This window comes from Melampsora larici-populina (genome assembly GCF_000204055.1).
Source record: "Melampsora larici-populina 98AG31 unplaced genomic scaffold MELLAscaffold_118, whole genome shotgun sequence".
Taxonomy (NCBI): Eukaryota; Fungi; Basidiomycota; class Pucciniomycetes; order Pucciniales; family Melampsoraceae; genus Melampsora; species Melampsora laricis-populina.
This window is the reverse complement of record NW_006768882.1, coordinates 13,907-83,938: the sequence shown is the minus strand read 5'-3', so window position 1 is coordinate 83,938 and position 70,032 is coordinate 13,907. Positions and strand designations below refer to the sequence as shown.

Sequence of the window (70,032 nt, the reverse complement as noted above, 5' to 3'; positions counted from 1 at the left end):
TTGTCAGACAGGGCCCTTTTGCCTTTGGTTTATTCGGATGGCTTCTTAATGCCTGTTGTTAGTTTTGTGGGCATTTTAACTTAGAAACTGACAAATGATTCCCTTCTCCTACTTCACCACTCTATGGATACGTCTGTAGGCGGGTCGGAGAGGGTCTTTTTGTTTGATTCAAGTAATTAAAACCCTGGGCTGATCTAGCCTAGGGATTCGCCCACAACCTTTGCTTTCAGTATTTTCAAATACTGGTTATTGTAAGTTTTGAGAATTACATTTCTAGGAGTTGGTAACTCGTTATTAACCGATGGGAATGTGATTCATTCGGAATGCACGGTACCTGTAAAGTTACTGACGGGTCGGACATTCTTTTTGTACTTCAGTCACTTACAAGGATGATGTCATAGGCTGTTGACCATCCTTTTTATTCATCTTCCCATCGTGTTTACATTCGTCAAAACTTCAATATCATCTTATTCGGTAAACTAGTTTAGTTCTTATATTTCGCGCCCACCCACCCTTATTCCCAGGTATTGAAGTCACGATTATTATTACTAAGATTTTTGAGTACTTTTTACGCTGATGAATTGAGTTAAGGAGATGTGGTGGGATTACTATTTCTTTTTTTTAAAAAAAAAAAAAAGTTGGTTGGTTCTTTGTGATTATAATGTTGTCTTTAAAAAGATTGTGTTGGGCTTCATTTTACTTTTTCTTTTTACTTTTTTCCTATGGTTATGTTTCAATTTTTAGTAGGGTTATAGTTTCATTTATATCGAGTAGTGGCGTTTTCTTTACAAATTGTTTTAGGTCCGCTAGCCACCCTGTAGGGTCTTTTTGTTTGATTCAAGTAATTAAAACCCTGGGCTGATCTAGCCTAGGGATTCGCCCACAACCTTTGCTTTCAGTATTTTCAAATACTGGTTATTGTAAGTTTTGAGAATTACATTTCCATTTTTTTTGCAAATAACTTGCACCGCTATGGTCTGCTGTGGTGTGCGGCACCGGTGTTGTGCGGTATCATTTTTTTTAATGTGATGGGCGCGATTTGCAAGAAAGACGCGCCCAGCTGCCCCCAAGGTGGGTCGGGCGCGCCGGGTTCTTGGTCTGAAAACGGCGACACCAGAGGACTGCCGGAAATTGGGAATGGGAAGGGGCTTAGGGCTTATACCCAGTAGCACCACTTTACGTGAGTGAAGTGACAAATTTGAGCTGTTGAGTGCTGGTAAATCTGGGTCATACTCTGCGTGTGGGCCTACATGTGTGCTGAATCCCTTGAAATCACTTGATATTGGGATGCAATTTCCTCATAATCTACAAGTGGTGTGTGGGGGTTAAGATAGGACAAGGAGAAGCAGAAGAGCTTGAAGGATTGCTTCTAAATTTATTACAAGTTTTTGCAACATTTCAAGCCCTCAAAAAGGGATTTTAAGCAAAGATGCTTGAAACTCCTGCTGGTCTTAGGCCAAGGTCGGGGTCTAAACCCTAAGCCCCTCTTCAAGAGGGGACATGGCCGTGTTGGGAGAGGGGCTTAGTTGAGCTTAGGAATTGGTACTGTATAAATGACTGTGTGTGCAGTGTCAACACCCAACCTGTCATGGATTCTGCTCTGACAAATCCAACAAGCACACTAATCCACTGGCTCAAACACCACAAAAAGGTGCATTAACAGTCACACACATATAGAGAGAGAAGATTTTTCCGCAATCAAAGACAACAAACATCAAGATCCTGCTTGAGCAGTAAAATGTTGAAGAAACCAGTGCAGATTGTGTTGAATCAATTGTTTTGACAATTGGTCTGACAGTTGTTTTCACAATGTATTCTTTTGCCTTTATCTTCCGCAGTCACTTTCTTGAGCCATTGTTTCATGTAATATCCTCATTAATGTTTGCTTTCCTTGACAACCATTTTTTTTATTTATCTTTGTTTGGCTGGACTTGACATTTCACACATTTTGATTGTTCATTTTTAGCCTTGAACTTCATGCCATGATCAGATGACTTGGTAGGGAGATCTCACAACATGTAAGCTTCTCATAAGTTGTTTCAACCTTTGCAATCATAATCAGCTATTTCATGTTCAAGAGATCAAGGACAAAAGAGAAGCACACATTTTGGATCAAAGAACAGTTTCTGTTTCTACACAATGCAAAATAGAGACAATTGGATGGATGGATTGGTGTAGCTGATAAACCCCCACCGGCTGTTCTTATAATCCATTGAAAAGAAACTCAGGTCAGTGATCTAAACAAGTTCTGTTACATTTGAAAGAAAGTAAAGCAATGATTGCTTTTTGAAACCACTTGATCTTGAACTGATAACATATCAGTATCAATCAATTGTATCGGAGTTCAACAATCAAGAATGATGATTATTTTTAAATTCAATAGATTGGATTTGATAGAATTCATGTTCACTGATTATAAATTATTGAGGCTTTGATGTATTGGATTCTGATAATTATGTGATTGATACTAATTGCAATTCCTTAAACCTACATGCTTTCAAAAATATCAAAAATCAATCCTGCTTAGTGCTTATTTTCAGTTTGGTTTGAATGATTAAATTTACAATGTTGTAAGATGATTGGCTTTTCTATTATCTGTTTGTTTTCTTTATGTATTTTTTTGCAAAGTACTGACTGAATTGATTGGGTGCAATTGAATTAGACTTTCCTGTCATTTTGATTTTGGACAGTTGGAGCAGTTGAATTGATGAAATCCTGTTTTCTATTCCTTGTCAGGGGTGTAGAAGTTGCAGTTGAAAAGGTGAAGGTTGGGTTGTCTTCATTTTCTGGGTGAGGGCTCTCAGATCCTTGCTGTTTTGGGAAAAAAGGGAAGAAAGATGAGTATCTATAATGATTCAAAGTAGAGTGGAGAGATACATTATTAGATTGAGAATCCACTGGTGTTTGGGGTGCTTCAGGTTCAGAATGACAGTTGAGAGAAATTGGGTTGACATGTTGATATATCCTTGGGCTTGAGTAAGTGATTAGGCAAATTACAGCACCTGGGATAGAGATGGTGCACTGCAGGGATCATGGGGGCAGGATTGAATGTCAGTGTGCCCAAATATGAATGACTCAGGTGGCAGCTGTGGCGCAGTGCTATAGAGGGCAGATGACAACAGAATTGGGTCAAAGGTGTCAGTCAACCTTTCTTGCAGAGGTAAATAATACACAAAGTACAGTTTCTATGTAGGCCCATGGCCAAACTTAACCAAGTCCCTTGTCAAAGGCCCAAGGCCCAGCAAGGGACTTACCTCCAAAAACAAATTCATTGCCTGAGAAGTGGGCTGTATTGGCTCAAAAACCATTACATTGGGTTGTCTTTTTTGTGGCTCAATAAACCCAGATTTGTGAGGAGTGCACATCTGTTAGGTGTACTCTTCACTAAGAATGTGATAAGAAAAGGTGAAGAGTGGTCTTCACATGGTACACCTAAGTGAGCACTACAGCTAGTTGACCTCTAAGAATAGTAATTGAGGAAGAGAAAAGAGACTAAGGGCAGTAAAGAGCCAGTCCACTCTAACCTTGTGAGACTGCAAGGGGCAGGCTTTACTCTTTGGTGCACCAAGTATCCTGAAGGCTACTTTAGACTCCGTGTAGGGGAGGAAGCTTTGCTGCTTTACAGTTTATTTCTAGAGAATATGATGGCCCAGGGCTTGTAGAAATCAATACCGGGGTGCTCAGCAATAGAACCTGTACTGCTCAAGTTTGGTCTTTAGACTACACAACTAATCACACACTCAAGGATGCACTTGATAGGATTTCAAGTATAATGTGAGTCTTATGTTGTGATGTAGTAAAAAATGGAGGATGACTCAAGGGAAGAAGGGGGGTTTCTACACAGCCAACATAGATGCCTCAGATTAAAAAAATCCAAGGTATCATTGAATTGAAAACCTTGGACAGAATCTCTCCAAGGTTTTGATCCAAGGTAGCTTTTTGCACCAAAAGATCCCTCCAATCAACACCTCTGTCAGCCCTGAGTACTAAACCAGAGTACCAATGGGCGACATATTATAATAAAAACCTTAGAAATAGCAATCACAACTCAAGGCTCAGTTTCAAGAGTCAAGTTACATATGATTTAGCATATGTAGCATGTGCAGAACTCACATCAAAGAGTGTGAACACACACAACTTTGATGTAAACCAAAGCTACATATATTTCACAGCCGTAACACATATGTAACAAACAGAATATACTTATAACCCAATAGTAATTGTGATAATGTAATTAACCTAACCATAGAACCACAATTTGTGCGCACTTGTAGTCCAAAGATTTCCAAGGTTCAGACTATATAAACCCTGGAAATCCAACCAAATTGAGAAGAAGAACATTATCACATCATTATTCAACAACTACACAACTTTGCTTTTATTCATCTTCCTAGAACCTTTAAACTTTGCTTATCAATTACCAAACTTTAAAGTCCTGATTCTACAAAACTTGAAACTCAAACCTTGTGTCTTGTTGCTTATTCTGTGTGCTCATTCAACTTGGTTTCTGATTAGACTCCATAATCAGTAGTTCTTGTAATATCCATTTGGTGGAATTACTTGTAAGGAAGTAGTCCTTGGGTATTGCTTATATCAGATTTGGGATTCATCTGATATAAGAAACTCTAAATCTACGGGGAAATCTCTATTAGTCAGAGTGTAAAGTTCCCGGTGTTATAATAGACTTTAACACCACCTTCTTTGACCTTTCTTTGAGGAAGAAGAGGATCAAATGAGGATTGAGAACTGCGCGTCAGTTGCTCTTATTTTTAATTATTGTAAATACAATAACTAACCCAAAATCCCTGGGCTAAAGCCTTTGTTTAAAGGTCAACTAACTGTAGTCTTTACTTGTTTAGTCCAAGTAAAGATCTTACGCCCAAATCTCTACCCATTCATACTTGTAGATATTGATCTACAAGACTTTGGTAGAAGTTACCATACCTTCTACAACCTTTTTATTGATTCTACTAGCCTGACAGACGCTAGTACAGCAGACTCTGATATAACTGATATGTGTCAAACCCAATACTCTAGAAAAGCCAATACTTTTTTGGTCAAATAATTTTTATTTGCAGTGAAATTGGTTGAAAAACCAATAAACCTGCCATACCGGATACCCGATACTTTTTTTTTGAGATCCCAAGTTCAAACCCGAGAATTCTTTTGGGCCATTTGTCTACCGTGTTGGTTTATTTGGTCTTTTTTCTTGTTTCAACGTAAAGAATTTTTTTGTCACAGTTTCACTCGCAATCAGAAGTCTTCAAAATCATTCAGTTTTACGGAAATGCTGCCCAAAGATCTTTCAAAATATACAAATTCTCACATTGAGAAAGCATTTCAAACCTTGAAATCCAAAAACAAGGCTTGTTTGAAACCTCTGAATGAACCACTGGAAAGCCACTCACCAAGGCTGATGAATGATTCATGGATATTTCAGCCAACCTTGTTGACAGTGAGAAGTTATGAAAGGGTCATTAAGGCCTTGGTAAGACATTGCTGCTTGGTCAGTGTCAAGTCTGCAAAGCAGCAAACCTTTACCAATTTCATTTGCAAAAGTTCCTAGATGATAACTTTCATTGTGTGCGTTTCTTTGTCAAAACCAATATTCCTCTGCAATATAAATTCTATTGCTTTTCCCAGAGGACTGAAAAAAAAGATACTCGGTCAAAACCGATGCTTTTGAGGTCCATTTTTTGAGTATTGGTTATATCAGAGTCTACTGTAGGCTCACAACCTCAGACAAGATCTGTCCAAGGGTTTAGATCCAATGATGCCTTGGATTTTTCAATCTGAGGCATCTATGTTGGCGGTGATATATTCAGGGGTCAAGCGTCAACTTGTGGTCAACGTGTGATTCTTGTCTCACTTGTGGTTGACACTTGGGTTAGGTTTGTTAGGTATTTAGTGCATTATGTACATGTGTATATGTGGCTCTTGACACTGAGCCTTGAGATGTACTTATGGATTTACACATTTTTATAATATTACATGTGTTACTGTTTGCCCATGGTCCTGTAATTAGGGCTCAGGGCTGACAAGCTTGATTTAAAACACAAGAGCAATGGGGAAGACCCATTACACATTCTCAAGCTGCAAGAGCCTCCATATACCTCTGGGAAGTCCTCTTTCAAGGTGATCAAAGATTGGGCATTTTCACATGTTTCTGAGACATACAGGCTCCAGGTAGGATAACTGCTCAGAAAAGATGGAAAAGACTCATAGTCAAACAGCCAATATCAAAAGTTCCAGACACCTTCTGGAGGAGCTTGCAAGTGCATCATATTTAATGGACCTTTGCCATCCTCATGTTATTTTGGATCAAGAAAAATTTATTTAGAAATCAAAGAGAATGTAATGTAGTGGTTTTTGGGCCAATACAGCTCACTTCTTGAGCAAGAATTCAGTTTTTAGCAGCAAGTCCCTTGCTGGGGCTCAGGCCTTTGGCCAGGGACTTGGTTAAGTTTGGCCCATTGCAGGATTTTCTGCGGAAAGAAATGTTGTGTATAGTGGCTGGTGTCAAAGCCGGCAAAATTTCAGATGGAAATCACTGTTCTTCCAATTCAATGTTCTCACCCAAATTTTGACATTTGAGCACAGCTTCATGATGCTTGACCCAGTAACTCTCTATGCATAGTGTTTTTTGAAATCCAATCACGGGTTCATGAATCTGTTCTCAAATGCTTAGGGCCCGTTTGGCTGGGAACCAAAAACTCCGGCGTTTGGAACCGATTTCTGATCAAATATAAAAACTCTGTTTGATCAAAAAATCATTGATTTTGAAAAACAGCCTTGAGGCTGTTTTTCAACCCAAAAACTCTTTTTGCCCCTTGCCTCAATCCATCAATCATTTCAACCTCCATCATTCCACTTCAATCTCTCTCTCACCCTCTCTCTCTACCCATGCCCTTTTATTTTGTTCACACCCTCACCTTTGCTCAGCCTTCTTCTCCATTGTTCATCTCACATGGTCAAGGTCTTCTGTTTTGTTCACACCCTCACCTTTGCTCAGCCTTCTTCTCCATAGTTGTCTTTTTATCAGCTCTTTCATCATCATCTTTTAAAAGCTTTTGTCCCAGTCCTTTCTATCCTTCTTGTTGTAGTCCTTTTTAACCATCTCGTAGTAGTCCTTTTTAACCATCTTGTAGTAGTCCTTTTTAACCATCTCGTAGGAGTCCTTTTTATCCATCCTTGTAGTTCCTTTCTATCCATCCTTGTAGTTCCTTTCTATCCATCTTGTTGTAGTCCTTTTTAACCATCTCGTAGTAGTCGTTTTTAACCATCTTGTCGTAGTTCCCTTGTAGTTAATGCACCAACCCGGCCCCAACCCAATGAATCTGAGCTGGACCGGGGCCAACCTCCCCCTCAGACCGGGCCAACCCGGTCCGCTAGCCCCAGTGATGTGATATGCTCAAAAACCAAAAAAAAAACGTAAATATATGATAAATATATGATTTTTCGATTTTCTTCTCTTCTGTAGCCTTTGCTGAAGCTATCCAGCAGCTATTCTACAACAAAGAGACAAAAAATTTGCTGTATATATATGATACTTTAAGAAATTAAGATGATTTTGGTAAAATTTGCCCCCTATCATATGCCTGGGCAGACCCGGCTTTACCCAGATCTTAGCCGAGACCCGCCCGACCCGGTCCCGTTCCCGGTACCAGCTCGGGTTTTGCGCACCGGGCCGGTGCATTACTCATAGTTCCTTTCTATCCATCTCGTTTTAGTCCTTTTTAACGATCTTGTAGTAGTCCTTTTTAACCATCTTGTCGTAGTTCCCTTGTAGTTCCTTTCTATCCATCTCATCGTAGTCCTTTTTAACCATCTCGTAGTAGTCCTTTTTAACCATTGTCCCAGTTCCTTTCTATCCTTCTTGTCGTAGTTCCTTTTTAACCATCCTCATAGTTCCTTTCTATCCTTCTTGTCGTAGTTCCTTGTTACTGCTATGGCTACCACTGAGAAACCCAAGGCCAAACCACGACCGCAAGCTCCCAGAGAAGTCTGACAAGAACCTCAGGCACCTAGCCAACCACCTACCTCAATTCCATTGACTACTTCAAACCAGCCAACTCTGCCAAACCCGCCAATTGCTGAGGAATCAAAAGACCCAAAGATCAAGGCCCAATGGGACAATGACGACAATGCAATCTTTGTCAAGGTTTAGACTACTAAACGTCAGCCTGCTCACGGACCAATTGGACCCCAGAATGCTACTACGGTGCATGGCTTCAAGACTGCCACTTGGACTGCTGTAACTGAAAGACTCGCAGGAAGCAAAAACAAGAAAACACAGGGTACTGATTTAGTCAATGCGAGTGGGAAAAAAACCGTGAAGGCTTGTAAGCAACACTGGTATGTTGTAGGTAGTTTTTTTTATTCTTTATTGATTTGTTTTGTTTTTATTGATGTTACTTTACTTCTACAGTTGTCAAAACTATATGCCGATTACAAGCATCTCAATGGCCTGAGTGGTGCAGGGTGGAAAGATGGTTGTATTAACCTACCTGATTCAGTCTGGGCACTGATCCTTGCTGATAAAGTAAGTTTGTTTTATTTTCCTTTTATACATATTGACTTCTTTGCTTCTTGAAGAAGAGTACAAAGGCTAAAGATTACGCTTGCTTGAAAGGTCAACCCTTTCCCCTCTTTGATGCCATTGGGACTCTAGTTGAAGTTCACAAGGCTACTGGCAAGTATGTTAAAGGTTTGATTGTCGATAACACCAATCTTGGTTCAACATCCAACAGCCCAATCATCAACAGAACCAACCTGCCTACTTCAAGTAGCCCAATTTTCAACAGAACCAACATCCCTTCCCCTTTTGCTGACCAAGCCGACAATCCCTTCTTTTCTCCACCACCTGAATTCGATCCTTACCCCAAATTGCCTTCTCCGGACACATTGGAATCAATGGACGTTGCTTTCAAGCCCAAGGACAACTCAGACTCAGACTCAGATGAAGCTCCAGCGGCAAAGCAACACCGTACTTCTAAGGTAGCATTAGCTGCTTGTGCTCCGGTTAAAGCAAAGAAACAATCAGGTGTTCAAATTCTTGATGGGATGTTGACTGATATGAAAGAATTTGGCTCAAACATTCAATCTTCATTTGATTCCACTTCAGCATTGATCAACCATGCAGCTAACACAATTCAAGCTGAAAAGCCTTCAACCCATGCTTTAGCTGTTTCTCTCATTTACAAATCATCTCTTGAACCCACTCAACGCTACATTGCTTTAAATCTATTTGCTGAAAATCCTGTGATGGCTGAGACTTTTGTCAATACACCACCTTCTGAGCGTGATGGTTGGCTCCAATACATCCTCAACAAAAAAAGTAAGTAGTTCATTTCTGATCATTCATCCAATATCTACTGACTAATTGTGACTATTTAACATTTCTCTATCTATCAATTACCTTCAAGATTAATATTAAAATATCAAAGTTTTGTCAACAAATTTGAATGGAATTATAGTAGCTGTGTAATCTCAAATAAAATCAATTAAAACTTGTAGCTGTGTGTCTTGAATAAAATCAATCAAACCTTTTTAACAAAAAAATAGTAGCTGTATTTTGAAATAAAATCAATTAAACCTTTTAAATAAAATATTATCAACTACATTTGTATATATACATGCTGATACAAATGTAGTAGTGACTGTCTGACTATTTAGTGATTGCAATGTTAAACAATACAAGTCTTGTGATGAAATGATTATAATATGAGAGGAACTTTTATTGAACAAATCCAAACAAAAGATTTGATTAATAAATGTAAAAATAGAAATGACTTGCAACACATGTCAAATGTAATTGATTGATTGAGACTTGCAATACATGATACATGTATAAGATAAAACTGCTATGATGAGAGTTGTGAGATAATAAACATAAGTAAGATAAATACACTTCAAATACCAGGATACATGAAAGGTAGTCCATGTCTTTGTTTAGCTCGATTGACTTTTTTTCTTCTTTCAGTCTCTACTAAGTAATCCCTCCACATGTCTTCTGCAATTTGATCTCTGAGGTTTTTAGCATAGCTATTACCTTCAGCAGTACTACCAAATTCTTGAAGATAGCCAGATTGTTCTTGAGTAGGCGCTTACGTAGTATCTTGAGGGTCGGAATGAATCCTTCTCTGAATTGAGGGAATTCTTCAGCTGAACCTTTTGGATCTTCAACACAAATGAAGTTGTGAATGAAGCACATAACAGTGACCATTGAAATTTGAATCTTGATGGTGTATTCACACCCGTGAGCCATGAGCTTAAAGCGCTTCTTGCAAACTCCAAAGATACACTCAACAATGTTATGTGCGCTAGCATGTCAAAGATTGAATAGTTCTTCTTTATTCATTGGTCTAATATGGAAGGATAGGAGTGGTGAGAAGAAGAAAGACAGAGAAAAGTATGAAAATGATGGAAGAAGAAGAAATCTCACTTGAAACCTTTCTTTTCCCACTCTTGCAAATGATAACGGACTTTTTGAAAAGGAACAATACAATCTTCAATGAGAGCAAAGACAGCATCACCGAGATAATATTTTCCAGCGGGGATAGTAAGATCACGACTTTGAGCCAAAGTCCAAAGAGCACCGTCGGCCATACTTCCTTCAGCTCCAAAGGAATATATTTGCTGAGTAAATCTCCTTTGTTGGAATTCATTTAATAAGGTGATTGATTGTCCTAGCCAAAGGAAATAGTGATGAGAAAATTCGAAAAAAAGCAAAAAAAAGCAAAAAATAAAAGATAGATGAATTACTTAGAAATAGTATTGGCCGATCTTTGAAAACGGTTTTGGAGTTAACAATTAGACAGGTCAGTTATGACAGTATAGATAAGGATAGCCAACTTCTCAGTTCCGGTGATCCAACGGGAGTCATATAAAATCCCAGTTTCTTAAAGTACTGAACGTAGTTCAAAAAAACATATTTGTCCATTCCAAGGTTATCATAGAAAACCGAGTTATTTGGACTAGCAATAAGCTCATCAATCCAAGCCTGACCGCTGAGGATGGACGTAAGACGCGGAGCTTTGGTGAGATGAGGCAGGATTTGAGCTGCACAGGCCTGCACACCCGTGCTAAAGTAGCAAAAGTTTTGAAATTGTGGCTGTTGAACAGCAACGAGCTGTTTGAGAAATTGCAGCTTGAGCAACTTTTTATTTTTAACACACTTTTCAGGTGTGAGAGACTGAAGGGAAGAGCAAGGACGATGCTCCATGATTTAAATTACTTGATGTGAAGTGTTTAAAAACAAAAGGAACAATGATCTTGGTTGTTGATGACCGAAATGGATGGATGGATGGGAAAACAAAAACAAAAACAAACTGATTGATTTTCAAGGTTCAATTGGTCAAGTTTTGATTGAAAAAGACTTTTCATTTCATTGTTATCAAACAGTCAACCGGTGATCAAAAGGTCAACGACGATCTTTTTGATCTTTTGTTGTCCTTATTGGTCAACTGTTTGGTAACCGAAAAAGCCAAAATTTGATTTTTCAAAAACCAGCCAAACGGGCCCTTAAAATGTTAAACTTTAAGCAAGAACATTGAATTTGAAAAACAGTGATTTCTGATTGAATCTCAAAGGCTCTGACACTAGCCGCTGTATCAAACTTAACCCGTCTCTTTGCCACTATATGTACAATACTTACTGCTCAGCTTATTCCTCCAGATCTGAACAGATCTGAATTGACACATGGTGGTCAGTACAGGCTTGTACACCCCATTTCCATTCCCACAATTCCCACTGTCCATCAGCCAGTGTTTGGGAAAACGGCTCTGAAACATCTCAAACGAATTGAAAATGGGATGTTTCTGAAATGTCTTGAAAATTTGGGTGGTGTCAGGTGCTGGGTGCAGTGTATTTGGTGCATCAAAAGGCACACCAAATATTTTAAAAAACAAGGGGTGGCACACCCATATGCAAGACTTGGATAACCTGAAGCGTAGAAGGTCTTCTTGGGCCTAACCTTGAGCTAGCGGAAACTTATTATGTTGTCATTTTGGTTTGTCTAACTTTCAAGCCGGAGAAAGCCCTACAGATGAGCCCCACTGGGCATATTTCTGCTATTGATTGCTCACCTGAGTTGCAAGACCCTTAAAATAGTTCTTGAACAAAAAAATTCTGTGATTGTTATCTTGAAAGTGTTGTCATCCTGACTTGAAACAGCTTTTCTCACATTACCAGTTGTGTTTGAGCTCCATCACAGCCTTGATTGCTGTTTGAGAAGATTTTTTCATGTTTTTAATGTTTTTTTTTTGCTTCAAAGGCGCACCCACACGTCCCCTGCCACTTAGGCGCGCCCCAGACAGCGATCCTGCGCCCGGGGCGCCTCTCTCTGTCAAATCCGCGCCCACCACCTGAGTGCGGTGACTTAGGGTGACTTTTACCGGGCCCCGGGTGCAGCCGCTCTCAACTTGCGCAACCCTTCAAATTCTCTCACTCGACTCGAGCTTGGTTACAGCATGCGATATTGCGGGACTTTTCCCAGGCTTGTTGAAAGCTGTTGGATCCTCTCGATCACCGATCATGGCTCTCGATCACCGATCATGGCATCTAATGACAACACCATGTCGTAAATCTGTCAAACTACGTGAGTAAATCTGGCATAGAGACCGGTGGTTTTTTGCCCAAAGCTGAGATGTTGTTTGTTCAGACTCCAGAGGTTCTCTGCGTTCTCCGTGACTCGCCGATCAATTCGTCTTGGTGAGCTTGAAGGGAAGCAACAGGGACGTTAGCACCAGTGGAAGACAGTGAAAGAACTCGTTTTGAAATCTGATTGTCAAAGTAAAGGAAGACGTGAGCGAGCGTTCGAGGCGAATCAAGCCCAGGACAGGGAAGTATGTATATATGTACTACCAAACATATAAATAAACATCAGTTCCAAGCGTCGGAGGCTGTCGGAGGTCGAAGCTATTTTACATACCAAACCGACTCAATTGAAGCTAATTGAAGTCATGGTCATTCAACAAGATTCAGCAAGACTCGAGAGGTGAGCTACATATCGAGAGGCGCGTTTGACTTTGAGTTGAAATCGCGAAAGCTCTTCGGAGAGCCAAGCAAGCTTCACGATCTCGTCAAGCTCTCAAACTCACATACGTTCGGCATCCGAAACGCGATTGCACCTGATTGCTCGTACGTTGTGGTCCTCTTGGTCCCTTGTGAGAGACTTTTACATTTCATTTCGTCTTGACAGAGCACACCCTATCACGCCCTAGCAAGTTGCTGAGTTGAATTTATCTGCATCCTACACAGCACTCAGTGTCGACCAGCCTCTCCACAACCCAAGGTCTCAGGGGAATGACATGGAGCAGTCCTCTAGTCGTCCAAACTCGGCAAATACTGGTACCCCACTGGACGCGAACCCGTTTAGGGCGCAAATCAATACAATTGTCAGTTGGTGTTTCCAGGCCAGACTAGTGTGACACAAATCTTTGTGCTGAAAATTAATGAGCTCCTCTTCATCTGTTCTCAACCACAATCAATGTAAAACAGGAGAAACTCATCAACCCCCAATTCCCTTCCTGGGCTTTAGCCATCTTGATCTTGTTTGCCATCACGAGAGGTATCCTCATACTCATCTGCGCAGCAATCATGGTGATACCGCTATGTAAGGGCCCTGAGAGCCGGAAGAAACACTGGTTTCTATTTCGAAGGATCCCGCAACTGGGTGAGTCCTGCCCGAAGAATCTTTTGATAATGCTGGATATCAGTTTTAGTCGCGCTTTCTGATATATCTTGAACAGGAAGAGGCACTCGTTACGTGGTCCCCAATCGCTCAATGGTCATTGCTGTGTCGGAGCTTTTTTCTAGCATTTTGTACTTGTTGGCGGCGTGTGAAAACTACAACGTGAGGGTCAAAGTCTTTTGAGCCTCCCCCGCATGTGGTATTTGCTTATTGCGGTTAATCTGTAAAGATTTATAAACACGTAGGAATACGCCCTGGGAGCATAGGTTGGTACCTCATTCTGTGGTAAGCTCTTATATCAGCCAAAATAGTGAAGAGATTGTATTCCACGACTTCATTCTTCCCCGTGACTGACTGACTCCCCGATGATTTCCTTCTAGGTACGGTTTGGCGTGGGTGTAGTTTTTTTGAGGCAGTGATCATGTTTAAGCATCCTTACTGATCGCGATAGTGCAATTCTTCATCACAAAACCCTCAGGTGGCTCCCGTAGGTTTCAATCACAATCGAGAGCGTTCGATATCTGCTCACAAGCTGCGAAAAAATCCTTTTAGGTCCTATTTGGGAATTATGTTAAATGCCTGGTCTTTGTGTTATGCTTGGTTTGTCATTCCTTCTTTTACCTACCCAGTCCTCGAACTTGCTTTTGCTCACTGAAGCACATTTGAACATCCATGAACTTTGAATTTTTCAAACGGCGTCCCTTCCGGTTCTACAACGCATTCAGTCTCTGCGACGTAACAGAAATCAAGAATAGCCGGTTCCCTCGAATGCTTACTCCAGCTGTCTATAACTTCACGTGGATGTCATGGTTGAACATCACCATCGCTTTGAATGCTTACTGGACAATCTGTATCGCAAGGAACTGCCATGAAGCAGAGATAACTGTTATCCGGATCCTCGACTTGCTGAGGCGAGCGGCCGTTTCTTGGGAGATAAATGGCACCGCACAAATCTCTTGGAGCGATCTCTCGCACGAGCTAAGCATTTCAGTTCAAATAGTGTCAGAAACTAGTATGATAATCAACGGGTGGTGTATCACCTGGATAGCTTTGGCAGTTGCACTCGCAGTTGTGAGTACCTCTTTTTTCACAGACTCGATCTTGGGAGCTGCATGCTGGGCTTGTCTCATTCAATGGTAAGAAAGAGACTGAGGCAAACTTTCAAAGTTCTATCTCTTCACAGTTCAGTTACTGCTACGTATGCTCAACCAAATTCTGTGTAAACGCGAGTTAGATACTATGGTTGTAGATGCTCGATTGTCTTCCCCTATCTGGCAAGAGTTAGAGGCAGAGTTCAGTAAGTTATTCTCTTGGGATTCAGATTGTTCACATCGATATTCAACGAGGTTCTTCTATTAGACGGCTCTGCTTATCAAATTATCTAGAGTTTCTGTGCAGGTCTTCTAGTCTTGTTACCCTAAGCATAATCTCTCAACTCTTTGAGGCGGTCTTTCAGATGTATACTGCAAAAAATCTCGTCAAGTGAGTGGATCGAGGACATATATCACGTTGTGCATGTGGCAGTGACCTCATATGTATGCATTCCTTCTTGATAGGCTAAACTGGAGAATTGCCTCAGCCATTGTCACCCAGCTTCCGGGTGTCTTCATGACACCAGCGCTTCTGGTCCAATCAGTAAGACGGAATTATATATCCATCTCGAGTCCGAATAGACCAGCTGACATCATGACAATTTTTGGCTGGTAAACTCACAGTGGCGAATCCTGACAGAGCGATCAGATGAATCAAAATTTCAACAAGTGCCCCTAGCATTTGAGGATCAAGCCCTTCCGCAAATGACTTCCCACATTTTGGGATGGGATACCACAGCATTTTGGGATAATGAGACCGAATTGGAAACTGTCAACTTCCCTGGTCTTTGCGAAGCACAATCAATAGATTCACAGAAAACAGAAGATAATGCTAGCGTTCACAAGCAGGCAACTCGGCGCAAGCCTACCGATGATATAAGTGTTGTGCGCTCCACTATGGTGACTCGCGAGGAGATCGAGATAATACAAATGTCGGATAGTCCGTGCTTTTGAACTTTGTGAACTATATTATTTATTACCGAATGCAGTCTGGACGTCTCGAGTTTCTTTGGGTTTTTTAATGAGTTATTTGTACCACCCGATGTTGTCCCTATATCCTGTGTGATACCCACTTCTTGACCTTGTGAACCCCTTGTCTTCAGCCTGGAGATAAAGGAAGATGTGCTTATGCCCCATTTGATCAAACATTGCATGATTGGGTCAGATGTTATGAGTTTCTCCGAGTTATTTCTCCTGGAGTGGTGGTGAACCTTTTGTTCTTCGGATGGTGTTATATGGTTGTTTCCAGTTGGGCACCAGCCTCAACCTTGAGGCGTCCTATATCCAGATTTCAAAGCACAAGATCAGTGTCCCCGGTTCCAAAGAAGGAGCCCCAGTGGCACTAGATGGCTGCCACTTTGTAGTTACACATGGTCAGGTCCGGCTTGGGACTTAGTAAGTTTGTGATGCTCCCCCCATTGGCACACCATAGAATGAACACATATGTTGGTACTGGGGACTGTATCCCCAGATCCTCAGAAAATAGGGGTTTCAAGTTTGGATTTTTTTTGTGTATTTTTTAAAAATTCGGGCAAGTTTTTTGAAAAAAAATTATGCGTAAAACCAGTGTATTTTTAAATCGGGATACCTAAAAAGGTGTCCCGCTTTAAACTTTTACGCATAGTTTACAACAACGGGCAAGTTGTTGTAGCGTAAAAATGCGTAAAAATATTCAACTTGAAACCCCCTATTGTCCTATTCTTGTATTCTTACTTAGATTTGTTCATGTTGTTTGTGTTTAATGTTGTGTGCGTGTATAGTTTTGTGCAGATCTTTCACTAGGATATATGTACCTGCAACATGTTAGTAGTCTTACTCCAACTTGTGCCAGTGGTGAAGGAGCTGGACCGCTTGTCACTCTCACAACTTGGAATCCATGCTAACCTTGTGCCTCACCTTACCATTGGCTTACTGCAGCATTGACTCCCCGGATTCACTGGCACTCCTTAGCTTAACAAAGCTCTCTCTGCACGGCCTTGTCTGTGCCCTCACAGAGTGGCTTAGGAATAATTGTGGATTTTTGGTGTGAGCACTACAAGAATTAAGTGGCCTTATTAAGTAGTTCTTTGCATTTCTACGCTTCCCTCACAAGCAAGCCTCACTTTACTCCGCAGGCAAAGTTGTTCATAATAATTTTCTACATGCACATCTTTTGTTATCCAGAGGTAAAGACCACTTCATCATGTTGTTCTTGAGGCATGTTTTCAAGCCTTATGTCCCACTTGTAGGGGGCGTACAGCGTGTTTCCACAGCATACCTAATTTTTGAATCAACAATACAGGTGTGTTGGAAGAATTTTCACACAACTTTTTGGCCACATTACTCAGATTGCTTATCATGTTAGGCTACGGGATCACGTAGAAAGTTTTTTTGAACTTTGCCTGTGGAGTCCAGTGAGGCTTGCTTGTGAAGGAAGCATAAAGATGCAAAAAACTACTTGAGAACACTTAATCCTTGTAGTGCTCATGCCCAAAATCCATGATTAGTCCTAGGCCCCTCTGTGAGGGCGCAGACACGGCTGTGAAGAGAGGGCTTTGTCAAGCTGAGGCACTCCCCTAATTTCACCCTAACCCTCCTTGACCCCTTCCCCTCCCCTTCCCACATGGGTTTAACTCTGGGGACAGTGCAAGGGCCTACCCTGACATACATATGTAACAATCACCTGTGAAAGGATTGGAATCCAGATTAGATCTGTCTTGGACTGTCCAAGGTTGACAGCCGTTGAAGTCATCCAAGACCCTGGTTTGTGGACCACCACCTGAAACACTCACTGGTGCCTGCAGCAGAGAGTCGAGACCACACAGCAAATGAACTTTCCGGTGGTAAACCAAAGAATTGGGGAATTTCCTGGGAACACTCTGATAACCCTGATAAACCTCCTCAAACCAATGAATGGTCTTACATTGAAGGTGGGTTGTGTAAAATTACAACCACATTCTCACACTGGTAACTTAATGTTAGGCTGAAAAACCAGTTGTCCTTTCATCTTGACCAACCAATCTCCTTGCGTGATTGTGGGAGCATGGATGTCTCACCTGGTGACATCCAAAGTACTCTCTGACCCATCAATCTGACCACACTGACCACATCCTCTCAAACTTTCATCACAGCACCCATTGACTCAAATCACTATGTACTTGAACCCACTTCAACATCAATCATACTGTTGCGTGAATTCACCCTTCAACTCTTCAGCCACTCAGCTGCCACATAGTTTGGGATGTTGGATAGCCTAGGCTTCTTACTTATGTCACACTGTGCCACATGCACACACAGATTATTTAAGCATTGTTCCTCTTCCCCTTATATTTGCCTTCCTTTCAAAACATTTCCAGCATTAAACCAATGAAGCCAGTGTCTTTTGATCAAGCAAACCAATTTTTTTCTTGATTTTGTTTGTCTTTTTTGGAGTGCCTGCATGGTCAAAATGTAGTGAGCATGATTTTTGTCATGCTGTGCTTGTGGCCATGAATTGTAAGACCTAGGGTACCTCTCCGCTTCATTGCATATATGTACTGTGTTTTGACCCATATATTGTCATTGGACTGTCACAGTCTCCTAGTACATACCAAAAATTTTACCATCTGTACACATGAACTGGTCAGCAGCATTGATTCTAGAGTGAATGCTTGCAATTTAAGATTTGATAAATTTGCAAAGCAAACAATTGATCACTGACACTTAACAACCTATTACACTGTTTCAAAATATAATTACTTTTGCCTCACAACAACAAACAAACAAAAGATTGGACAAATAAACACTATAGAAAGAATAAAAAATTAATTCTTTGGGTATCTACGGAATGTGAGACGTTCCAAAGTGACAATGCAAAATTTCAAAAATCAAAAATCACAATTCCTGGGTGCAAAATTCAAAAATCAAGGACAAAACTATAGAAAATACTCAAATACAGGGATAAGTCCCCTGTACTGGAGTAAAAATCATGGCAGAACCCCTTTTTGCCCAAATTTCCAGTGGTTGACATCGTTTTCATTGCATTGTCACCTTTTGACAAAAAGTACCAGCAACACCAAAAACCAAAAAACCAAAATACCAAAAATCAAAAACCAAACACCAAAAATCATAAAATACATTTCTGAAACTGTACAATTCAAACAACAATGTTAGATTCTACCACAGCCAAAAACCACATGTTGGCCAACTAGCTACAAGCTTGGTCTCACAGGTATCAACACCTCCAACCAGAGACATTCTACCATCTGTCTCAAGAGCTTCAAAGTACCTGCTTCCCGTCTTGCTCTTTTCCAAAAACTCTTTCATCATCATCAATCTTTGTCAACCGTCCTTGATCTTCCCCTAACCCTCCACTGCATGCCAGTCTGCAGTCGAGATCGTCACACCCTTAAAGAATAATGCTTTGTGATCAGCGGCAAGCATAGAATTGATTACCTAAAACCAAAGACGATGTAAATAAATGAACAAAAGAACAAGAGAGTAGATGTTGAGAGAATAAAATAAGAGAATGAAAGAGAAGGAAAGAAGGACTTACTTCCTGTGCCTCGCAAGCCACCTTTTGGCTCTCATAATGGCTGTTCCAGCGTGTTTTACATGGCCGTTTTAGCATCTGTACTTTGCAACCCATACACGTCAAACGTGACTTGAAATTGTTTCGCCTGGCAGCGCTACTGGCAATCTGCCCACTGACGGTATCAACCTGATTGTTTACAACATTGAGCGCAAGAATAAAACCATAATCAGCAACAATATATATTTTTAAGAGTGGAAGAGGGTTACTATTCACCTTTTTGAGGGCACGTGCAAACAAGTCGTCTTCCTCAGCAGCATCGGCAGTGGAAAGGCATTGCTCATCGTCGTCATCATCATCAACCCCGTCCAGTTTGTCCGGTAAGCCATCAGTATCTTCCTCCTTGGATTTGGATTTGTCCATTTCGATTGCATCATTGCCACCATTCACTTTGAGAACCGGAACCGGAAGTGCAAATCCATGTGGAATAGTTGGTTTTTGGGTACTTACCTTCTGACCAAGTGCTTTAAGCCCATGGCCAACCGTGAGGTTGAGCTTATGAGTGTAGCATCTAACATTATGTGAAGGTGCATGCCAAACAACTGGGTCATCGGCGCTTGCAAACATGGTCTGCATTTCGGACGCCATTGGTCTGTTGTTACCACCACTGTTGGTGGTTTGAGCTAACATGTAAGTTACAAACAAAAATAAGTACGTGTTGAAGAAAACAAAAAAGAAGATAAAATATTAAATGCTTATCTTTTTGTGAAGATTGTGACAAATCAAAAATCTTCCTATTGGTCTGGCCAACAGTGCTCCAAAATGACGCCATGCGACCAATTTGAGAGTAAGGTGAGTAGATCGGTAATTCCATTCATTGTTGATGTAGTTGGCACCCGCGCCAATGGAGGCAAACCTGTTGCCCTTTGTAGTCCAGACATTGTGGATTAAACAGAACTTGCCTTTATTGTTCTGCAACATGGATCAAAAGCAATGAGTCAGAGAAATGTATAATAATAAAGTAAAAGATCAAAAAGGAAAGAATTTCACTTACTCTGACAGCGCTGAGAGCTTTGCTGTGTAAATCCGAGTAAAGTAAGACTGCTTGTTGGGATGCCCGCGTTCTTGAACAAACAACAGCACCTCGATTGATGGTGTAAAAAGCAGCTCGGATTGATGGATCCTTGAATCAGGCCCAAGGAAGGGCATGTTGAACCAACCAGATCACCAAGATCATGTTCAACAACTCTACAGTGAAAGTTGGTCCGTTTAAATAAGAAGTCAAAGTTGAGTTCTTCTTATTCTTAGCCTCCTGTTGTTTGGCATATGAAGGAGGAAGAACAACACCCGCAGTGATAGCTTTGTGTCTCATTGTGCATGAAGGTCGAATCTTGTTTCCATCTTGATGACCCCATAAATTCCAATACAACGTAGATCCACCTTTGTAAGTATTGTGGCACCATCTACACTTGTAATTAGTCCCCTAGAAACAAAGATAGAGAGATGCAAAAAGGGCAAGGTGAAAATAAGATATAGATTGAACAATATGATCAAAGTTAAGATCATAGAGAAACAAGTTACAAGTTAAATAACAGAATCTTACCTTGGGTTCATTGAAGAATTCAAGAAGTTCCTTCACACGAGCAGACCAAACACGATTGTAGCCTGGTTCAGTTGTGCCAAGAAACTTTATGTCGGAGTCTTGAGACATGTTGACTCCTTCAGGTACCTCAAATTCCTAAACAACATGATGATGTAAGATAACGAGAAAAGAAATTGATGAGAACAAGGAACTAATCAAGAGTATAAAGGAGTAACTTATGTTGTTTTTGGTTCTCTTTGAAGATCGGGGAGTGCCGCCTGCTGAACTTCCTGATGGTGATCTAGCCCTCTTGCTGGTTGATGAACGAAGCTTGAAAATCAAAGTGAAATTGATCAGTCATGTCATCAGATGCAATCACATATTTAGATTCAATCCACATACCTTTCCTTTGGCACTAGGCTTAGCCTTAGCCTTTGTTTGAGCTGCTGATTTACCTGGAGTGTCTTTCTTCTGGGTGTTAGCTGGTGGTCGAGGCGTTGCAGGTCGAATCAAAAGGGGAGCGGGCAATCCGTCTTCAGGGGTGGAAGCTCTTGTATGACTGTCACTACCAGGGCAAGAGGATAGGGTAATAGATGTCCGGGAATCTTTGGGCGGTACTACAAACCCTGGCTCGTTGCGAGCAGGGCTGGGTGGTCGGAGGGTCCTAGTTGATGACTGAGCTGGAACCTGAAGACTGGAGCTCTTTTGTGTGCTTTTTGGTGGCATTATGAGTGATGATTGACGGGATAAACTTGAAGGTAAGTTATTGAAATTGCTTCTGAGTGAGATCAGGGGATAAATGTGAGAGTAAGTGATCAAACTGGATTCGGAGGGTAATCAAGGGAAGGCAATCCATACCTAAGTTTGCTTAAATATTGATTCATTTTGATTTGTGAAAAACCACAAGGCGGCCACAGGTTGAACATTTTTGAGAGGCTGGTGTCCATGGTATTGGTTGACGCTTTGATCTATGGTTGAGTTGTGTATGTTTCCAATTTGTATTGTTGGTAAGTATAATAGATCAGTGGCTGAGTGGCGTGATGTTTGAGGAGGAAAAAGTGCCCTGGCCCTGACCCTGCCTAACAGGTTATTTCCCCGCTATATAGCGGAGAGACCGCAGTCCTGTCCCATTGCACTGTGGTCATACCGCTATGGGCTTTCAAGACCCTGAAGTGCGCTGCGCAGCAACCACTATATGTAGTGGTGCAATTGCGCACACCAAAAACGCTCCGCTATTGCTCCACAACTGAAATTTGGAGTGATTTTGGTATTGGCCTCACACATTACAGTTGATATGTTTACATATCTAACATGTAAACATATGGTTCACACAAAGGTTGAACCACCAAAAGATTCATCACTCTTTGAAGGGAAAATCTCCAATTGGCTCATAGCTTCTGTGATCAATTTTTCAATAATTTTATTTGTGAAAAGAAATTAGATTTGTAATACTGAAGTTCTATAATTTCCAACTGTACCGTTGAGTTTTTTGGCAAAAAATTTCAAGTCACATCAGGATAAGAAAGTTCAGTCAGTGAGAATTTTTCAAATAGAGATAACTGTCATATAGGCAATTTAACACTCAAATTGTGGTCATAGAAAGCAAGTGACTTACTTTTTATAGAATCACGTTTATTGTCAAGTGCACTGTACAAAACAACCAAGCCAGTTTTATGATAAAAACGTATGAGAGTGATAGTATACATAATATAAAATGATTTACCAATGAGCTGAAGGTGTAGAAGTATCTTTTGATTTTGAAAACACATCATGATTCCATCTTCTAGCCAACCTAATCAAAAACCAATTCATCAAGAAAAAAACTTTGACATATATAAAAAAACTTGAGAAATTGAATAATTTACTCTTTAGTCAAACTAACATCTACAATTTGATAAATGTAAATATTCTGCTGTAATTGGTATATCTTTCTCCTTTTCAACATTCCAAATCATAATATAAAAAAATTGCCTCACCATTGCACAATCACCCGGTGAATGTGCAATGGAAGCGCTACCTAACCGCTAGGGTTAGGGTTAGGCTAGTAGAGTCAATGAAAATGTTGTAGAAGGTCTAATAACTTCTACTGAAGTTGTGTAGATCAAGATCTACAAGTATGAACAGGTAGAGACGTGGGTGTACAAGCTTTTAATTCCACCAAATGGATATTACAAGAACTACTGATTATGGAGTCTAATCAGAAACAAAGTTGAATGAGCACACAGAATAAGCAACAAGACACAAGGTTTGAGTTTCAAGTTTTGTAAATCCTTGTAAGGAAGTAGTCCTTGGGTATTGCTTATATCAGATTTGGGATTCATCTGATATAAGAAACTCTAAATCTATAGGGAAATCTCTATTAGTCAGAGTGTAAAGTTCCCGGTGTTATAATAGACTTTAACACCACCTTCTTTGACCTTTCTTTGAATAAGAAGAGGATCAAATTAGAATTGAGACTAGGAAGATGAATAAAAGCAAAGTTGTGTAGTTGTTGAATAATAATGTGATAATGTTCTTCTTCTCAATTTGGTTGGATTTCCAGGGTTTATATAGTCTGAACCTTGGAAATCTTTGGACTACAAGTGCACACAAATTGTGGTTCTATGGTTAGGTTAATTACATTATCACAATTACTATTGGTTTATAAGTATATTTTGTTTGTTACATATGTGTTACGGCTGTGAAATATATGTAGCTTTGGTTTACATCAAAGTTGTGTGTGTTCACACTCTTTGATGTGAGTTCTGCACATGCTACATATGCTAAATCATATGTAACTTGACTCTCGAAACTGAGCCTTGAGTTGTAATTGCTACAGCCCTTTGCAGAATTGATGACTTTGGAAAAAGAGAAAACACTTGAGTTTTCAAAAAAAACCTGCAAGTTTTTTTCAAAAACACATCAAGTTTTTCATAAATTCATCTAGTTTTTCAAAAACTGAGCAAGCTCTTTCTCAAGTTGATTGAACAATCAAATTCCATCCCTCATCACAATTGATCAGCTCTGAATCCGGTGCATCTCTCTCAACTTGGCTGGAGTTTACTGACAATGATTGAACTTCAAAAACAAGGTACTGAGACGATTGGCAAGTTTTGATTTTGATTGATCTGGTGATTTGCTATCAAGCTATTGACCAATTTTGTACAAGGTTTTTTTTTAAAACTCATCAACTTTTGGAAATGCTGAGCAAGTTTTCAAAAAAAACCCAGTGACTTTTCAAAAAACTCAGCAGCTTTTCCAAAAAAACTTGGTCACTTTCTAAAAAGACCTCAAGGTTTTTTTTCCTCCAAAGTCATCATTATGCAAAGGGCTGTATTTTTAAGGTTTTTTATTATAATACGTCGCCCATTGGTGTTAGTTTTCCGGAGGAGGCACGACAGAGGTGGGCGGTGTCCACAATTACGAGTAATGCAGTCAAAAAATACCTCGTAATATAATCTACAATTAATAATCCATTTTTTTGGATTTAGATCATTATTGCCTAGACCAACATTAAGAAAAGGGTCTAAGCTAATTAAAAGACTATTGAACCAAATCAGATACGCCTTGGTCTATTCAATATCTTTTTAATTTTGGTAGAAAACACAATAGATTATATAATGAGGAACAGTGGTGGAATATTTGATTCCCCTCATCCGTTTTCTATTTTTCCAAATTCCATTATCGTATATTATTGAAAGAATTTCTTACCAAGATTATTTTCAACCTCCTTTGCTATACAAAGATATCTATCTTGTTAGAACTTCTTTTCATTCCAAATTACTTCGTTTAAAATACAATCCCTCCCGCCCATAATGTAATCTCATGATTACAAAAAGAAACTCAAGAATTATGCGCTTGAGATGTGGGTGTAATATTCCTCAACCTGAATTCTTGATTCATCCCTGAATCATATATTTTGGTAATCCAAATAGTGTGTTCTTAAAAACCTAGAGCCTAATTTTATTACAAGTCTTATTAAGACCTTCTTTGATTACTCTTGATCCATTATTTAGATCTAAATAATGGTAATCAAAGAATTTAGTGTCGATAGTTCTTCAGCATAAAACAGCTGGTACAATTCTATTAAGCTATGAATTATTCTTAATATTCCTTCAAGTAATTGGTAATACTTCAATTACTTGGGATTACTCGGTATGTTACTTGTATAAAATTAGTCTCGTTAGTATCGCTTATAATCTCTTTAACAAGATTATAATTAATAGGGGGGCTCAAGTCAAAATATCTTACTACTTTTATGGTAAAAAACTTTTCCCAATTGCATAAAATTTACGCAAAATTTTATGCAATTGGGAAAAGTTATACGACATCCCAAATTTTTTTGAGAAGCAGATTTACGCCGTAAATCTGCTGCTCAGAAGGAGATCCGAAAGAAATTTTTACGGCCCTTTTTTACGAATTGGGAAAAGTTTTTACAGCACGGTACTGTAAAAAACTAGGGGGGCTCAAGTCAAAAAATTTTACTACTTTTATCGTAAAAAACTTTTCCCAATTGCATAAAATTTACGCAAAATTTTATGCAATTGGGAAAAGTTATACGGCATCCCAAATTTTTATGAGCAGTAAATTTACGCAAATTTGCGTAAATTTGCTGCTCAGAAGGAGATCCGAGAGAAATTTTTACGGTCCGTTTTTATGAATTGGGAAAAGTTTTTACAGCACGGTACTGTAAAAAACTTTCCCCAATTTTTTAAAAAAAGGCCGCAAATATTTTGACTTGAGCCCCCCTACTTTCCCCAATTTTTTAAGAAAAGGCCGCAAAGGTATTTCTCTTATTTCCTTATTTGTACTTCGCCCAAAGATGCTCGTCTATATAAAGACCTCGCATCTCCCAAGTAATGTAAACGCCAAGTTACTTCCTACTCATAAATTGTACCCTAACATTGTGAGTAGAATCACAAGGTGCATATCTTCATAATCGGACACCGAATACAAACACGTACGGAAAGTCACCGCATGAGGTCTTTATGAAATGAAAACCTCAAGTCGATAATTTAAGAGTATTTGGTTCATGGGCATTTGTACACATTCCTCAAGAAATTAGAAAGAAGCTTGATCATAGAGCGATTAAATATAGGCTTATTGGGTATCCGGTGGGATCAAAAGGATGGATGTTCTGGGAGCCGGAGTCAAACAAGTTTTTAGAGTCCGCACATGCTGAGAATAGATCTCATCATCAGATTCTCAGGACACCTCCCCCGATTCTTTGGTGCTCCCCTTTCCGGTTGGGTTCCGGAGCGGACAAGCTTTTTTAGCACATCTTCGAACTCCAATTTTACTGCGATCGCATCACACAACAGCCTTTGAAGTTGCCGAACTTTCGGCGCCAATTTCCTCGGGTTTTGTCGAAGACCCTGTTGACAATTGGTCAAGTTTTTTGAAAATCACAGTGAATGAATGACGAATCCAATCGCAACACCAATAAAACTTGTAATTCACATAACAATGACGAAGTCGATCACAACAACAATGTCACCAAAAACTAACCGACTGTCTGGCGGGGGGTAACCAGATTGCCTCTAGTATCGCGAGGTAGAAATAGCTGAGCTCAATCACATAAATACATAGTCCTCTCATTGAGCGTTGTCCCCTGCTCCCACAAAAGCTTTCGTTCTCAGCGCTATAGAACTTTGTTTGGCTTTGATAAAGATATTCTCTCCATCCGGACTATGTATAACGCATAACTTCCGTCTTCCTCTCCAATTGTTTTCTTACATACCCTTCTCAATTCTAGAGCTCAAGTGTCTAAGCGCGAAGATATGGTTTGTGATTTCCACTTAGTGCCCCTTGCTTCTTCAACTGACTAAGATGCGCCCTTATAGCCACACCTTGTTATCGCAATTGTTGTTACGCAGTTTTTGGCTCTCTTTCTGTTTGGAACTGTTGCACCCTCACCCAGTGTGCGTCCTTGATCGCCCTTTGACAACGAGGATCGCATCTAATTCTCCGCACTGATGATATTATTGACTCTGAAATCCCCAGACGAGGCTTCAGAAGCGAGATGTAAAATGTCCTAAATATGTTACATACTGTGCAATATCTCCCGGGTGTATCTTTTGCGGTGGTCATTGCAGTAAGCCTCATTTACTTTCCTATATTATTGCGCTGTGAATTGATCGGTTGCCAAAAAATCATTCAGTTCCACGAGCATACTGTCATTCTAGAAATTCTAGATAGCGCGATTCGAACGATTCCCTCGCTTGCCCATTATACTTGTATCGACTTGTGGCGCCTTCGTTTCAAGTTCTTGAATTTTGAGTGTCGCATCCTAGTTGTTCAAACCAAGCTATGCTTCTAAGATCAGTTTTGAAGTTGTGTTCACATCCATAACCATGTTGGAAGTGATATTTGCAAAGCTACTACAATTTGTCTCCTTACGGCCATCTATGTGAAGGGTTTTGTTTCACCTTTTTGGATCCGAAATGTGATCCGAAATGTTATGTCCACATTGTCTATGAATTCAATGCCTTGAGTTCAGTCGTCAAGAATGACTCGACTTGTGTACATGGAGCATCAAAACCTCGACTGTGTGAGCCTTTGAATGAGAAAGAAGAATCATCCAGTTGTCCCCAGATACTGAATAGATCGAGTTCATCATGATGCAAGTCTCAGCACTGGTTCAACCACACCAAAAATGGCAAGTCACGCTGATCCTCTTCCATACAACTTGAGCGCTCAACCGAAAAAGCTTAATAGAGTTCTCTGACTTGGTACAGAAGTCGTGTTCCCCAAAATTGTGTCATATTGTACCGGGGTAAGCATACATCGTAGCACCAAAAATGCCCGAGAGTGCGGATCTACGCGTTTGATTCTTTTGGCGCATCAATTATGGCTTGTATAAATGATGCTTTCATACAATGGGCCGAATAGGTGGCATTGGAATGGCGTAATCAAGGTTTTAAGTAACAAATTCGAAAATTCTTCAATCGGCAAATCAGCATCCTTATAGCTCCTTATAGAGGATGGTAATGCAATATGCTGCTCGCCTGCTGACTATCCTCTAGCACGGGTTACGATAGTGTTGTGGCACGTAAGTTTGGGGGTCAAGTCATTGTCTGACTTTCTCAAAACGAAATTCGAGTTTCGTCCAACATCATTCAGCTGTTCAATTCAGTCATCATACTTCATCATACTTATCTCAAGAGAATAGTTAAGGTAAGGTAAAGAGCGCCCCGTAAAAAACCTCATCCTGCAGCCCGAAAGGATCGGAAGAACGTAGATACCATCGCGGTTCGATACCATCGCGGTTCGATACCATCGCGGTTCGATACCATCGCGGTTCTCTGTGAGTCATGAATAATAACGACCATTCAAGGATTCAAGGGCATTCTGACAATACGGTACTTATCGGATTCGTCAGTCGTGAGCAAGCTGCAAGCAGCAAGACAAAGCGTCCCGGAAATTTGTCGGCCTCGATGACTTCATATCGGGTACATAGCTAATGGGCCTCTCTACCCTAGGAGAAGAAAATGACATCCAGTTTTGGTCCAACACCAGACATACAGCGCTGGTCACGGGCAAATTCAAATAAAGCAAATTACTTCATAACATTTCTGCAGGTTTCAATTGTGTTTTACGGAGAAAATTCAGGCACATAGAGCAACCATTCTGTTCAGAACTTATACTGTTGTATCACTTTTCCCCAGATGTATACATTACCATCCTTTTCAAAGCAAGCCTCTCGACCGAACGGTCTATCACTGCGTCAAAGACATTCTCGTATGTTAAGGTTTTTAATTAGGCTACTTAAATACAAACAGAATTGAATAGTCTTCAAATATTCTCCTTCCATTGGAACATTTGAAGCCACTTTTTCGGGGAGATGTGGGTAAAGGGATCGTACCACCCGCATATTGTATTAATCCCCGATTGAAGATCATCGATAAGGAAGGAACGCGCATAGGTTAACTATTTGATTAATGCTGACAATGAAACATAGACTCAGCTGAAGAGTTTAGTAACAATGTAAAGGTTTCCATATAAGAAACAAAAGTGGCGCAGGTGATATCAGTTGCATGTAAAGTCATTCACCAAAGATGAACTTCGAGGGAAGAAGAAGGATTTACCAAAATCAAAATTAATGTCCAGGTAACAGATATCCGTTGTGTTGGGCGAGACCTAATTTTAATAAAGAAACTTCCAAATCTCAGATCCTCTATTGGTAAATTGAAGGAACACAGATGGATAGAGTGGGGATGATGATGATGAACCGAAAGCTGACCTACGAGACGATACAGACCGTGTTTCTATCGGGCTCTATCTCAGTTCAACTCCGCCACGGGAACCTCAGCGTTTTGATCGGGCTAAATGCGGCGAGAGAGTGTCAAAGGAAATGAGGGAATTGAATATTCTTATAACACTGATTGACCCTATCGCCAGCAGAAGGACGGATCATCCAGGAGGTGAATTCTTATATTTGGTCTACATACCACCACTTGTTTGTTCCTTATTGGCGTGTGTCTCGTATTTACATCCTCTATACACGCGTTCTTCTAAACCTCCGCAAAATCTTGTCATCCTTTTCGCACAAAGTTATCCATTGAATTAATAATTATCCTTGAGGCCCTTTGCTTGGTCAAACCCACGCTTCACTTATCTCGCTGTCCTTTGGTTTTCCTTCTAGCTCATCAAAAGTTAACTTTGACCAAAGATAGACAAATTTTCAAGTAATCTTACTCATCACAGTATGCCTCGCCAACGTAGGTTGATTATCCAAACTTGACGGCTTCGCATCTCATCGATGAAAACAAATTTTCCCCTTTCTCATCACTATTCTTTAACTTTCCATATGTTGCAGCCTTAGTCGACTCACCTGATCTTCCTCCCTATGGTCAGCGGAGCTCAGAGGTGCGCAATGATCTGGTTCGCCCTACTATCACTTTACTCATACCAACTTTTTCCGGGATTATCTCAATCATAATCCAGCGCCGAAAAGAACAGAACAGGATCGCTCAGAGGCAGCTGCGTGAACGACGGCTGCAACAAGATGCTGCCCAGGCCGCCGAATTAGACAGAAGACAGAAGGAGATCGATAGATTGACGCGAATGGTGCAAGAGTAAGTTATCATGTCTTTGGGATGCGCTGCTTGAAACCTTGGGATGTTGTCCTCTAGAATTTCGTACTCATCGAACACTTTACTCTTGTTTTCTCCTCAGGTTGAGAAATGAAAACACGAGATTGAAAAAGCAAAGCATGGGCACTACTCGTCGCCGACAGTCTGTGCCCATTTCGTCGCTCTCCAGATGTTTCAGTGGAGGGACATACGGCTCAGCATCCAATATCTTCTCACAAGGGCCTTCGACATTCAATCCTCCCTCTTCCGTTTTTCACCATGAGCGTCATAGCATCGATTTCGGTACGTTGCATCGCGTCAACGGTACATCGCCCCATCCAAACAGTATCAAGCCAGACGTGGTCAACATCGGCGACTGGAGTAGCGAAGATGATACGATTCATGGGACAACTGATTTGAGCGATGGGGACAGGAACGTGACCTCACCTATGGTTCCTTATACTTCAGTCTTACCGACCAATCCGAATCTAACGCGTGAACGAGAACGTTATATACCCGTGTCGCGACCTAGAAAACGTTCTCTTCAGGAGGTCAGTGACGGTGACGACGAGGACCGATCTAGATTTGAATTTCCTCATCTCAAGAAAACAAAGGACAGCTCCGGAGCACCATCCTTGTTTTCACTTCCACCAACAGACAATGTATTCAAGATGTCTCCCACTATCACAAAACCGATCGCTACAATGAGTACATTAGACCTCAGTCCTAAGCAATCATCTCGGAGCATCCTGGATCCCACCATCCCGCTCACGTCTTTTTTACCAAAGACCATGCTGACGAATGCGAAAGATCATTCATCAAGTTTCTTCGAGCCCTACTCTCCGCACTCACCGTCAATATCGCCGGTTGCTTCCCATCGATACCCCGTAGGTGATGACACGTTCGAAAATGCGGCTCAAATTCGGAAAAGTAGCACGAGTGGAAGTAGTGACATCAGTATTGCCAACTCGACATACTCTACATCAGATCTTCAATACGAGTATCCGCCTTACTTTTCTCATTTTATGCCATTGCAGCCTATGGGCATATCTCCTCAGGATGTCTTAGGACTCAAGTCATCCAACCCTTGGAGCTTTGTTTCAGCCACTCAAGAGAGCCCTCAAAACCCTCACTCATCTTATCAGGTGCCTGGATCTTACTTTGGCTTCGAATCTCGCTCTTCTACACAGCCTGAGGCTTCAACAATCTCATCTGCCTTTGATCCTTCGATCAACTCCATTCATCCAGAAAGTTCACTTCCATCTTAAGTTTCTAAGAAAGAGTTTCAAGTGAGCGCATTTTTTTTGAGCTGTGTATCTAACGATGAATGCTGATATGGTGTTTGTTGAATAGCTGTGATGCATGAATGTCCTTGGTTTAACAATTCAAATACTTTTCTCCTGACTCGAAGTTTGATCTTTTTCCTCACTATCTGGGCCAACAAGCATGAAGCGCCTTTTGTTTTATCTTCTTCCGGATTCTTTTAAATTTCCATGATACCTGATAATCACTTTCATTTCCTATAACTTATAAAACCTCGACCCCCTTCCGTGTTTTGTACCAGCTTCTCTTCTTCTGATTAGAGGTTGAAGAGAACCAGCTAAACGCTTTCTCAAGCAGTATTGTTGTTGTCTTATTCTGATCCATTGGTTGGAATGTGTGCTAGTGTGTATTATTCTCAAGTTATGTAGATCTTTAATTTGTATTGGACTCTGTCTGAAACCATCATCTGTACTGGATCTTTGCTCTCCACTTGATCAAATTTCGATTTCTCAAAGGAAAGAATCGGGAAAAGCCCAACCTAATAACGGGTCAAGGAGACTCGAGAAGATTAGTTGTGACTTTGTTTCTGAAGTGTTTTTTTGACTGTATCTTGGATTAATATCTGTGGAACTGTATTTCGGCTTTGAATAATAATATGTGTTTCTTTCTGAATCTGTGGACCAACTGGCATCTGCTCAATTTCTTTGGTTTTCAGTTTTACTAGATTTATAAAGACATTGTTGAATTTGTGTCTGGTGAACCGCGTCCACGTATAAGTGACCCACCGCTATGGACGCACCAAGTCTTTGGTAAGTTCTCTTTTGGGCATCAACCGGGCTGATATGATATTCAAGCAAAAAACCTGGGTGAAGATCGGTCGAACAATCACCGATGCCAATGGTATCATCTTACCGACTTCACGTGAAGTCAATTTCAAGAATAGATTCGTCAAAAGCCTGATAGGCACCAAGCAAAAAAGAACAAATGACTATGTCGCAGAACAATATAAGTTGAATTAAAGTTACAAGTCAAGAGAACTCAAAAGGGGTAATAATAGGGTATGCGGTAATTTATCAAGCACATATGTTCAATCACCTTTTCCTCTCAGCTTTCCATTTCTAAAAAAAGGACATTGATGATCGTTAAGTTTGGCAAGAAAACCCCCACAAAAGTCTGAATCAATTTGAAAAACTCACCCAAACTGTAGCACCTGTCTTGATACCTTCATTGAGTTTTGCTAATCTTTCTTTTTCATCTTGTTCTTCAATCAAATCATTTCGATCAAGTTTATCATACCAGCTTAAATCTCTACCACTGGGTAAAGCTTTTTTCTTTTGCACACTGTTCTTCAAAAATTTCGATCCGTTACCCATCAAGGCTCGTTTAAGTTCGAGTTCACGTTCTGCTTTTTGAAGTGTACGTAGTCTAGTAAGTCGAGATTTGAGATTACCCAAGAGTTTTCTCATGTGTCGCTGTGTAGTATATCGTCAAAAGTCAGTAGAGTGATTAGAGAAGTCTAGAAGGATATGACCACATACATCAGCTTCGAGTTTCTGTTCAGCAAGATCGGTTTCAGTGTCGTTTGTTGATGTAGAGCCTGATTTGTGTTTCACCGACCTCGTGGAGGAGTGAGATGTAGATGTAGAAGCAATTGGTAAATTGCGCTGTGAACTACTTATTGAAGACTTTCTTTTCTTATTTCGGATTTGTTCAAAATTACGAACTAAAAGAAAGTTGATCAGTTTTAAATCAGTTCAAGGTTTTCAAAATGATACACTTCTTTCAAAAGATTTGATAGACGAACCTTCTTCAACTGAATCCACAAAGATTGTCTTTTTCCCAGAAGCAGATAGCGTTGAATTATCTTCTTCAGCACTTCCATCATCTTCTTTGTTTGCAGCAGAAATGGCTGTTGTGTCTTGTTGAATGAATTTCAAAATTTCATTTCGGATTTCATCATGTTCGCTATCATCTGGTGAGATTGCATTTACCATTGAACCTAATTGTTCTCTAATTTTATTAACTTTCTGAAAAGAAAACAAGTCAAAACATTTCGACCGTATTAATTTGTCTTTAATCTTCACTAAATTATGCAAAAGAAAAGTGAACCATGCTTACTTTTTCTTCAATAGCCCTACAAGTTTTAACATAATTAAAATCTTGAGTTTTCAAAAGAACCACCAAATCGTTATCCAAAGCTTTATTTCCACGACTTCTAACATGAACACCTTTTTCAGTACTAGATTTAATCATTTCAAAATAAAATTCATCTGGATTCTTTAATGCAGCTTTTTCTCTTAATTTTTTGATTCGATCTTGTTTTGAATGATAATCTCTTGCTCGTTTTACATAATCTTTATGTTTTTCAAGTAAACCGAGCCTTTCCCTTTGAAGAGGTTGGGCTCGTTCTCGATGTTGTCGTTTTTGTATATCTAGCTTGTATCTTGCCATTTTGTTTGTTTTTTGAGGTTTATCGGTTGAGCAGTAGTGGTGTTGTTGTTTTTGTGGTGAAGAGAAGTGGAAGGTTTTGAAAATTTAGTTTCGGTGAAAAGTGTCCATGTCATGTGACCGAGTGAGACCGAGCACTGTCTTTCGGCCTCGGTACCGCTGTCGACCCGGATCTTACTCGATACACACCTTTTTCACAAAAAAAGTCAATCAACTATACCATTTTAAAGCAAACACGAATCTGCTCAGCACTTGAAGTTAAATACCAAGTCTCAACTCTTCATTCGTTCAGAACGTAAATATATCTACACCAGAAATTTATCGAGAATCAATTGCAATGGCCAAATCATCTCGTCATAGAAAACCTCTGCACAAAACTCCAAGCAAGAGTCTTCAAGCTTCCGTCCTTGCTCGTCGAAAGAAAGAACTGTCGAGGAAGACATCACAGTCACAGGAAAAATATCCTAGTAACTCATTCAAAGCAGATGCTTCATCAATCGACGATAATTGCTCACATTCTGAAAAAGCATCGCGGTCCAGCGTAAATCTTAATTCAAGGATTGCAACGAACGAGACAGTACCCTCCCAATGTCACTCTACCGAAACCATGGACACCTTGCACTCTTCAACATCGAGGTCTGCTACCTCTCCCGCAGGCACTAACAATAATATACATATTTCTAAAATCACAAACCTGCGTGATTCAAAAAAGAAATCATCCCTAAGATCACAGTCTCTCAAAACCAAATCCACGAGCATCAAATCGAAATCAACAAACCCATCTACGTCTTCACAAAAAGCTCCAGACCAAGCTAAACTTTGGCAAGAATGTTCCAAAAAGATTCCACAATCTTACAAACGTACATCAGCTCTTATAAGTGAATTTCATACATTAGAAAAAACTTTAGCACGTACAACAGATCCGATCCAACGAAAACAAATCTTAAAACAACAAGCACAATTAGGTGGTTTGAAAACTTATCAAGCTGCTTCTAGTTATGCTGGTTCTAAAGAAAAAGGTGGAGAGACCGGTAAATGGTGTGCGAAAGCTTTACAGGAACATTTAGGGGGTAAGAAGAATGTAGGTTATCTACTCAATTCAGGAGATGGGATCTTTAGCTCGATGATTTTTGATTGGTAAACTGATCGAACCATCTCATCTTATCAAAAGATTACTCTATTGGATGTGGGCGCTATCTCAGGAACGTCTTATGAAAAATTTCCTTGGATTAAAACTACTTCTATCGATCTCAATCCTCAAGATACATCAAAAGTTTCAAAGTACGATTTTATGAAGTTTCCAATTCCAGAAGAAAAGTTTGATGTGATTGGTCTCAGTTTAGTATTAAACTTTGTAGGTGATCTTAAACAACGAAGTCCGTCATCCATTTCTTCATACAAATCAAAAGCATTCCAACCATTCAGTTGGGAAATCGAAAACAAAACTGATCTTGATCTTTTTTAAATTGTTGAATACGAATTCTAGGCGAGATGATAAAACACGCTCATCAATACCTAAAACCATTTGGATATCTATACATAGTCTTACCTTTAGCATGTGTAGAAAACTCAAGATATCTAGACTCAAACAGATTCAAATCAATTCTCAATTCACTAGGTTTCGTATCTCTCAAACAACATAATTCATCTAAACTTACTTTTTGGTTGACTCAACGTTCTGGAACAAATGGTAATGGTGTGATTCAAAGAAATGTTAAATGGCCTAAAGAAGAGATCCGTAAAGGAGTTAATAGGAATAATTTTTGTATTAAAGTTTAGGATCCCACTATTTTGAGCCCGCTTGAGAAATCCCCGTAGCCCGCTTGTTTTGGGGTATTACCCGAGAGACCAAACAATACCCGACTGCATTTTGTTAAATTTAGCCGGACTCGGACCTTGAGGGCTACTTGTTTGGGCTCGAAATCATCTCGCAGCCTGATGTTTTACACTTCCATGCCCTACTTTCCATCGCTGGGCTACACTTTCAACCTAGACTCTCTCAAGGGCTCCTCAAAAGAGAGAGCAAGGGTGTCTTAGATCTCCTGTGCCCGGACCGGCCCCTATCTGCATGGACCATTTGGCCACAACAGAGCTAGAGGTAGAAGCAATGTACATAACGAGGACAATCTTGTTGATCATGACCGCCTTCGTCCTCGTCCGTCATTTTAAGTTTCCTTTTTGCTTGTCCTATCTTCACATTTCCTTTCTATTTAAACCTGCAACACCCCCCTACCAACCCACCATTAATTGTCCCACACCGCATTCACAGATACATACATCAACCCTTTTTGCAATTCAATCACACATCTGCCCACTCCAATTGAACCTTCTACTTACATTACTATGTCCGCTCCAACCCCACATTCCCCACTTCCAATATCTAACACGTCCTCCAAGGGTCCTGCTGCCCAGCCTGATTCATCATCCAAGGGTGGCCAGCCTAATCCAAATTTTGCTCCCAATCAACCACACTTTACACAACCTCCAAACCCCCTCTATTGGTTTCCCCCTCCTGGCATCCAGTATCCTTATCATCCCCTTGCAGCTCAGAATCCTTAAGTGAATCCTCTTGATCCGTATGTGTATCCTGTACCATCAAGTTATCCACCTTTTCCAATGCCACCTTATCATCAACTACCTACTGCTTACCCACAACCCCCCAACCATTATCAACACTTTCACACTTTCAACCGTTATCAACAAAGTCCTGTGAACACCTTCCTTCCTCATCACCCTCCTGCAAACACTTCCTATCCTCCTTACCACCATCCTGATGCCTTCCATTTGAATCAATCAAACTCGATTAACAGTCCTCCCAAGGATACTCTCACCACTTCTTCTACCGTGACAATATCCGGCACTGCAACAGCCGCTCAGTCTCAAATTTTGGTTTCCACATCCACCAATCCCACTAATTCTCAAGAAACTACGGCTCAACTTATCAACTCTAGCTTCCCTGGTCCTACTCAAACGGAAACTACTGACACAGTAATGATGACTGATGACCCCGTCAACAACACTGCCAAAGGACAGGATCTTGTGGCGGCTGTTGATCTCATTCAAAACAAATGTGACACAGATTGGCCACCAATTGGTAAGTTTTGAACTTTGATTGGAATTGTAATAAGCTTTACCGTATGCTAACATCTCATCTTGTCCGCCTCTGTATGTAGGAGCTCTACCCGTTTGTTTGTTACAAGCACCCAGAGTTGGGAAGGCCTTTATCAAGATGGAAAACGGACTTATGTATATGAATGCTGCTGCACACCATCAGGGCTATGCGCTGGCTATCAAAAGCCACAAAATCAAACACCAGCACACGGTTTGGATTTATCTTTGCTGTTCCCTTGGTCATTGTATGGCATCTGTGGCAGAGAGACGGACAACCTCTATGAAGGAGACAGGCTGTCTTTTCAAGATATCACTTAACTATTGTGTGGGCATAGATAGATGGATTGTCACTCAAGACAAGAAGAATACTGTCAAACACAAGCATAATCACCCAGCCTTCAAGAAACCCCACAATCTTGCCATGTATCAACATTTTCCACCCAAAATCATGGAGCAAATCAATTTTTTCTCTTCTCTCGGATGTCGCCCTGCCCAGATTTGTAACATGATCCACGTCAAACCAGGATCTCAGCCTCTAGTCCGGGATATTCATAACGCAAGGTCTTGTCTGAGGGACACGTGGCTAAATGGGAGGACGCCTATTCCAAGGCTCTTTGACTTGATAACGGCAAATAATTGGGCCCACAGGACTCTCACATCCCCCAACGGAACTCTTCTTAACCTGTTCTTTGCAAGCCCTTCAGCTATAGTCCTAGCTCAACAATTTCCAACTGTTCTAAGCCTTGACTGTACATAAAAGACCAACCGATTCAATTTACCCTTACTACACATTGTTGGCACTACCAATGTGAGGGTAGTGACTCTTTTGGAAGAGGCTACTCTCACTCAATGTGGTACTAGGACTGGTAGGTAATGAATTATAATAAGTTGTTATTATATTTCAGGATATAACTAGGTACAATCAAGGATGGAGGATGAGAGGTAGATGAGAGGAGAGTGAGAGGGATGAATTATAATTAAACAACTAAGAGTCTGCTGGGACAAATCCTGGCAGACTACAGTTAGTTGACTCTTTAAGAAGAGGTTTTCATTTATAATTTAATATTATACTGAGAACTGGATCCCAAAGTTCTCCAGTATACTTTCAGTAACAGGATAAAGAGTGATTAATAAGATCACTATCTTGGTTATCTCTCAGAGGTCACCAACCTAATTTGTTATTAACTTGTAGGTCACCAACCTAGTATATAAACTACTTAGGGGAAGTAGAGGATCCAGAAGTGAAGTGTTATAACTTACTAGGATCTAGTCAGGAAAGATCAAGGTAGATAGAATGAATCACTAGTATTACTATTTGTAATACTCTTGATTTTTATTCTATTTGAACTCTTGATGGTTCTTTAGAAAGTGGTATGTAAAAACTTGGTTTCTTCTCTGAGGATGAACTGAGTTTTGGTTTATATATTCAGCTCTCTAAACCTAATATTGTGATATACACAAGTGTTACAATATTAGGTTTATAATTATTATTTTTATTATTTTTAAAATTACTTACACTTAATGTTATGTTCAGTAATCATTAAGTGTTTTATGCAATATAAGCATTTTTAATTCATGATACTGAGTTATGAGATGTTACTATTGTTTTTGTGTGTAATCTTATATGTTACATATTGGTTCTTGACTACGTATATATGTAATTAGTGTTTTATACATATTTTATTACATGTTACATATGTTTCTAAGATATATATACATGTACTTGAGTTTTATGAGTAATATTTATATTTACAAGTTAGTCTTTGGGTACATGTGTATGTACTCAGGGCTGACAACCAACACCAATAGGTCTTTCACCGTGGCAATGTGCTTCCTCAGCAGCAAATTGAAAGCACAATAAAAATGGGCTTTGACGAAGTTGAAGGAAGTTATCTTTCAAAACGAGAATGACACAGCCGCCACTCCATTGCCACAAACATTTGCCACAGATGCTGAACCTGCCTTATTCAATGCCATTTCGTCGATTTTCCCTGACTCTGTACATATATTTACAGTACTCAAAGCTGTGTATAGTTTTGTGTGTATAGTTTTTTTTGCCCAGATATAGTTTTTTTTTGGCGGGGAAAAAAAAGTATATTTGGGCAAAAAAACTACATAGCTTTGAGGACCCCATATGTATATCTGCGTTTGTTGATCAGATGCTGGTGGCTAAACCGTCAACCAAAATATACTTTGCCCAGGTTGTGTATAGTTGCGAAAAAAAGTATATTTGGGCCAAGAAAACTATGCACATGAAACTATGCACAGCTTTGAGTACCATAATTGTGTATCTGGCACATCAACCTTAACATAGCAAAAAATTGCAAGAATAAGTTCTCAGACTCTGAGTGGTCTGAGTTTATGAAGTTATGGAATACCTTTGTTCTTCAACTCAGACTGATTACAAGCCCAATCTTGCAGCGGTGACCAAAGTAGCCCGACTTCATAACGTCTTTGATTACTTGAACAGTACTTGGATTTATTGAAGTGAAAAATTTGTCAATGTCTTCGCGCCCAAAACCCTTCATTTTGGTAATTTCCAAGAAAAACAATTTTTTGATGGTTGTAACAACAACTTTTTGACCTGCTTCAAAGCTTTCAAACAATATGAATGAAGACCATCAAATGAGCAAAATCACAATCTCAGTAGCCATTGAAACAACAAAGACCTTACAGGATCTTCCTGTGTTCTTCAAGGATCTCAACGGGGTGGTATCTTATTTTGCTCTCAAAAAATTAAAGACTCAACATGACCTGCTTCCGGAATACCTTCAAATTCCATGCACTCACACTTTTCAAAGCGCTTGGGCCTCCCATGTTCCCACATTGTGGCTCAATCACGAGACAATCAAGACTTGCTGTTACCTGATGTCATTCATAGTCAATGGCACCCTGTTATGGATGTACCTCCGGGAAACTATGAAGGTCTGCTTGCCGCGGCCCAAAATAAATTCAATCATCTACTTGAACTGCATGAACACTCACTTTCTAAGCTTTTCTGTGAGCTTACGCTTTTGGAAACCAGTTGTTACTCTCTTGTGCCAATTCTAAACGCTGTAGAACTTATAACCCAACAAGGGTTATACAGAGCTGGAAGAGGATAATCTACTAATATAATGACTAGTAGAAGTTGTCTGAGACTGCTCTTCTAAAACAACACAATCAGGAAAAGGTGCTGTTGTATTGAGTACAGATAAGGCACCAGAGAAATATAACTTTCACACGTATTTTAACTTCAAAAATCACAATTTTTATTACTATTGACACTGCTATAGTGTTATTCCCAAATGATAACTAAAGAAAACAAGCAATATCTTTATGATATTATTCCCAGTAAGTCATTTTGACTGCAACACTAAAGTAAATTTCTCTTTATAGCTATAATAAAGGGCGGATTTAAGTGACCAGATACTATTAAAATAAGTTTATGATGTTTAAACAAAATAATAACTGCGTAAATGATAAAGAAAAAAGGGGAACAACAGTCCCAGAATCATCTCAAAGTATATATAACAATGTACTCCAACTTTTACAATGGTCAACAGCCTCAAAACCAATCAAATCCGCCCAGAAATCCCTAAAAAGCCTATGATGATGCAATGTAATGATTTTGTTACTAATAAATGATGTAATTCTCACAGCTAAAAGTGATCAATGACACAATAATATGATGTACAGCACTTCTTATGATGAATACAGGTGATTTTTTCCTTGTGAACTAGCTGAAAACCAAATTTTTGAGATTACAAATTTTTTCAGATGAGGTCCAATTTTTGATTACTACAGTGCATCTTGTAGCCCTCGTGTTAGTGATCATTTATCACCCCCATATGACCTATTTCTGATGAGTGATGATCAAGATGTTGAGTTGTGAAGTTAAGGTTTTTAGTGTTACATGTTGACCTGGGACTGTAAATTTGAGATTCAGACAAATTTCTTATTTGCCTTATAACTTTTTACATAAACCTCTGCTACTATTGATACAAAGTTTGTACATTATGTAATCCACTCTTCTGCGTGGAATGAGCTATCTACCAACCTAATCTGACGTCATTTGACATATGTAATGAGCTGAAAACCTTCATTTTTGACAAAATTCACCCGTTTTCTTCATTTTCACAGCTGCTACTCTCTTTTTCTTGCTCATGTAATATGAAATCATCCTCTATAACCTTAAAAATCCCGGAAAATCCTCTTAGCAACCTTAAATTTCACTATTACCACCATTACATATGCAAACTACACGTATACACCCTGTTTACCAACTTCGAAAAAGTACCTTTTCTCTAATAACTTCTGTTTCTTCTCATCAACCTTCAAGTTTAAAATTGATACAGTATAATATAATGTTGTTCTTTCATATTCTAACCTCATAATACCCATAACTTTATTATTAATACCCTCAAAACCATTTTCCAACCTGTATACCTATATTTTCGAATTTTTCTTATGTTTTTCTTTCTTTCTTTTTGTAATAAATTTGTGAATGAACTCTAATGATCTTAATAAGTAATGTGAAATAAAATGATGTAATGTTAACCCAATGACCAATACATAAGCCTATAAGAGCTTCAATTGATCCAAAAACCTCCATTTTGAATTTTCTTCCCTGCTAAACTTTTCTAGTAAACTGGTAAACTACTAATAATAAATTTTTTGATTGATCCCTTGAATTGATCACCACAACACGGAGTTCAAATCCGACACTTGAGGCCAACCACGGGGTGACAAAGGGAAATGATCTGCACCTGGACCCAACACCAACAATACCAGCTGATGGAAACCCAATGTTGAATTGGCAGAGGCTAGCAAAAGGCCCTGTATCAACCAGTGTAGCTATTGCTCAGGTGGTGGTCACCGAATTACAACATGTCCTCGTTGCCGGGCCAATTTGGCCAAATCCAATGGCCCTGTTCCTTCAACCAGCGGGTCTTCTAGTTCCAAATCCCAACCAACAACTGACACTGCAGTTGCAAGCACTTCATCGGTTAATGTCATGGAAGATTTTGATTTTGTTCCTCTTTCATTATCAGATATAGACAAAGACAAAAGATTATCTGCTTCAGAATAAGATAACCAAGAGTGTACATATTCAGACGTTGAAGAACATTCCAAAGAATCCAAAGATTCTCAAGAATTATGCCCTTTTTGTGATGATCCTCTTCCCACTAAACCGTCAACAAAGCTCCTCACCATGAAAGCAACCCTTTTGGCAATGCCCAAAATACGCCAGGGAATTGGGCGTGTGGCAGCAAAGTCTCTGCCAGTAAGTCTTTTCACCTAAACCACTTCAACTGTCTTTTCACTTTATAACTTGTACTTTTCACTTGAAATTTTGTCCAGTTCACACAGACCGCGGACTTTTGCCAGCTACATTTTGCCAAAACTGACATCATTCTACTTGGCATCAGCAAGGGATGGCCAACATCCCTCAACTTTGTTGGATTAGAAGGGTTTGTTACCTATCATCTTCTATCATCTAGCATAACACTTGGTCATGTAACTGATGATTACACCTTGATTTATGAATGTAGTCGCATCAAGTCTCATACTGTGAGAGTAGTGACTCCTTTAGAGGAGGCTACACTCACTAAAAGGTAGTATTGGGACTAGGTATGTAGTGAAGTATAAAGAACAGTATTATATTTCAAATTATAATTAGTTACAAGAGGAGAGGAGGATGATAGGAAGGTAAGAGTAAAGGTGAGAGGGGATGAGATGAGTGGATAATAGATAAACAACTAAGAGTCTGCTGGTACAAACCCTGGCAGACTACAGTCAGTTGACTCTTAAAGAAGAGATTTGATTTACTTAAATGTAAAGGCTGAGAACAGGATCCCAATGTTCTCCAATATCCTTCTTGGTAATTGGATAAAGAGTGATTATGAAGATCACTATCTTGGTTATCTCTTAGAGGTCACCAACCTGTTTGGTTATTATCTCAGAGGTCACCAACCTAGTATAGAAACTACTTAGGGGAAGTAGAGGATCCAGAAGGGAAGTGTATAACTTACTTGGATCTAGTCAGGAATAATCAAGGTAATATAGAATGAATCACTAGTATTACTATTTGTAATACTCTTGATTTTTATTCTATTGGAACTCTTGATGGTTCTTTAGAAATAGGTCTGTATAAACTTGGTTTCTCCTTTGGGGATGAAGCAGGTTCTGGTTTATATATTCTAGCTTTTAAACCTAGTATTGTGATATACACAATGTTTACAATATTAGGTTTGTATTAAATATGGACCCCACTATTTAGAGCCCTTGGAACAGTATCCAAAGCCCTCTTTCAGGTTGGACCCAAGGCTACAAACAAATCAGGCGCCCCATTTCCAAGAAGGGGCTCCACAAGGGGCTCCATTTATTTATTTAATCTCATCATTTCTCTATCCTCATCATGTGCCCACCCATGATCTTAATCAATAAACATTGAATTGCTGAGATAGTCACCATTGAGCAAGCCTCGCTCTCTTGATCACCTTCCGGTCGACTCAAGCTCGTTGAATAAGTTTCTGACCAATTTTTCATACATCTGATTGCAATTGAGATCAAAGTTCAAGTTGAGAATGAGATCACTTTGAACAGAGCACTTTGAGATCACTGACCTCTTGGTCAGCTATTGCATGAGCTTGTAAGTCATTAACCGCCAATTCTTGTAAAAGACTAGCATTGGCTTCGTTCTTACGAAGACAACGTTGTTTGTGAACTTTGACACCTCTAGAGGTAACAAAGACATGACAATACGTACAACACATATCTTTATAAGGAGCCCGATGTGGTTGTTTTTGATCTTCATGATGAAAAGGAGAAGGGAAATTGATTGAAGGTTCATGACTAGGAAGATGAGAACAACTACTACTCTCAATTGAACTGTCAGTAATGTTAGAAGTATGGTTGAGTAAACTTTTGGGAGTGTTAGCTAAGATTAAATGGTGATCACTTTAGTAGTAGTAGTAGTAGTAGTAGCAGTAGCAGTAGTAGTAGAAGTGTCCAGGTGAATAATTCAATTGATCGAATTGATTGAGTGAAAAGGTAATGGGTGGTGGTGGTGGAAACTTGATGTGATTAGAAGGAGAACATTGAAAATCTTGAATCGAGTTTGTAAGTGTGAGGGAGAGATGAGAACTTCTATATGTAAGTGTATCGCTGGGCACTTGAAGGGCCAATGTTGTCCGTCATGCAAGGGTTGGTCCGGGCGCCAAACAATTTGGGAGCCCTTGCATTTGTTTTCATCATATTTGTTGCCCCATCAATGATGAAGGGGCTCCAAATACGTCAATTGACAATCCAAAAGGGGCTCATTTGTGATTTTGTGCCCTATTAGGGAGCCCTCAAGGAGCCCTTGAGGTCCGAACATGTGTTATATAGGCTAAAAAAGTGGGGTATCAACAGGTCACGCGGGTTTTAGTGAAAACCCGGGGGGCTCCGGATATCAGCCGAGGGGGCTCTAAATAGTGGGATCCTTTAATATTTTAATGTTTTTATGATTACGTACACTTAATGTTATGTTATGTAATCATTAAGTGTTTCATATAAGATAAGCCTGTTTTAACTCTTGATACTGAGTTACAAGATGTTACTAGTGTTTTTGTATGTAATTTTAAATGCTACATGTCATTTCTTGGGTATATGCATATGTAACTAGAGGTCATATATGTTTTTCTTACATGTTACATATATATTATAGGCTGTATGTACATGTAATTATATTTCTAGGTGATGGTTATATGTCATAGGTTAGCATTTGGGTACATCTGTATGTACTCAGGGCTGACACATACAGCCATTTCGAGCAAAATTGTCAACAAAATCAAAGGTTCCACCTACCTCAACAAAGCTATGAGCAATCTGAAAACCAAGGGCAGGCACATTTTCACCCTTGCTGGTCAGTTAGGCAACGTTGAGGTTGAGCAACCCGGATAGTCAGTATGACTTTTGTTTCTGCTATCATTTATTTGATGTTTTGTGGAAAAAATGTAATAACTAATGTTTACTGCTGTTCAAATGTCCCAGTTACGGATATCAAGCATATGAGATCATCATTCAAACTCTAGAGTCCATTTTCTTGAAAGATCAAACTTCATACAATCATCTCAGTTGTAAAAGGCAGCCCCTCTCAACCAAGATTTTTACCTACAACAGGTCCTTATTCCAGAACTCAGTCTCTGCTTAATTTCCACCAATCTCCACTTAGAACCAAAGGACCCACTGGTACGATCAACACTTGAAGACAGTTGGGCTTTTGGCTCTGCAGTTTTTCCAGTAGAGACAGAATCTTTGGCATCATCTAACAGTTTACCGGACACACACATTACTACATCAAAAACATTGCAAAAGAATGCAACAAGTATTGAAACAACTACCCAATACCATAGTTCCTTACATCAAGTCGGTATTTAGTCCACCACCATATGGGAATTGTGGTTACCTTGCCATAGCTCATTCAATCAACGTATATCACAATGATGCTTATGTTTTAGTTCACCAACAATTACTTGAGGAGCTTATATCAAACAAGGACACACATGAAACCCTTATCACTACTCCAAGTATGCGCACTCGGACTCACCGTTTGGGGAACACCTTTGCCTCTGAAGTCGTAACCAATCTCCTGAATCAGCTTCAACCGCAGGGGCCAACATGCTCTGAAGACTTCTGGATGTGTATCCCTTATTTAGGCTATGTCATTGCCAGTGCCTATGACTTCCCTTTGGTTGTTTTTGATTGTCTCAAAAGCAACTGCTACAGTTTTTTACCTTATTGCACACAGCCGAACGATAAAAACCCAATAGTCCTTGCATTCGTGAATGCCAATCACTTTGTCGGTTTGGGCTGCGGGTCACAATCAATTCCTTTCCCACCATTATACTGCCCCCTCTCAGAAGTTATTGAGACCTTGCAAATGCCTCAATGCATTAAGCAATATCAATCTCAGATGGACTTGTGGCAAAATCGACGCAACCTTGATGAATGATCTGTAGTAGCCTGTGTAATCTTGTTTTCACCACCCTTGTTTGGCAGGTTTTTTATCTTTCTTTCTCTTGTACTTCTTTCTCTACCATCGTTTGGCGCATTATCATTTGTAATCTCAATTCTACTCCTGTTGGTTCGGGTGTATTGTATGCTATTATGCTATGCTATGTATGTTCGCTCCTTCTATTTTATGCTTCTGTGCATGTGCAATTTATGAATTTATGTGTATGCCCTTTAAAATGCATTGGTGAACAACAAGAGAGAGAGAACAAATGACAATTGGATTTTTGAAAAAGTCGGCTTCAATCAAGAAAGAGAAAAAAAACATTTATCAACTTTGAGTTGAAGCGCCCCAGGTGTAGCCCTTTTTTTTGGGGGGAGTCATTCTTCTGTGTGCCCGGTGTCCGGACCCGCCTCCGGGCTGCGGACTTTTACCCGCGGGCTCAAAATAGTGGGATCCTAAAGTTTAAAGTAATTATGTCACATATCACTCTATTTTTGTCTTTTGGTCAATTTTTGGTAACTCATTCAAACTATCATTTAGTTATAGAATAGAATGAGTATTGCTTAGCATATTCTTAAAAGACTGAGTATGCCATTGCTGACTTGTGACCCAGCGTTCATCTGCAATCAAATTGCTCCACTTTCACCTTTTACTATTGTCACCCGATGTGATCCAGTTCCAATCTGATCCGAGTCTATGCAACCACTAAGAGAGAGATTTCCAACCTTTTGGAAGACGACTTTGGCTTACAATTTATATTGAGACAGTAGACTATACTCACCCGCAGAAATCTGACTAGCCAACTGGTTTGATGTTGAGAAAAAGCATGACGGAGAGGACAGAGTGATGGAGCAAGAAAAAAAATAGCAGGTCATGTGTTCAAGACATCGCCCACCATCAGTCCCCAACGTGATTTGAACACGTGACCTGCCGCTATGCAGCTGCATACACTGCAGGCGGCCGCTCTAAACCACTGAGCTATGGAGACCTCGACGCTAATTTTTTTGGGTTTCGGGTATTCAATCGTATGACTCTCCTTCTCGGCATCGTTAGAGTACATTTAATCCCAAATCTCTGATGTTGCTTCATGGGTATACCAAATCTATTGATGTGCGTAGGATTCAGGTTACAATATGAGAAGGAAAGACATCATTTTCTTGACATGTTTGTGTGTTTTTGTTTCATGTGTGTTTAGTTGGATGCAAGTTATCCAAGTCCCTCCCGCAAGACTACTTTGATAGGATTAAAAGATGGATGAGAATTTTTCTCAAGCCTGAAGGCTACTTCAAAGTCCATTACTTGAAAGGAACGGAAAAAAATCGGTAAAGCATGGGTTAAACTTGGAATGCCTAGTTATTGCAGCAAGTTTTATGGCATATTCTCCAACTGATTTTATCATTGGTTCACCAAAAGAAACTTGATTAAGGGAACTTTTACTGAGCCTCAGGCAAGAGAATTTGGAACCATCAAGCAGAAAAAATGAGTTGATCATGTGGTTAAATCATTTACCCTTGTTCAAATTCTCCTGGAGTTTGAAATGATTTCATGGCTTGGAAAAATGTAAACCAACTGTTCACTTTTACTCACAGGATTTTCTTTGATTGAAAAGTGATGGTCACGAACCCATCAACCTTCAAAACGGGATCATTTTCTAGATTGCAGTTCATGGATCCCTTTTTTCGATCTCTTGATTTGTTTAGATAACTCTTTCCAATTATTCTTCATCCCTTTGGTCTCTCGTGTAACACTGATGTGAACTCGTGAAAGTGTTCATCAGACAACAACGTGAAGATGAACAAAGTGAGATCTAGGACCAGACTCAACCTCAAAATGTCTCACTCCAACTAATTTCAAATCATATATAAAAAGACAGAGTCCTGACGACAAAAAGAAACGTAACTAACAAACAACCAAAATTCAAGATGGCCATCACTACCCATATAATTATAACTATCATACTCTCACTATCCTACTACTACTATGAATACCACTATCAATCAAAAACAATTCTTCCTCCATCAAAATCGAAAACTCTTGGACCTTGGTATAATGATACACTTGAGGAAGATGATCCATTTGAACCTCATAAACCAATTCATCATCATGGTCAACCTCCGATCCGAATTCTCTTCATGAGTACTGTTCAAGGTACGTTTTGAGCATTCCAATCTTACTCTCATTTTGACGATTCTGATGTAATTCTGTTCTGATATCAGATTCAGTGACTCGAATGGATACCTTTCTTTACGAATTATATGGTAATTTTATCCATACTTTACTTCAATCCATAATCTAACCCGAAGCCTTTATATACTTCTTTGGATTGCGTTCATTTAGAAGCAGCAAAATATAGACACCCAAATATAGAACCATATTTTTGGGGACCAGGTTATAAAGGGTATTATCAGCCAGATACAATGTCATCTAATATCAATCGAGTCTTTGGTTGTGGTTATTTTTCGATCGTTTTTTTACATTCAGGTTCACCTGAAATTCAAGATGAATTTGATCAAGCTACTCATTCTTTAAGTTGTGGTACCCTTTTGTTTGTTAAAGCAGGTGATTGTAATAACAATCAATGTCTTTGGGAAGCCAATCTTTTACATGCTAATGTGACTATGGTCAGGTTAGTAATTTCTTAGCTTGAATTGGGAGAGCGGTTGAAAAAAATTGTTGATTGTGTTGACAATTTTTTTGGTCTTTCTGAAGGTATGCTCATGAAGCTCTTGAAATGTATTCGGTGGAAAGGATACTAGAAATGAAGAAATTCAAGTATAACGATCGAAAAGATCTTGCTTTTCAATTAATAGCTCATGTACCAGACACAGCCAACGAATGGGATTTCTTTCCAGTCGTAAGTACATCCCCACAGCATCAGCGCTTGACTTACAAGGAATCCAAACTGACATCTATTGTATGGATTTTGGGAGGGTTGTGTAGGATCGTTGGGAGGAAAAAACCACGAATGCAATGCTGATTGGGAAAGTAGATGCAGGATATTATCCTATAAGATTAACTATCAATGAAGCTATCAAACACCACCAAACATTCATAACCAAACTAATCTCACCACGTAAATTCATTATTCCTTTTCTAAATCCGATCTCCCCCCCAAGAAAACTCAATTCTGATTTAGATTTTGTTTTTTTCCCAAACGAAGCTCCATTTGTTAAACCCTTCAATCATTTTATAAAATCAAGACCTAAAACATTAAATTGGAATTCATCTAGACATTCATATCAAAGAGAGATTTTAAGATCGTTTGCTCATTCGATTCGTTCTACAAAGATATGTATCTTTGATGGTTCAATTGAAGAAAAAGCCATCAGGAAATTTGCCCAAGTGATGCTTTCTGGGTTAGTAACAATACTCTATTTCTTTATATTCTTCTTTATGGTGTTAGAATTGATTTTGATTCTTGTTTCTTTTTGATTTTGTATAAGATGTGTGATTGCTAGTAATTTGGTAACTGAACATGATTCATTTTTGAAAGGAAATATAATCCAATTAGGACTTTATGATTCAATAGAAGTGAATACACATTTCTCCTTTATCCATTCCCTTTTCAAATATCCTTGCGACTTCCAATTTGCATACATATCTCATAAACAGAAACCGATTCCTAATTTACTTCATCTTTTTTGCTTTTGTTTTGTTGCATTTCAACAAAAGGTAATCAATGAGAAAATTCACAACGCATTACAAAATGAGACTGAATTACAAAGAAAAGCCAGTAATTGTTTATCATATGCTCGAAAACAATTAACAGGATTAAAAGAACTAGACATTATCATCAATTTATCAAACCGGTAAGCCCCCTTACCCTCAATCTTTGGCACAATACTAACCCACTTGAAATTTTCTAGGTATAGATCAGGTCAAAGAGGGTATATTTTCCCTTACGGTTTTACATCCAAATGTAGACGATATCATCAATCAGATACAGATCGATTTTTTAAATCAAAAGAGATCCAATTTGTACCTCCTTGGTGTAGAATTGATGAAAGGTTAAAGGGGTTTGGTAATCCTATTCCGGGTTGGATTCAACCAGGTGAATATCATTGGAATGGTCCTACTCCTCCTTAACTTAACTTGTATTTAAAACCCTTTTTTTCCTTCTTTTTTTGTATTTTTCTATCCCTTTTGTCAAATTCAATTTGTCTGACTACAAAAGCTATTTAAATATAAAGTGAAACCATCATATTATTGTATCTTCAAAATAAAAAAAAATGAACTATTGATACTTATGAAGATATTCAAAAGAACAATATTTGCCTATGCAATTAGCTTGTTACAGGAAGGCTATCATTTCAATTGTTGTCGGCTTCAGGTAATTTCCTTGGCCGGCCTGCCTTACGCTTCGTAATATTGTGTTGCGTCTTCAGCTCGTTCCTTGGCTGACCTCGCCGGCGCTTCTTGATATTGTTCCGGCTGATTCACTTGGCCGGGGCTTCTTTACCGCGTTCCCGCCTTCGGCTGATTCCTTTGGACGGCGCTTCTTTACAGCGTTCCCGTCTTGGGTTATTTTCTTTGGCCGGCCTCGCCCGCGCTTCATGAGTGGTGGAGAGCTGCTGTCGTCATCTTTTTGCACCTGTTGCATTTATGAATCAAAAAAAACCAATTCAGATCAAGAGAAAGAATAAAAATCAAGAAAGGCTACGAATTTACATCATGTATGGCTTGTGTAGTCCTCGGCCCACCATGCCCACACTTCTGGCCTGATTGAGCTTTTGCCTCGCCAATTATATAATGAATAGGAACAGGGTCGGACTTGAGTTGATCATTGAAAATCTGGAATTGCGATCGATAGAATTCACTTTGTGACTTCATCTGTGGCATTTATAAATCCACAGAAAAACGATTCAAAGTTCAGGTCAGTTCCAGGCGTGACCAAGTCATGGGGGAAACATAAGTCTTCAGTTGAAAAGGGTCAGAACAGCATTAACTTGTGTGCCTCGCTTTGCATGTGTTCTTCTGGCGTTTCAAGCAGCTTCATCTTTGATTGACATAGGAAACAAGTACGACCAAATATGAATTTCGTTGGGTCTAAATCAAGAAATTCGTCATTTCCAGAAACGGAGGTTGTCATTTCAGCAGTATTGACTTCTTGAGTATTCACTTCTCGAATCTTTGCAGATGATAGTCGTAGTCGAATTAAGGTAGGTGAGCTGCTGGATGAGGTTGTCACTTTACCTGGATTGATGACAATTGGACGTATAAATCATGTTAGTGATCACTTCATATCAGGGTGACAACCACAGAAGAAGAAAAAGGAAATACTTGGATTAGCTGTATCAACAGTTTTGACAGTGTGCAAGTTTTTGGTGAGTTGATTATTGAGAGTCTCCATTGATTTTGGCTCATTGTTTTTGAGGATATTTCCATTAGCTGTATCGACAGTTTTGACAATGTGCAAGTTTTTGGTGAGTTGATTATTGGGAGTCTCCATTGATTTTCGCTGATTGTTTTTGAGGATATTTCTATTAAGGCTATAATTCACTTTGATAATGAAATCGGATCCTTCAGGAGCTGAACCATCAGGATACTTCCAAGGAATACTAGGGAAAAACCGATCGATAAAACTCTGAGCATGCTCTAGACTATGGAAGAGAGCAAAACCATAGCATTTGCTTAAGCCAGTCGTGTGATCATATATAATTCTGGTGGATTGTACTTGAAAACCAAGTGATGCCAAAAGTTTCTTCAAATCATCTGCATCAGCCCGAATCGGTAAGCATTTGAAGTGTACTGAGATAGAAGGTGGTAGTAGTTTGATTTCTTTCGATTCATCTGTAGAGGCTGGTACTGGAGCAGACATGAATGTAAAAGTTTGATAGCCACAGAAGTTGTAAAAGTTGTGAATTCAGAGATTGAGTTAGGTCCAAGTTGAATAGATAATGAGCTGGATATAATCGTTTGAGTATTTGATGATGATAAAGTTGAAGATCAAAATGTTTATCAAATAATTTTTCTAGACTAACTTTTGGGATGACAGTGGATTGTAGGATTTTGAGGATATCGAGAAAAGATCAAAATCAAGTTCAAGTTGAAATTTGAATTTCTAAATACAACTAAACAAGACTTCAAAGCCGAGAGGAATCAAAGCCGTGATGAATCAAAGCCGTGATCAAAGAAAATCAAAGCCTTGATAAATGGAAAATCAAACCCGAGAAAAAAGAAAATAAATATAAGGTGAAACCATCATATCATTGTATCTTCAAAATAAAAAAAAAGAACTCCAATTTGATGAAATTGTATTAGGGGGGTTCAAGTTAAGATTTGCGGACACCCCCGTCGCAGTGTTGCGACCTGAAATTTCAGAGGTTTCCAAACCTCAAATTCGGTGTTCGCTATTCTCCGGAGGCTTTAAATTTGAGTTTTACGGTCTTGAAAACCAGGTCAACCCGCTCGATACCGTCTTTTTTTTGGCACAAATCATGCCACGGCACTTGTGGATATTTTTTTTGTGAGTTCTAACGAGTCTTTTTTTGATCATGGAACTTTTTTTCTCGGTATTCGTTCCGATTGATCACCCACAAGCCTCAGTTTTTCGCGAGATTAACCCGTTTATTTTCCTCCTGCGCCATCTCGTACCCTCCTCATACATCATGCCACGGGTCTCCGACAGAACCACGGTGATCAGAGACCTCACCACATTATGCCTTTTCGCTCACATGAACTCGACGGTTTCGATTCCTGGAATGACCGGACGGCAACTCGACCCCAGCGACGGCCACCTTTTTTTCCGGAACGACCGTTTTATGGCGAACCTATACGATGGAATCTTTGATGACGAAGAAGAGTGGGGTGACATGCTGACACATGTCACCTCTTCTCGTTACCTTCACCAGCGAGTCCATATCCCTTCAGCGATTCCGTTCGATCTACGCGACATGCTGCGTTCGAGAAGGACAGAGTTCCGACAAGCCATGCGAACCACCCCCGAAGGGTTCAATGCCCTGCTTGAAATGATCAAATTGGACCCGAGTTTCATATCGACCAGCAACAACCGTCAACCTCCTGTAGCAAAGCAACTAGCAATTACTCTCGAACGTCTAGGAAGCAATGGGAATGCGGCTTCAGTCGGCAGATTTGCTAGAAATTACAAGGTCTCTCGCGGAACAGTCATCAACTGCACTCGAAGAGTGATATCCGCAATACTGGATGTTGGTTCCCATTACCTGAAGTGGCCGGACTCAAACAGACGCCAGGCCATCAGCACTGTCATGTCAAACGAAGGGTTTCCTGGCTGTGTCGGATTCGTCGATGGCACCACAATTCCGCTGTATCAGAGACCCGGTCAAGACGGCGAGGTCTTTTTCGATCGCAAACATCGATATTCCCTGAATGTTCAGGTAATATGCGACTGTGATAGGCGAATCACGTATGTGTACGCTGGCTGGCCCGGCTCATGCTGTGACAGCACGGTTTACTCGAAAACTGACATAGCAACAAACCCCGATAAGTATTTTGATGAAGGTATGTTATAATCTCCATCTCTCGTTGGAACCCTACGATAACTGTGATTTGACCGATGTGTGACTCAGGCCAATATCTCCTGGCGGACTCTGCATATGTTGCCTCAGAAACTGTCGTGCCCTCGTACAAAGGGCAGGCAGCTGAGGTCGAACGCAACCGCGACTTCAACTGGTATATCGCCAAATCACGGGTTCGAAATGAACATGCAATTGGTGTGTGTAAACTACGATGGGGGTCTTTGCAAGCATTACGATTAGTGTTGAATGAAAGGGGTGATATGTATCACATATTAAGATGGATCCAGTGTTGTGTCATTCTCAATAATATGCTAGCTGACCTTGAAATGATGAGAGACGCGGAAGAAATTCAACGCGTGTAACCTGGACAGACAGGTTATAGATGAGTTGTAAGACTCAAAGAAAGATTCACGAAAGACTGGCGGAGAAAGTCGACGCCTTACCTGGACAGACAGGTTATAGATGAGTTGTAAGACTCAAAGAAAGATTCACGAAAGACTGGCGGAGAAAGTCGATGCCTTACCTGCGAGTGAGCAGGAGGAAAGAGTGGTAGGGAGGTCTATCGTGACACATGAGCACTCATCCAAGAAGTGAAATATGAAAAGAGAAAAAATAGAAAATAAGGTGCGTACTCTAAGCTTCCAAGTTCCACACGATGAGGGGGGAACAAGGAGCTTGAGAGACCCTGGGTATATAAGAGAGAAACTGAATCGCACACAATTTTCACCCTGAAGCAAGGGGATACACAGATACAGACTAGACACGCGTACACAACCATTTTGATAAAGCCCACACACAAATAATGTTCCCAAAAGGGAAACATTCTACACGACTTGAAGATACCTGAATTCAGACCTAATACTGTAGCGTTTGATTTCCTAATCGGGATGGACTTGACTACCTTAGACAGTATCATAACACGCCCCCTCAAGTTCATCACGGGATAGGTTTGAGTCCTAAGATTTTGCGAAGGTGAGTAAATTGAGCAGAACCTAGGGACTTTGTTAGAAGATCAGCTGTCATGAGATGAGTAGGGCAGTGTTGAACAGTTAGCTTTCCAGCTTTTACCACTTCTCTGATCCAGTGGTAGTGGATTTCAACATGCTTTGTTCTTGCATGAAAGATTGATTTGTTGGTTAAGTGAATCGCACCCATGTTGTCACTCTTGAGGATTGTTGGATCTGAGTCTTCATAACCGAGTTTTGTCAGCATAGTTCTTAGCCACAGGAGCTCTTGACCGGCTTCAGTAATGGCACGATACTCTGCCTCAGTCGATGATAATGCCACAGTGGGTTGAAGTTTGCTACACCAGGATACTGCACCACCTGCCAAGATGAATAAATAGCCTGTGGTTGACCTGCGAGTATCTTTGTCCCCTGCCCAGTCTGCATCACACAAGGCCTGAGGACAGTGCTGACTCTTGAGACCTTTGACCGGTTCGTTTGGTGATTCTCCAGAATAGCGAATACCGTAGTTGACGGTTCCCACAAGGTAACGAAGAACATGGTTTGCAGCATTCCAGTGCTGAAATCCCGGCCAGTCAAGATGCTGAGAAAGCACACCTACTGCGTAGGCCAGGTCGGGTCTGGTGCATTGTGCGAGATACATGAGAGAACCAACGATGCTTCGGTATGGTAGTTTCTTGCAGGCAAAATCCTCAATTTCGTCTAAACTTGGCTTGAATAGTTTGAGTCCAGGTGGGAGAGGTGTACTAGCGGGTTTCAGATCCAAGGAATCAAAACGTTGAAGGATTTTTGTAGCGTACACTTCCTGACATATCGAGTAAACACTTTCACTTTCACGTTTGACTTCAATGCCCACAACTGTTGTAGCCAATCCGAGGTCCTCCATTTCCCACCGTTTTGAGATTTCAGCTTTGAATGAAAGAATATCATTGCCTGTAATGGTGAGATCATCAACATGTACATAAACAGCAGTGAACAGGTTATCTACACATCTGATGTATACACAATGGTCTACTTCGCATTGAATGAAGTTAATGCTAATCAAGAATTCTTTGACGTCATCCTGCCAGCACTTAGGAGCCTGTTTAAGACCATATAGAGATTTAAGCAGCCGGCACACTAGATGTTCTTCACCGGGTACTACGAAGCCTTCAGGTTGCTCTACGTATATCTCTTTGTCAAGGTCACTGTTGAGAAAAGCTGTAATGGCGTCCATGAGGTGTACTTCCCAGCCATTGATGGCAGCAAGTGCAATGAAGAGTCGGAAAGAGGTGGGCTTTCCAGTCGGAGCGAAGGTGTCAAAGTAGTCGATTCCGTGTATCTGAGTGTTACCCATGGCCACGTAACGAGACTTGAACTTGAACTTTTTGTTGGGATCTGCCGTAGGTTTCTTTCTGAACAACCAGAGCCCTCTGATGACGTTACAATTTTTGGGTCTGTCTACCAGAACCCACACTTTCTTGTCACGCATTGCTTGGATCTCTTTCTTGCAGGCATTCATCCATTCGTCTCCTTCAGGTCCAGACACGGCCTTTGAGTATGATCTAGGCACATCATGAGTCGTAGTTACCATATTGCATTCGGGAACTCCACAGTTTAAATGTTGAGCAGACTCCCACTTAGCGATCAAGGAAGAGACTTTGATATCATCACACACGGCAGTGGCTGTGTACTTAACTACTTGCTTCACTCTGCCTGAGCGACGAACGTCTGGGGATACTTTAATGGCTGGCGGGTTAGGATCAAGAACTGTAGGAACCTCAGGACGATTATCAGAGTCAGTCGGCTCCAGGACCTCTTCAAAATGCTCATCATCAGAGTCGTCGTCAAAGAATCGAATGTTGACTCCCTCGCTTGTTGGAGGAAGAGGAGATAGCCTAGTGACCGGATCATTTCCGAAAGGAAAGAGATCTTCATTGAATGTAGCGTGATGCGTGATGATGATTTTATGAGAGGTCAGATCATAGATCTGATAGTTAAAATTGTCCTCATCATAACCGACTAGAACACCATGACTGCTGACTGGGTTGAATTTCGAACCTCTGATTTCTTTTCTGATTAAAGCATAGGCCAAGCAACCAAAGACTTTCAAATGCTGTACCAATGGTTTTCTGAAATGCCAAACTTCAAACGGTGTGCGATTGTTGCTAAGAGCAGCTGTGACAGTACGAGTTGTGAGAAAAACAAAAACTGCAGTGCTACATGCTTGTACCCAGAATCGCAAAGGCATCTTCGATTCCAACATCATGGATCTAGCTTTTGTGCTTATGGTGCGATTACCACGTTCTGACACGCCATTTTCTTCAGGAGAATGTGCGGCTGTGAGGTGAAGAACAATCCCGCGCTCACGAAGTTTGGTACCCAGGAGGTCATTGAGAAATTCACCTCCTCTGTCAAGGGTAAATTGCTTCAACTTCACACAAGTTTGACGTTCAGCCATGGCGAGATAGGTCTTAAAAATGTTGAACACTTCTTCTTTTGATTTAGATTGCATAAAGTAGATGTGACGAAAAGATGAATAGTCATCACAAAATAAGGTGTAGTACATTTCATTTTTCAATCCTTTGACCCTGATTATGCCACTGAGATCAACATGTACATTTTCTAGATGTCGAAAAGCCCTGGGCCTAGTTGAAGAGTGAGGGATTTTAGTGTTCTTGGATAGAGAACAGATATCACAGTGTTTTAATTGAGTTAGGTCTTCTGTCAGACCCTGCACACTTTTGTGTTTGCACATTAACCTGAGATAACGGTTGCTCAGATGCCCTAAACAACGGTGTTGAAGTTGAGTCACATCTTCAGCTTGAGTTGATGATGCCTTTGAGTCAAAAGTTGGACTCACCGGTTCGAGAGCTACATACATGAGATTTTTTGCAGCAAACACTCCGTTGAACAAGGCCTCTCCTTTGAATACAAGCAAGAAACAATTTGAGTCGTTGGGATGAATCAGGACCTGAACTCCTTTACGAAGCATAGCACCTCCAGCCAATAAGTTTTGAGCCAGTTCCGGCACATAAAGACTGTTGTTCAACTCAAACATTTTGCCAGTACCTGATTTTAGTTGCACCGTACCGGTAGAGTGAACAGCAAGAGACACATCTCCTCCCGCGAGTTTCAGTCGTTTGGACAAATCTTCAATTTTTGACATAGAGGCAAACAGTTGATCGTTTTTGAACATATAATGAGTCGCCACGGTGTCATACAGAGCCCAGTGACCACTGCTCTCGTTGACCAGGTTCGCAGCAGGAGTGTCGTCATCGAATACGGTATGAGATGCTTTGAATGTTTCTGAGGCGGAAGCTGACACAGAAACGCTATCTTCGTCAAGAAAGATATGAAGGGAAGCGAACGGGTTCGAGGAGGCAAAAGCAGGACTAGCTGAAGGTAATGAGACTTGTTTGATGCCGTTGACACTTGGAGTCTGGGATTGATTTCGAAAACAATTTCCATGATTTCCGTTTCGTCTTGCCTCCATTTGAGCAATCCAAAGATCACGAGCACTGCGATTTTCAGGTTTGGTGAAACATTTTTCAGGAGTATGGGTGGTGGAGCGATACATCTGTGTTCAGTACATTTTGGTCGGAAACGACGTTGATTTCCTCCAGAGGCTTGAGCAGCACTGCTTTGAGGGATTGAGTAAGTGGTACGAGCAGCTTCAAAGTGATGGTTTACAGTCGCTTGACTTGCTTCAATGATAGCCGGAGTAGTGAAACCTCCATTTCTAGCTTCATAATCAATAAGATACTGAACTACTCCTTCTCTGGTGAGAGGAACAACTTTTGAGTATATGTTCTCAGACACGTTTTCATTCATTCGAGATTTGACCGTTTTGATGAGTTTGTAAGCGGCAGAGGCAGATGAAATTTGTCCTTTGTACTTAACAAAGTTGGCGATCAAGTTGTTGAACTTGTCACAGTGCACTTTGAATGAATCAGAGCTCAGAATCTTCATATCGCTGATTGTGTCTTCAATGGTTTGTAGACCAGCTTCCGATATTTTCTGGTGGTGATTCTTGAGAAACTTCCAGATCAGATACGGTTCATAATCAAAGTCATCCTCGTCTTCGCTATCTTCATTTTCATCTTCCGAGTTGTTACAGTTTGCCAACTTCAACATGGTTTGACACCTAGTTTTGTTCTGGCTATCCATCAGTCCAAGAAGCCACACAGAGATCACGAGTTTGACTTTCAGATGTTGTTCATCAGTCAAAGAAGGCGCTTTGAAATCGGATTTGGAGAGATATTTGTGATAATCAATGATTTTCAACACTCTTTTAATTTCGAGTGACCATTCAGGAAAATTCCCGTCAGAAAGTTTGTTGTCAATCGTGTATTTCGACAGAATCAAGTTGAGCTTCTGAACGAATTGTTGAAGCGGAGTGCCAAAAAACTTCAGTTCATCCTTATCAGTCATTCTTGTGAAGTTTGACGATGATGTAGATAAGAGATTGGGAAGAGGTTCTTGAGAAGATGGTTTGTGAGTCTTTGATGAAGAAGTATTGGATGTGGAATCTTCGGATTGGTCGTTGGCGTCGGCTAGCACAGGATGTGGCGATGACATAAACAGTCTTTAGATGAGGTCTTTGAGTAAAGGAGTGATCGAGTCGTAGGGACTCTCGCTACCATGAAATGATGAGAGACGCGGAAGAAATTCAACGCGTGTAACCTGGACAGACAGGTTATAGATGAGTTGTAAGACTCAAAGAAAGATTCACGAAAGACTGGCGGAGAAAGTCGACGCCTTACCTGCGAGTGAGCAGGAGGAAAGAGTGGTAGGGAGGTTCTAAGCTTCCAAGTTCCACACGATCATAACATTCCACTTCTAGTAAAGAGAAAAATAAAAGAACTTTAAGAGAACACAAGATTTACCTGGACAGACAGGTTATAGATGAGTTGTAAGACTCAAAGAAAGATTCACGAAAGACTGGCGGAGAAAGTCGACGCCTTACCTGCGAGTGAGCAGGAGGAAAGAGTGGTAGGGAGGTCTATCGTGACACATGAGCACTCATCCAAGAAGTGAAATATGAAAAGAGAAAAAAATAGAAAATAAGGTGCGTACTCTAAGCTTCCAAGTTCCACACGATGAGGGGGGAACAAGGAGCTCGAGAGACCCTGGGTATATAAGAGAGAAACTGAATCACACACAATTTTCACCCTGAAGCAAGGGGATACACAGATACAGAATAGACACGCGTACACAACCATTTTGATAAAGCCCACACACAAATAATGTTCCCAAAAGGGAAACATTCTACACGACTTGAAGATACCTAAATTCAGACCTAATACTGTAGCGTTTGATTTCCTAATCGGGATGGACTTGACTACCTTAGACAGTATCATAACAGACCTGGGAAATGCTTGGGAAGAAGAGGAGGAAGCACTTGTGTTTGCAGAGCCAGGCGATGCAGGAGTGGAACGTTTACCTGGTGGATTTTCTGATATAGCAGCAATGGAACGAGGGAGAGTTAAGCGGGAAAAGGTCAGAGACTACGCTGTGGCCTACAACTGGGAGAGTGGTGGACTGCCCATTGTACAATGAGTTTTCCCGTATTTTTGCTACCTTGGTTTATGTTGTGGTCTTTTCTTGTCTTTGGGTGTTTTTCTTGTGTTTGTTTTAATTATTCGTCTGTCTCTTTTGCACCTTAATTTGTAATCTTATTCGAAATCTTCTTGCGCCTTGATTTGAAATTATATATTTGATTTTTGTTGAGCCTAACTTACTGAATTAACTTAGATTTTTGTTGAGCCTAACTTACTGAATTAACTTACTGAGATAAAGCCTTTGAGAAAGACTTTTATTGAAAGTCTTTAGCACAACGGTTATTCAAAGTCTTGAGCACATTTGGCCAAAAAGTGCTAAGTACTTTCTGGTGCTGGTTCGACAACTGTGGCTTTGCAAAAGAACCACTGCTTGTTTGGCAACTGAATCATATTTCAAACTAAATCATGTTAAAAGAACCACTGCATGTTTGGCAACTGAATCATATTTCAAACTAAATATTTCAAACTAAATCATGTTTTGGGCGGACTAACTAGAGAGACAAGACACATAACTATTTGTTTTAACAACTGATACTTGGAGACACATAACTTAATGAAATTGAACAGATACATCATTTTGGGGATTGCTATAAGGAACCGAGTAATAATATGAAAACAATTTGACATAACAGACACACGACTCGGTACAGGAAGCGGACATGTCCCAAAAGGACCTGATTGAGGTACGCGATCATGGAGGTACTGGAGGTACAACGATCAACTGTTCAAATGCGAAAGGCGTATCAGCTTGAAGGCGTATCAGGGTGGCATAAACCATCTGCAACAGAAAGTGAAGGTTTACTTACGCGGAAGACTGGTCAGGATAGACGAGGCGAAGGAAGGCCTCTAACTCAGCAGGTGTCTTTCCACCAAGGACTAGTTTTTCACAGAACGCTTGTCAATCGTTTTGTAAATTGAGTGCGTGCCTTTTGGCCTCATCTTCACGTTCAAGGAAATACCGCTCCTTCTGCCAGTTCAGATCACGGTCGCGCGCTTCCAAGTCGGCCTGTTGGGCTGATCTTAACATCTGGAGTTTGGCTTCATTGCCAATTTGCATCGCGGTTGCAACTGGGTGCTTCAGCTCTTTTCCTCGTACCACGGAAGGATCGATTGATGGGAGGGGATCTAAAGCCCGTCGACTAATGGGCGCGCGAGACCCGGCAGCGCGCTGAGTGGAGGTTGACTGAGTGGGTTTGTCGTCTTCATCGGAACTCGAATCCAAAGCGCGTTCTTCCGCAGTAAGGGAATCCTTCTTGGAACGTTTGTGTTTACCTTTGGATTTTTCCGCAGTGGCCTTCTTAGCTCTGGAAGTGTTAGAAATGTCTAGATTGGCAGGCGGTTGAGGGTCTTCATCATTGTCCTTTGGTGTAGGCGGGGGTGACATCAAATCATTGTCCAAAAAGCCGCGGTAGTGATTGTTGAGCGCATGATCAATCGGAGCAGGTTGTGTTCCTCCGGCATTTGTTGATTGATCTTCAGCTCCAGGGTCTTCAGATGGGGCTCGCAATCTTTGTGAAACAGCAACATCCGTGGCTGTGAAGGGAGGTGCAAGTTAGCGCATTCGACAAGCCAAAGGACCAAGACACTACCACAAGCACTTACTGAGATCGTCGTGAGGAAGATCGAGTCCATCAGTAGTGTCGTCTTCGCTGTTTGGGTGACCTTCCATTTCCTCATCGGAGGAGTGCTCAGGTTCAGGTGAAGCGCCACTGTTGAGAACGCCGAAAGGATTCACATTGCCCTTGTCACGGAATAACGCATCCATGTCGTTGAAGCACGGACACATGGATTCCAACAGTTCATCCATAGTCTTGATACCACGAGCAACGTCTTTTGCAGAAAGGCCGGCGCCAGTCCTTTCGCTGAAGGCCTTGGTGGACATGTACTTAGCCTTATAACGCTTCAACCGCATGTACAACAATCAACCATTTAATCGCATCTTGGTGGAATTGTGCTGCTCGTTATAGCTGCTGTTGATCTTGATTGCCAGTGGTTGTAATAATTTACTGGGTTGCATCGACAAGCCGGTAACCTTGGTCTGGCTACCCGCACCAAATAGACTTTTTCGGATATTAGGGCTGGTAAGGTAGGCGATGATGGATTGGTAATCAACAAGATCAAAGGAAGGGCCCGGTTGGTCTTTCGTCATCTTGCTCGCACTCGAGGAGACCAAGCCACGATCAGCGCGTGCATTCGCAGCCAGGCGGGATTGTTTCACAGCGGCCGCGGTTGGCTTGCCCGTGACTTTCTCTCCTGACTTTTTGAGGTCTTCTGCTAACTGTAACTTAGTTCGACGAGCACGAGGGATCTGGATCAAAGCAAACAAAGGTCAGTTAAAATGATTGCTAGACGGGGTCCAGCCAAGTATGAAAGGTCACACCTTCACTCCCGATTTGATCTGTAACTTTGGAGGCATAGTCGAAAAGGGTGATTGGAGAAATGAGGCCAAGTCTGAAGAATCGAAGCAGCAAAGGAAGCTTGATGGAGTGATTGAAACGGTTGGAGAATTGAGGTCAAGTCTTAAGAATCGAAGCAGCAAAGAGAGCTTTATGGAAAGATTGAAACGGGGTAAATGAGAAACGTGAAGAAAAGCTAATCTGATTTGCACGGAAGAGGCCCAAGAAAAGAGAGCTTGATCAACGGTGGCTCGCTAAGCTAAGCCAAGGTTATTCCCACACTTGGCTTAGCTTAGCAATGCCCCGCTAAGGAATGGCGCGCTAACGCTAAATCTTAGCGCATTACCGCTAAAGCTAAGACAATAGCTTAGCGGTAAAAATTTGATGCTGCTAAGCTTTGTCAATAGCTTAGCGCGGTTTTTTCAGCTAAACCGCTAATTAGCGGCTTAGCGCGACTTTTAGGCACAAAACAAATAAATCTTATTTTTTATTCAAGACAATCAAAAATACAAGAAATGTTCATTTTAGAATAACCTTTGCAGCATGCTTAGCTAGCGTACTGGCTACCATTACCCATTCACCCACCAGTTCAACCTTTTCACGGAGCCACAACAGGCTACCCACATTCCTCTCAATGGTTTGTGGGGCCAATCGACCTCGATTCGCTGAGCAAACATCAGCAGCGGCTGAAAAAGATCTCTCAACCGCTGCAGATGAAGCGGGGATTGCAAGGTAATCGCGTGCCATTGACGCAAGGACCGGATAGATATGTTCGTGATCCTACAAACAATGGCATTGCTGATTAGCAATGTGTTGTTTCAGGCGCATGTAGATACAAAGGAAAATCAATACTAACTTTCCATCATTTCAATATGCAATCAGGATCAATTGCGCCATCTTTGAGCACTGGTAATAGGGTATGATCGCCTTTCAAGTACCTCTTAAGCTCATCCTCGCGCTCAGCCTGAGCATCGTGGGTGAAGAGTTGATAAACAGATGAAACTGCGCTGGTCAAGCTTGATGAGGTAGGTTGCGTGTTGTGCAACGATCGCTGAGAGTTGAGGTCCGAGTGCTCAGTTTTGCGGACATTGAATGTGCTTGTAAATGCTGTGAGACTCTCAACAGACTTGGAATCTTGGGGGCCAAAGGTTTTTTCGAAGAATCGGTGGCGAAATAGTGGGTTCAAGATGGTCGCAAATAGAAGACTCTCACACTTGAGAGCTTCATTCCAGTACTTTTCCATCCAGATGACCATCTCCGCAAACATAGGATACAACGGGTCATCTTGTTCTAAAGCAGCCTGTCGTTTTTTGAGAGATTCCAACAAGATCAAATACTCTGGTAGGACAATTGATCCATTTGGGCTGTTCTCCTTGAACCGTTTAGTCAACAAAAGAAATGGCTGTATTGATACAGGCAAAGTCAGTATCAATCAGCTGATGGAAGTTAAATTGATACATACTAATAGTTCTTCATTGAGAGCATTGAGATCCTCCCAGTCGCGACCATTGAAAGTTATACCTTGAAAGTATGCCGCTTTCTTCACATCGGTACCTCGCCGACGGTTTGTCGAGTGGAATTTGGCCAGGTCTTCGCTAAGAATCTGATCAATAACCTAAAGTCCATTATCCTCTGTGATTTACGCTATGGGGATCATTGGCTGTTTACATATATGTGATCTTACATCACAGCTTGTTACATTTCATTGCTTTGCTTCTACTACCCAGTCACGTCAAGAATCTCACATAGCCTTGAAGCCTCTTTATGTCTTCCTACTCTTATTGAGTCGGATTGCACGGGTTTGGGGGGGGGCCCTGGGGCTGTAGACTCCCTGGCTAGGGTGGATCTCTGCGTGGTGGGCGAAGGGGTGGGTGGGAGGAAAGAAAAAATTTTTTCTACTAAATTTTCTGCGAACTTGCGTCTATCGTTGAGAGGTCTGAGGGATGATGGAAAACTCTGACTCAGAGATTTTCCTCTCTTGGGTTTGTACTCTTCTCTGGCCTAGTTTCTGCTAGGCCCGGGGTCCCCGTGTCTGTGATCCGCGGGGCCGCTCATCCTCAGCCCTCATGGAACTAGCGGATACCGTCGTGCCTTTGGGTATCCGCCCCATTCCATTATCCTCTGTGATTTACGCTATGGGGATCATTGGCTGTTTACATATATGTGATCTTACATCACAGCTTGTTACATTTCATTGCTTTGCTTCTACTACCCAGTCACGTCAAGAATCTCACATAGCCTTGAAGCCTCTTTATGCCTTCCTACTCTTATTGAGTCGGATTGCACGGGTTTGGGGGGGGGGCCCTGGGGCCGTAGACTCCCTGGCTAGGGTGGATCTCTGCTACCACTACTCGGGACGTGACGTCCGGAGCCTGCGGAGAGCCACTCTGTCAGGGGCCGAGTCTGTACGGAACGTTGTCTCGTGACACCCCTCTCCCGCCGATCTCTCGTCTGTCACCGATCGACCTCTCTCTACAGGAACGCCTCATTCGGGTTCTACCTCTTTCTTGGCCACTAACCTCGAAACCTCTCTCTCCTCTTCAACTTCCCTCCAATGTTCGAGGGGCGCCAGGCACCTTCCTTCCTCTCACTCACTCGTCTCATGCTTCTAATTGGGTCATTCAACTTCTCATTTTATTTCTCCATCCCGATCAAAGTATCAACCGGAATCAGCGACTTATCTATGGGTAGATCTGCTCTCTGTCCATCTACCACTGATTCCATAACCGAACCATCTCCCATTACCTCCCATACGTACTTTGCGTCCGCTTCTTGATCTGGGGAGTACTTTCGTAAGTATAACTCATACGCTTTTGATTCCCACCTACCCATCCTTACACTACAAGAAAGATAATATTTTCTGGGCAGAAAATTAAATTATTGATACACAAAAATATTGAGAGGCCAGGAGGAGAGCAAAAAATGAATAAAAATATGCATCTTGTTCCCTGCGTTGAGAACTTCACTCTGCATATTTTTGCGTATTTTTACAGTCCATATTGATAAGTGTACTAACAATAAACCTTCACAATCATCCAATTACAACCTGTAACAAGCACTGAAATTTGGCTCATTAGTGTTTAGAGAAACTTTTGATTTCTCAAAATACTCATAACTTTTTCAATTCCGGTCCAAAACGCTCGATTTTGGGTGCATTGGTAAGCTGGAGTTGTCCTCCAAATAGTTCATAATAGGACCACACAGCATGCTGGTTTGCTAAAAAAGATATCATCTTTTTTATACATTTGTACATACAGATCCATAGAATGATTGTCATACTAGCTACATAGTTCTTGATCTTATGAAAGTTCGAGAGGTGGAGTTCAGCTTTCTAATGCACTTAAAATCGAGTGTTTTGAGGCAGATTTGACAAAGTTATAGGTGTTTTCAGAAATCAAAAGTTTCTTTAAACACTAATGAGCCAAATTTCAGTGCTTGTTACAGGTTGTAATTGGATGATTATGAAGGTTTATTGTTAGTACACTTATCAATATGGACTGTAAAAATACAGAAAAATATGCAGAGTGAAGTTCTCAACGCAGGGAACAAGATGCATATTTTTATTCATTTTTTGCCCTTCTCCTGGCCTCTCAATATTTTTGTGTATCAATAATTTAATTTTCTGCCCAGAAAATATTATATTTTGTGTAGTGTTACTATCTCTTCCAGTGGTCTCTTATCGTTCCATCGTAGCGTGGCACCACCGACACAAAACGAGTGTCCACTCAACCTATTATCAGGATCTGCCTCGTTCCACACTTTCTTATAGATGCCCATTGCCTCTGATTTTGACAGTGTCTTTCTTTGACCGTCATTGTCCAGGTAAGAGAAGAGAGGGTCTCTTCGTTTCGTCCCATCATCGTATCCGACCAATATACACAACATTCTGACCGGGTCGAGGAGGGAGGGCCTTCTCTGTAAGTGCAGCCATTGAATTTCGCCGGGCTTGGCTGTCTTCGCCTCGTAGATCGCTATCTTAATGAAGTTGTAATCTCCGGACCATAGGACGTCTTTCACTAACACCTGTCTCTTTTTCTTCGAATTAGACACCAACTCTCCTAGTCTCGCCATGCCCCAAAACGCTGTTGTCGCTACTGCCAACGCAACTTGTTCCCGTCTACTTCCTTTAGTCAACGCCTTCACCAACTGAGCCATGTGCCTCAATTCAACCGGCCTCTTCTGCTCTTTCGGGGCCTCCTTCTTCGCCGCGTCTGCGGCGCTCACCGCTTTTAGCAACTTCTTCACCATCTCGTCGTTCTCGGCTGGGAATGGTTGGTTGTGAAATAGGTGCCACGACCTAATCGCAGAGATGTACTTCGTAAGTGTTCCTTCGGAGATTTTCTCACTCCTTGCTCCTTTCTTGGGTAGCTCCCGTGTGGCTTGGTGATTATACCACGTATTGGTCCACCAATAAAGGTCCCACATGTAGCATTGCATGTTTGGAAGTATATACGTGATGTGACCTAGTTGGCCTACGATTTTATCCGCCTCCTTTTTGGACCATTTCTTTTCCAAGGTGAGTAAATCTTCTACTTGTTGGATCCTTTCTTTTAATTTCTCTTCTGGTAACCTGACAGTTTTCTGCTTTCCATTCCAGATGAATCCTAGATACTTTTGCTCTACGTTCCAATCACTAAACTTCTCTGAATTCGATTGCACTCCTAGGCTATTACTGACTTGAATAACATCTTGCATGCTCACCAGGTCCCCTTCCTCTTTGATGCACAGGTTGTCATCAACCCATCGAAAGACTGCCTTTAATGGGAATAAGGACCTAATTATATCTCGCCAAGCATCTGCCATTCAGCCAAACGTCCCACACCCTGCTACCCCACCGAAGGCGATCCTTGTATCTGCCCACAATCTATTATTGAAGTCCTTTATCATTAAGAAGCGCCACTGTGATTTGTGCGTAGGGCCTTGTCTATACGCTTTCCGCCAATCGTAAATCGCCAACAGTAAGGACTTCCCCGTATTTTCTCGGAAGAACTTTGCTACCACCCAAAAATCATCCCATGATGTTCTGAAATCTGTTTTATCCACGAAGGAGTTAACCAAAGGTATATTTCTATCATCATCCGGGTAAGAAAGTTCTTTCAGCAACCTGTCTGCGTCATCTGAATGGTTTTCGACGTGTGAAGCTGTCCAGTCGTCCGCTCGCGGCCCGGGGTTCTCGACGTGTGAGTCTATCTTTTTCTTCTTCTCTTTGGCTGGGTTTTTCTTAGGGAAGGATAAGTCATTAATCATTCTTAATGATCCATCGTTGTTCACTACACTACCCATAGGGTTTGACCTAAAGAATCCCCATCTGCTATGTACCTCCTCGTGGGTAAATGGCCCAAACACTCTTCCGGCTCTCTTATCTTCATACAAACTGTTCATTATCTTTTCTTTCACTGCTAATGCCGAGGTATGATTGTCTGGTGTAAACCACCTGAGGTTTCCTAAGTTATGATCGGGAATTCCTTGATGGAATCCTGTTGTCAAAGATTTCATCACGTGGTCCCACTTCTCGGTCAGGTTACATTCTTTCAAGAGTTCTTTCCACTCGTCTAATTTCATGTCGCAGCTCGCTTTGGACGGCCATCGAGTATCTCTATTTGGACTGATCTCTCTGGGTCGCTCAACTCTCTCTAATCTCACGACTTCACGGTCTCGACTTCTATTAGACACATAGATAAATGGAGGTGGGGGTCATACGAAGAATCAGTTCACTTGACTTTCATTACACTTTAATTCAGAGTATGTCATTCTGGAAAGGAAAGAGGGGGTACAGCGATTTGTCTCATAGAGGTCTGTCTATATCAAAGGTATTTTTCATTTCTTATTCTTTTCTCATTACACCTATTCAGGGTCCTCTGATCATTTGGTTACTTACTTGCTTCCTCCCCCTTGTCCTTTTCCTTTCTCACCAGCAGCACTACCTCCACTAGCTGTATGCGCTCCTTCTAACATCAACTGTCTAGTTTGAGGTACGAAGCTACCCGGACCTATAGCGGGTCGTTGTCCAGCACCGTTACCACCCCTTGGCCATTGCACCTGACCGCCTCCGTAGTTGCTTGGACCAGCGTTATGAAACTCGTTAAAGTGATTTCCGAGGTAAGACTGATTATGGCTGGAATTCATAGGATAAGATCTACGCGTTCCGTTAAAATGACCCCGACCTCGATGATTTTGATTAAAGGGTCTACCTCCTCTTCCTCCATTACGATTTCGTGAGGGGCCTGCAGCTACGTTGGTATCACGATAAGAAGACGACGGGAGGGGGTTCAACGCTGACACTAATCGTCCTCCTGTACCTTCTAGCTTCAACTCGTTGATAATATTAAAACCATCCCACGAATGATACTCTGGGTATATCTGTCCATCGATGGGGCTCTGGTTTTGGAGCGCATACCCAATGGCGTAGGGATTGTCGTCAAAAACGTCATCTTTAGCAAACTCCGAGTCTCTGATCGCCTGCCTAACCAATAATTTGTTCCTCGTTCCCACATCAGACATCTTCCCGTCCGCTAGTCGATGTTCCCAGACGTTTTGTCTTTGGGCTATATTGTACCGAAACGCAGGCATCCACCTGCCTTGATTCTCCGTCTGGATCTCTAGTACCACCGCTTTATGAAGGATGAGTCTCGGGGCTATTGGGTGGGACAATTGACCGGGAAGTTTGTCGTAGATAGTTTTATGGTATTGTACCATTAAGTCGAACCTCTTCGACCACTCAGCACTGGACAGCCTCCACTCACTCGGAACTGGCAAACCGTGGTAAGATATGACGTCTGACGAGCAACTAGAGACCTTGGTTTTCTTCGTGCTCATGTGGGCTTTGTCAAGTAATAACCACTTTACGTTAAAGATCGATACCGGTACGTGTCTGTTCTTGTTGGTCATAAATTTATCAAAATATTCTGACAGGCGTGGCATCGTGTGACTCAAAGTTGTACCTTCTTCAAACTCTGTACTAGGTTCGTCTTTCTTCTTCTTCACTTTTTTCGTTGGTTGCTCGTCTTCATCACTGCTCTTTTCTTCATCTTCTTCTATCAATCATGCACTCCACATCAGATCATTTCTTTCTGTATCTTGATTAAATTCTATACTCTCTCACCTTCACTATCTTCATCATACAGCCTTGGATCTCTCTCTTTCGTATTCATCTTCTTACACCAGCTTGTGTACGACTTCTCTAACATCTCTAGTCTCTTGGTCTTCCCTTTCTCGAATGCTGATTTTATGCCACTTATCCATTTCCCGTGTGCTAGGCAAATATCAGGGCCTTCAATGATGTCATCGATATCTGGTTCTAATCCGGGAGTTCAAAGGACATGTATCGTAAGCAACTTATCTTTCTAATCTATCGCTCCACAACGCTTTTATCTCTAATCATGTCTCTATATGGCAGTCTTTATCACTTCCACCACAAACTCTTCGGACTTTAACCGGAATCAAGCTACCTGAGTATTCCTCCTTCGGAATTTAACCGGAATCAAGCTTATTTATATATAGAAATTTGTTCTTCGGACTTCAACCGGAATCATTCTCTCCTTCCAACCCTACACTCATCGGAATTTAACCGGAAAAATCTTATTGAATAAGGACTGAATACACTAGTTTTTGGAACCTTACTTACGTAAACCGATCAAGTTTCCTCCCTTCTCATTTCTACCTTCATCTACCTGATCGTCATCGCCTCCTACTTCTCTTGAAGTGTCCTCCTGAAGGTCTTCGTTTGGTTGATCTGTCTCTACCAGGTTCGTTTGGTTGCTAATTCCTGGATCTTTTGCAGACCTCGATGTATCCAGTTGAGATTGACCACTCTCTTGCATCAAAGTATCCGTGTTGACATCTTCGTTTTCTTTCTCTAGATGCTTGGCCGTCTTCTTGCTCCTGGTGTTCACCTGTTTTCCTTTTCCCCCGGTCGGTTTCTT

General features: G+C 40.9%; 10 protein-coding genes across 10 annotated transcripts; 7 read left to right on the top strand and 3 right to left on the bottom strand.

Moving 5' to 3' along the window:
• Positions 1-12,962: 12,962 nt before the first annotated feature.
• Positions 12,963-14,135, top strand: MELLADRAFT_114164 (uncharacterized protein; the record flags this gene model as incomplete). The annotated part of the gene is made up of 5 exons (XM_007418999.1): positions 12,963-12,997; positions 13,049-13,140; positions 13,261-13,397; positions 13,501-13,675; positions 14,074-14,135. 5 exons carry the CDS (start codon positions 12,963-12,965, stop codon positions 14,133-14,135), a joined length of 501 nt encoding a protein of 166 aa, XP_007419061.1.
• Positions 14,136-14,365: 230 nt separating this feature from the next.
• MELLADRAFT_114163 (uncharacterized protein) lies at positions 14,366-16,180 on the top strand (the record flags this gene model as incomplete). Its single annotated transcript, XM_007419000.1, has 7 exons — positions 14,366-14,764; positions 14,882-14,990; positions 15,079-15,175; positions 15,250-15,328; positions 15,409-15,669; positions 15,888-15,944; positions 16,034-16,180. 7 exons carry the CDS (start codon positions 14,366-14,368, stop codon positions 16,178-16,180), a joined length of 1,149 nt encoding a protein of 382 aa, XP_007419062.1.
• A 13,361-nt stretch (positions 16,181-29,541) lies between these two features.
• Positions 29,542-31,176, top strand: MELLADRAFT_84557 (uncharacterized protein; the record flags this gene model as incomplete). The annotated part of the gene is made up of 4 exons (XM_007419001.1): positions 29,542-29,554; positions 29,653-29,702; positions 29,781-29,911; positions 30,012-31,176. 4 exons carry the CDS (start codon positions 29,542-29,544, stop codon positions 31,174-31,176), a joined length of 1,359 nt encoding a protein of 452 aa, XP_007419063.1.
• A 1,086-nt stretch (positions 31,177-32,262) lies between these two features.
• MELLADRAFT_84556 (uncharacterized protein) lies at positions 32,263-33,622 on the bottom strand (the record flags this gene model as incomplete). The annotated part of the gene is made up of 5 exons (XM_007418998.1): positions 32,263-32,289; positions 32,368-32,643; positions 32,710-32,894; positions 32,976-33,198; positions 33,290-33,622. 5 exons carry the CDS (start codon positions 33,620-33,622, stop codon positions 32,263-32,265), a joined length of 1,044 nt encoding a protein of 347 aa, XP_007419060.1.
• An 871-nt stretch (positions 33,623-34,493) lies between these two features.
• Positions 34,494-35,398, top strand: MELLADRAFT_26808 (uncharacterized protein; the record flags this gene model as incomplete). The annotated part of the gene is made up of 3 exons (XM_007419002.2): positions 34,494-34,700; positions 34,791-34,995; positions 35,106-35,398. Coding segments are annotated over 3 exons (705 nt in total), but the record flags the coding sequence as incomplete, so codon positions are not given.
• A 564-nt stretch (positions 35,399-35,962) lies between these two features.
• On the top strand, positions 35,963-36,724 carry MELLADRAFT_84554 (uncharacterized protein; the record flags this gene model as incomplete). The annotated part of the gene is made up of 2 exons (XM_007419003.1): positions 35,963-36,141; positions 36,220-36,724. 2 exons carry the CDS (start codon positions 35,963-35,965, stop codon positions 36,722-36,724), a joined length of 684 nt encoding a protein of 227 aa, XP_007419065.1.
• Positions 36,725-47,842: 11,118 nt separating this feature from the next.
• MELLADRAFT_84553 (uncharacterized protein) lies at positions 47,843-49,796 on the top strand (the record flags this gene model as incomplete). The annotated part of the gene is made up of 9 exons (XM_007419004.1): positions 47,843-47,858; positions 47,927-47,968; positions 48,048-48,336; positions 48,420-48,564; positions 48,651-48,783; positions 48,871-49,066; positions 49,154-49,241; positions 49,383-49,519; positions 49,577-49,796. The coding sequence occupies 9 exons, from the start codon at positions 47,843-47,845 to the stop codon at positions 49,794-49,796; spliced, it is 1,266 nt and encodes a 421-aa protein (XP_007419066.1).
• A 10,816-nt stretch (positions 49,797-60,612) lies between these two features.
• Positions 60,613-62,130, bottom strand: MELLADRAFT_114158 (uncharacterized protein; the record flags this gene model as incomplete). The annotated part of the gene is made up of 4 exons (XM_007418997.1): positions 60,613-61,037; positions 61,317-61,423; positions 61,973-62,022; positions 62,095-62,130. 4 exons carry the CDS (start codon positions 62,128-62,130, stop codon positions 60,613-60,615), a joined length of 618 nt encoding a protein of 205 aa, XP_007419059.1.
• A 1,626-nt stretch (positions 62,131-63,756) lies between these two features.
• MELLADRAFT_84552 (uncharacterized protein) lies at positions 63,757-63,936 on the top strand (the record flags this gene model as incomplete). The annotated part of the gene is made up of 1 exon (XM_007419005.1): positions 63,757-63,936. One exon carries the CDS (start codon positions 63,757-63,759, stop codon positions 63,934-63,936), a length of 180 nt encoding a protein of 59 aa, XP_007419067.1.
• Positions 63,937-67,984: 4,048 nt separating this feature from the next.
• Positions 67,985-68,806, bottom strand: MELLADRAFT_84551 (uncharacterized protein; the record flags this gene model as incomplete). Its single annotated transcript, XM_007418996.1, has 1 exon — positions 67,985-68,806. The coding sequence occupies one exon, from the start codon at positions 68,804-68,806 to the stop codon at positions 67,985-67,987; it is 822 nt and encodes a 273-aa protein (XP_007419058.1).
• Between the last annotated feature and the right edge of the window lie 1,226 nt (positions 68,807-70,032).